Source organism: Calypte anna, chromosome 2 (assembly GCF_003957555.1).
Source record: "Calypte anna isolate BGI_N300 chromosome 2, bCalAnn1_v1.p, whole genome shotgun sequence".
Lineage (NCBI taxonomy): Eukaryota > Metazoa > Chordata > Aves > Apodiformes > Trochilidae > Calypte > Calypte anna.
In genome coordinates, this window is record NC_044245.1 from 8843573 (window position 1) to 8915661 (window position 72089).

General features: G+C 44.6%; 1 protein-coding gene across 2 annotated transcripts; it reads left to right on the forward strand.

Moving 5' to 3' along the window:
* Positions 1–22877: 22877 nt before the first annotated feature.
* INSIG1 (insulin induced gene 1) lies at positions 22878–31997 on the forward strand. 2 transcript variants are annotated; one of them, XM_030444898.1, is made up of 6 exons: positions 22878–23086; positions 23449–23873; positions 26552–26676; positions 27335–27501; positions 27980–28079; positions 29683–31997. In XM_030444898.1, the coding sequence occupies exons 2-6, from the start codon at positions 23465–23467 to the stop codon at positions 29710–29712; spliced, it is 831 nt and encodes a 276-aa protein (XP_030300758.1). In that variant the 5' UTR covers positions 22878–23086; positions 23449–23464; the 3' UTR covers positions 29713–31997. The 2 variants fall into 2 exon arrangements, with proteins under 2 accessions (XP_030300758.1, XP_030300757.1); XM_030444897.1 differs by lacking the exon at positions 22878–23086 and adding an exon at positions 23126–23190.
* The last annotated feature ends 40092 nt before the right edge of the window (positions 31998–72089 follow it).

Consider the following 72089-nt stretch of genomic DNA (forward strand, 5'->3'; position numbering starts at 1 on the left):
CTGAACATCAGCTGAGATTTTATCCTCACTTTCAGGTTTCAAAGATGTTAGGAGGATAATGGCAGATCTGAGGATTTTATTCTTTTTTTGTTTTCTTGCATTCCTGATCAGGACAGCGTTTTAGTGCTGCCACTACATCTGGGAAATACAATTAATAATAAAAAATAATAATAAAAATTAATAATAAAAAAATGAGCCAAACCCTGTATCCCAGAGATAAAGGGAATGAGTGGTCCTCATGAGGCCTCACAGTACTATTGAGTATTTTATATCAGCCATGTATTTATTCAGAAATTCCCTCAGAGTAGGGTGTTTGTTTACATGCATCTGACTGATAAGGCACAGACAGTCAGAATGATATTGGATGTTGGGTCCCAGCTCACCAATCATCTTCACTGGCATCACTGGGAGCAGGCTGTGGGGCAGTTCCAACCAGACCAGTGCTCAAGTCTTCTCTGGACAGAAATCAGCAGATATGGCACAGTCAGGGAAACAAGATTTCAAGTGATCTGCTCTAGGTCAGAATAAAGAGGTTATGAGAAAATTGGACTTGAACCCCAGACAAGGCCTGTTCTGCATGTTCTCCACTAGGAAAATATTTTTCCTTCAACCAGGGTGAAGGCATGAAACCAGTACTGGACGCAAGCCACCTTGTGGTTCAAGCAGACTTCATGCACTTAACTAGAAACCATCTCAGTCTGAGCCCCTGCCCCTAGTGACTCTCACCAGGAAAGTGCAGGTACCCCTGCAAAGAACATGGGTTTAATACATACAGGACACATGGCCTGATTCATCCTTCCTCACTGACCTACATACTCATTTCTACCAGAGTGGTGTGGAAACAAAGCACTTTTGGTGCACTCATTTGGGGTCACAGTGCTGCCTCCTTGCTGAGCTCTAACCAGTGCTGGATGCCACCAGCAGGATGAGACCATGTGCAATGGGTATTCAAATACACCCTCCTTCCCCAAACTCCTTTCCCTGGGCTTGAAGTCAAACTGCCAGTGTTTTAAAGAGGAAAGCAAAGGAGCAGCTTAAAGCCATAAAATAAATACATCCCAGCAAAAAGACTGACTAGCAGAGGGCCCTGCACTGGAACAACAGCAGTGCTGGAGGGCAGGACTGAAAGCCATTAGCAGAGCTTTGTGAGGATGCACAAGTACTCACATCACATACGACATTGTCAAGGCTTTCAGCCTGTCTCTGTAATGAAGGTTAAATTGCTCCCATAGGCTAAATCTACATGGAGTATTTTCTGAGACCTCAGTAGCCTCCACCAGCAGCAGCTGTACTGGTACTGTGCTGCTAATCCTGCTTGAGTAAGGTTATACAAAACCAGTAAAAAATGTCAGTCAAAGCAACATTCATCTATAATGAACAGAGAAGCCCAGGCTTGTAGGAAGATGTAATGCCTAATTGATGGTAATTAGATGTTAATTAGTTGTAAAGTCTAGTATGAGTTTAATAAAACTCATACTTTTTATTAGCTATTCCCGGAAAAAAATAACTGAGGAAGGATAAAAGCTGTAGGAGACAAAAAATTGGCAGCAAAACCTAATAGACAAGTGACTCAAAGCTTGGCCTCTGTATAAACAGGCTGAAGTGAAGAGTATTGCTCTCTGTCTAATCTAGGCGAGGTACTCTAGGTGGCCCTGCTCTGGCAGGGGGGGTTGGACTAGATGATCTTTCGAGGTCCCTTCCAACCCCTATGATTCTATGATTCTATGATTCTAGGCAACCAATCAGAAGAAAAAAGATTTTTGGAAGAAGTAAGAGAATGTGAGAACTTTGTTGAAGAAAGCAGTCACCATACCAAACACAGGCAGTGTGGGGTGACATTATGAATGAAGAAGCTGCTCCCCCAAAGTACTAAACATCCCTCAAGCCCTGCTCTAATGCAGTAAGCCTGGCATCTCACAGCCAGCCCCTGAGAAATGAGTGGAAAGCTCCCTGATTTATCAATAGGCTGGAAGACAGGGCACAAAGCCAACTGATTGTAAGCAGACAGCCCTGCAGCAGCTGCCAAGATGCTAAGTCACAGGCAGGATGCAAGCAGGGTGTATACGTGGAGAGGAGATTTATCAATGCCAGGGGCTGGCAGCATTGTTTATTAATCCAGTCCTCTAAGAGTATTAAAGACTGCCACGTTGCACAAGCACTCCCATGGTGCTGCTGTTTCAGTGGTGAGGCAGCTCTGAAAGCACAACATCTCACACAAAAAACAACAGTGGTTGGCAGCAGCAGGGTGGTAGGAAAGCCTCACTCTTGGCACATTGCTCTCATCAAAAGCTGTAAGTGTTCTTTGGCCATAATTACCTATAAGGTGATGGTTTAACTCACTCTCTGCCTTTTTAGCTGATTGCTGCTGGCTTTTTTTAAGTGTACATGCTAGGCAAACACACCCCATTCAGTCTCCAGCCATTCCCCAAACTGAAAAAGTGCTCTGTAACATTCTTGTTGTAAGTCCTTCCTCTGCATATGCCTTAGGATGATTAAAAATTTGTAGTTTTACTAGAGAAGGAGTAAAATTCATGCAAGTAACAGCTTCTTGACCATCCTGACCATGCTGCAGCACTGGCAGCACTGCACTGCTGAAGCAGGGCACGTGGCACTGCCAGTGACTATGTTGGAGCACAAGTTATCACTACACTAAAATGAAATTTAAAATAGGGTTGCTCTAGCAAATGTCACGCCAAGTAATTTGATATTGGAAAATATGCTCTAGATGGTATCCAGGCCCCTCCTCTCTATATCTGAGATCCTCTTTCTAACATATTTTTCACCCCAGTTGAACAGGGTCAGAGGTGGCACCTGCCTTGGGTGAGCAGCACCCTCCCTCTGGGAGCAAACCCTGCTGCTGGGGACACATGACTGCTTCCACCAAGAGGATGAGAGTCAGTGGAATTTTGCTGAAAATATCACATTTCCTGTCAAAAGATCCACTTCCTCAGTGATTTTCACTTCTCCTGAACTTCTGCATAACTTGCTTTTTTTCTGCAGTTGGCAAGAGAGCTTGCCTGGCAGATTAACCCTTTCCACCTCCTTACCAAGTGTATGAGCTAAATGTCTATGATTTAATGTCAATCCAAATGCATGGGGACTCGTGGTTTTGACAGGTGAGGTGCAATGAATTCTAACAAATTACCTACAACACTTCTTCTAATGGCCTTGTATATTCTTTGAAGGAAATAACAAATAAAACAGTCTCAGAGCTAAAAAATCAACAAGTAATTGAAACTCTGCCAGTTCTCAGCCTGCATGTGCAGACACCAGCACCTTCTGCCTGTATCTATGTGACTGAAAGAAGCTGTGTCCCTGGCTTGAGGGGTTTGCATGTTTAAATGCCTGTGATGGATGGAGCCAGGGTGCCAACAAAAACAGGAGTGAAAAGGACTGAGGTGAACTTTGTGATGTATCAGGAGCACAGGCATTTCTTCAGGCTTCTCACTGGTTTAAAAAAGCTTAAGCAACATGAACAACCACTACAGCTGTGCTGGAAACTTGACTTTGATCCCAGCAGAAATCTGCTGCACCAGTAACAGTTTTGAAAGTTTGTCAAAGCATTTTCTTGGTTTTTATCTAGCTTCTGCAAGAGGTCATGGCTTAAAGCTTGGGACAGAGAGCTAGGAGTAAAGACATCCAGGGTCTATTCCTAGCTGGGGAAGTGGTAGGACAGGTGGCTCTGGGCCACTGGCTGCAGCCCCTCTGCCCAACTTCCATAACTTTCAAACAGGGAAAAAATTACTTGCTGCTCAGGGATGATGCAAGACCTAATTAGATGTTTGCAAGGAGCTCACTGCCCCTCCAATGAATTGTGTGAGAGAAATGAAGGGTATTATCATATGGGTAATGAGCTCTCACAAGACAGGGACTTCTTTGTTCAAAGAGCCAGGTTCCAGAAGTTTATTAGAGAAAAGTGAGTATTGCTCATCTCTGTGTAACTGAGACTATATTGCTTTATATTAGGAGGATTTATCTGCAATGTATTGCAGTCTTTGGGGTCTTTACCTTCAGGGAAAACCCTAGGAATAACTCCTTAATACCTATTTTTTTTATGAAAATGATCTTTAGCTAGCTTATGAATTGTTTATTTTAAGGCTGCACAATCACTTTGATTATAAAGGCCTAGTGTTATTTAAAAGACTGCTGAACCTCAAGTGAGTAGATGGATGTTGAAAAGATCCGAGGGACATCAGAGATGATTCTGTTCCACTCATGTCTGTTTCTCATAAGAACAAGAGTGTAACTGTATTGCAACCTATTATTGGGATACACAGAAGCAATTGCTATATGTATACAGAAAGATCAGCAAACATTTCCACTGGTAACCACAAGTCACACCAGAAACATGTTACTATCATACTGTATTTCCATTTCATTTCTCACAAGAAGCTTCGTTAACAATGAACTCCAGCAACAGCATAAGGAAACTGAAGTGGAATATAATTTTTTAGCCATCCTTACAAGTAGGCTGAAACAAAAAATGAGGTGACAAAAAGCAACTGACACTTTGCAGGTTGTTTTCTAATAGAATAATACATGCAGACTTAAGTGATTATAGGTTTTGCAGCCACATGTGTGAAAGGTGGAGCTGTGCCTGGGGAGGTATGGCTCCCTGTGCACTAGAGGTGAAGCAATCAGCCCAACCCTCTGTTTTTAGCTGCTGAGAAAAAAGATAAACATTGACATCTCTTCTCCCACCCTCACATTGCCACCTGCACCATCAGCTTAGGGCAAAAGCTCCAACAGCTCCAGAGCTTTGGGTTAGAGCCCCGTGTGCACACAGTTCAGGCCAGAAGACAGCTGTCCTTGAAACTTTGTGGGTAAATGGCTCAGAGTCACTCCCTGCTGTCTTTCTCTCACCCAAAGTGCATTTTCCTTTTTTTTTTTTTTTGCTACCTGCACCAGTGATGCTAGGAAATACCAATGGATTTTCTGTTGCTATATCATGTGCCCATGTATACCCTAACAGGAGGCTACCTGCAACATCCCTACAGTATAACAGTCCAAAGTGTCAATGGCAAGAAGAATGCTAATGTATAACATTTATACATATTATATATATTAACTTCATATTGCCACAGTGCCATGGTATCCACCAAACCAGCAATATGTCTTGCATCTTTCCTGCACCACCTTGCATCACCAGACTGCACCGAGCTGTCCCGTCTCCCTCTCCCTCCCAGCCATCGGTCACTTCCACCACTGTGGCCACGGAGAGGAGAAGGACTGGAAAACACTGTCTCACCTGGTTTCCTCCATGGACAGAGCACCTCTGTCTCCCAAAAAAAGTGCTGGTTCAGAACACAATGTCTGTGAGGCCTTTGGCTACACCAGCTGGGAAGGGAGTCCCCAGCTCTGAAGTGACCAAGAAAAACCTCCTGAGCCTCAGGAGGGTCATGAGCAGACCCATAACATCTTGTACTGCAGCAGCTTACAGGCAGAGAAGCCCCCCAGGCGCAGGTCTCATCCTGCCAGGGAGGTCAAAGGAGAGGCAGGGAGAAGGAGAGGAGCTCAGGAGGTTTGTATGGGAGGCTCTTGTGGCTATCAGGAGACATTTTTAATTCTTGCACCCTCTTGCCCAGTGAACAGGTAGGATGCAAAACATATGTCTCTGTCATTGCCAGTACAGAATGGGAAAAAGCTAAATTCCTTCTCCTCTGAAGTGTCAAGAGAAGAAGCAGAACAGCTTTGTAGCTGCTCACAGCCAGATTGCTTCACAAGGAACTCCAGGCAGTTAGGCAATAGGTATGAAACTGTGTTCCAGGGCTCCTGAGGTTCCACATGCATTAATCAAAGGTAAGTCAGAACAACGACAGACTGATCATCACCAGGTTAGCTTAGCTTGCAATTGGAAACAGACATTGCAGCAAAGTGCTTCCCTTTCCACTGTTTATTTCCAGCTGTTTCACTATTTGTCAAAACTAAAATATACCTACAACTAATACCTTTCCAGCAAAAGGCTTAACAGGAGGCCAATTCTGACTTGACATTTTAGAAGAGTTCACCTGTGATCTTCCCTGTTTCTTGTGTGTGTATAACTAAACTCAGCATCCCCAGTGTGACTGCAGTCCCCAAGCCACATAAAAAGCACACCAGGTAGAGGGACAGCTTGCCTGGATTATTCCTTTAAGTCTTCTTCTGGAAGGAGAGGTAAGTCACCTTTATTGCCACTGTGATGGTAAAACAATGTGGATAACACTTATTGGGAAGTTAATGCACAATCTCAGTGAGTTTTATAAATTAGAGATGAAAAGTTGGGGATCTATTTCCTATTTTCCTACTTCAGCTACTGGGAAGTGCTTTGATTTCAGCAAAATTAAGATAGCAGTATCTATTTAGGATAGCAGACAATGCAGCACAACTTCATTCAAATACTTAAATTACAGGTAAACATGTTTAAAATCAGGTCATTGTCATGGGATCTACAACAGATTAGCACAGGTTTAAGCATAGAACTGGAGATTAAGCTAAAGGCCTCAGGGTCCTTCTTTCTAGACTCTACATCTGTTGTACATCTCTATAGCTACTCAGTCTGGTAGGCAAGATGAAAGTAGCCTACATAGCCAAAAAAGATGTCTCTCCTTTGCCAGCAGTTACTGCCAACACTTAAGCAGTCAAGTATTGGGTAATCCCTATGAGTCTGATGATGTTCTGGCATCCCTCTGCCTGCTGGAAAACAGAGAAGTCAGCATCTGAGCAGAACAATTTCTGCTCTTACAAAAAGAAAAAAACCCAAATTATTTCCAAAGCACATCTCATAACTGATGTTGTACAGAAGAGGTTAGTAGGTGAAGACAAAAGAGATGAAGACATGAGAGCACTTTTTTTACAGCATTTTCCAACCTCCTAATCAGACTGCTTTTGAAACAAGATGGCATTCATCCCAGGGGATCTTTCTTACTACATTCTAGATCTTGAGAAATACATATTTTCTATTATTAATAATTTTTACCTTTCCTTGAGTTTCCAGCCTCTATTCTTGCATTAGTCATGTCCTCATACAATATTTTCTCAGTGACTTTTTATTAAACATTTCTGGGACAGTCTGGGACACCCATTGTCTGTCTTCTGATCTAATGAAGCTCCTTCTGGTATTCAGAGAAGAATATGCTGAGTGCAGAAGACAGCCAACCCAGACCTTTGATTTCAAAGGTCTAACTAGTCCAGCATCTGACAGTGACCACTGGGTTAACAACAGCACAACCTTCCATGGTTTGCCCTCCAGAATATTTTTCCAGCTCCTAATGACTTTGTCTTTAGAACTTTATGAGTAGAAATTTTGCCTTCATATTTAGTATAGTTATTTTATATATATATATATATATGTATATATATACATTTATGCTCGTTACTTGTTTTAGCCTTGTTCAGTCCTGTAAACTCTTCTAGGTTGCAGATTTCAGATTCTGCAGCAGAAAACTGAAGCAAGTAATTTTATTATTGTAATGTAAGTGGAATGTCATCATCTGTGGTCCTGAATAGAACAGGACTGTGCTTAGTTAGATTCAGCTTTAAAAAAAAAAAAAAAAAACACACTTAGGTTTTTCAGGTTTGGATATTGGTGATTCAGTAGAAAGCTTCTTTCCCTGAGTCATTCAAAACATTCCCTCTCCATGTGGATATTACTGGAGGTAACAACTTAATACTGAATAAAACCCCAAAGTTTTCAGTATTTTTAGCCTTTAAAAAAGAACTAATCCCAGCTGAGTATTGCTAGTCCTGGTTTCCTCTGCCCGCATGGCTGAAATCAGTTTATTGAATGTCACTTAAAATACTCATTTTTTTTTGTCCTCAGTTGCCACATATACTTGCTCCATTGGACAATTGCCCTGCTCTATCCAAGAGGAAGCCATACAGAGCTGCCACTTGGAACCAAATTACTATGTTCACTAAGACCTCACCCCACAGTCAAGCTTATGACTTCAGTTCTGGCCCTAATTACTGAATGGATTGAACAAGCTAAGCACTCGAGCAACCTATGATTAAGATTACCTGAAAACACATCTTAGTCTTGCTATTAGAGGTGTGACCAAATTTGTTTTGAAAAAAAAAAAACCCAAAACCTAAAGGAGAGCAACTCCTCCCCTTTCATCCAGTCTCACCTGACCTCTGCTGATCTGTCACACCCTTACAATTTTCAGCTGAGTAAGATGAAACTACAGAGGAAACCATGAGTTATCTGTGATTCAGTACCAGGTTAATGGGATCAAAGAAGGATGTCCTTGTTCCTTTACCAGTGTTCTCTGCACAGCAACTCCTCTCTTCCATCACTACACTGGCCATGCTTGCTCACAAGCCTTGGAGTAGGTTCTCTTCATAGAAACCTTATCTGTAAAGTTGCTAGTGAGGGGTTGCTACAGGAGCTCCTGCAGAGCCAGAGGGAAATGTTTGCTTAGCCAAGGCTTGTACTGTCACTCACCATGAAAGCTCTGACTGCAATGGTGTCAGAACCCCAGCCCAACAAAACCCTCTTGCTGTCATAGGCATCTGAGTCTTGGAAAAAAAAATAGGTCATGACTGTCAGAAGCATGCACAGACAAATAACCAACTTCTGGATGTGTGTGGCAGAGCAGGGAAATATCCTAAAAGCCAGAGTGTCGTTCAGTGAGAGAAATAAGGCTGCTACCCCAGGATTCCAACAGCCACGTTGAAGTCAATGTGAATATTGCCAATGACTTCAATGTGAACAGGATCAAACTGGGACTTAGTTCTGTCAGGCATCAAGCACTCCTATATAGTGCTGAGAGTGCTGCCTTTCCTGTAGAGGCTTAGGAGTTTGGAAGAGTCTGAAATAAAAACAAAACAAACAAGAAAAAAACAAGACAAAACAAAACAAAACCACAACCCACACCTGGTAGTGCAACTGCTACCTGAAAATGAGAGACCTGAAAAGACATGGATGCAATACATGAGCTGATTACTTGTCACCTGCTTTCAACAGAAACATAAATTACTGGTTTGATTACAAGACTGCAAGACCACAGTTAAAGATGAGATAGCACCTCAGTTGAGACTCTCTTTGGAATAATAAAAGATAAAGATACCAAGGTAAATACAATTTTTTTTTCAACTAAACAAAACAAACCAGATTTTTTTCTGTAAAAATAATTTTAATATAAAGTCTATTATTTAAACACCTAAACATTTAAAATTTAAACACCTAAACATTTAAAATTGAACAACCAACCTGCAATAAGGCCTAAACCTAACACATTTTATTGAGCTAAAGTAAATACAAGTTATGGTCAAGGAGTCCATGTTTGTCACTGAAGGTGAAAAAGAGAAGCATTTTGTGGGGCCACCAGCAGGGAAACCCATGGAACTAGAGCTTGCTGTATGACCAGTTTTTGAAAGAGCAGCCTTGCCTGCAAGCAGTGTATTCATTCTACTCCAGCTTAGTACCAACTTAATTAAACTAACCAGTAGCTAACTAGTTCATTTAAAGCTGGAAACTTCTACATGCTGGTAGTTTGGGGAGCAAAGATTCTTTTCTCATCTTAAGCTGGCCGAAGGACTGACACCATGGGTCCCGGCGACTAATAAACTCAGGTTGACTCAAGGTAAGAGTGCAAAGAAGTGTTCTGTCTGCCCTGCTCACTCCTTTAGGAGCTTGACCATTGCACCACTGGAGCCTGCAGAGCTACTGGAGGGGCTTCACACAGCTGTGACACAGATAATCTGCTGCTGCACTCGAAGCAGCCATGGCTTTGACAGATATTCATGTTTGAATCAATACAGTCTGCTGGTCCGAAGTCAACTTTCCACGTAGTAAATAAAGTGAGGTCAGTGCAACCCCAGCCTGGTTAATCCCCAACCCAGACAAGCCATGCGTGGATAACTGAGAATTGATTTCCACATTGAAATAGTAGACAAATGGCTGCAAACTGCCCATTCAATTTATGACCTACAAAGAAAAATGCATGTTTTAATTATTATTGGTGATAAACTTTTTTCTGGGATAAATATTTTTTTTTTAGGATAAAAAAGATACAAAACAAAAGATAATGAAGTGGTTTATTTAAGGCTTGGCTTCTTGCTTGCTGATTTGAAAAGCAAAGCAGGGCTATGAAGGCAGATAAAGAAGCCTGAGCTGTCTCTTGGAACAGCACATCCAGCATAACTCAGCACAGATTAGGGCTTGAACAGAGAGAAGTGAATTTAAACCAGCATTGGATCCTCCTCCTTTCAGTCTTCTCAAGAGATGAAATAATGTCTGGTGGCATTATCAGATGGACTACAGGAGGAAAAGAAATAGGAAATCATTTTGAAATAGCTATGGTTGAGGCAGTTTGGGGGAAAAAAAAAAAAAAAGAATAAAAAGAAAAAAAAAAGTGGTTACCAGCAGAAGAGATCACTTGCAGTGCTGATACCGTAGCTAATCCAGTCACAGATATTAAAGTTTGCTGTATTTTCTCCTGTTCTTTGGTTATGTGTTAATATCTGCTCCATGAGACTGTGTGCCTAGGAAGAAGTTTTATGCATTTTACTTTAGAATAAAGAACTAAATTTCTTTTTTTTTTTGTCCTCTTGAGCAGATGAGTCAGTGGATCTGTTCCTAATAGCAGTCCAGAGCAGTATAAAGTTTTGTTTGCCCTCTTGATTTACAGTGCAATAAACTGTAAAAGAACCACAAGAGATGAGTCAAAATGGATTTTAGCTATTGGGAGCAAATCTTTGTAAAATAGCTGAACTAAAAATTTCCTACCTCAGTACAAATTCCATTTCTCCCAGAAGGTAAAACTGATCAGCTCTGCAGCTGCAGGTTGGCACAAAACAGACTCGTTCAGTTCAGTATCACTCTGGGCATTAAAGAAGCCTTCACAGCAGTTTTGCTAAACATCATTACCTCAAGCCTACATCCCAATTATTTTACTTATGCTTGGTTTAAGCAGATGATCTTCTCATTAAGCCATTTCTCTAGGGCTAAGGGCCAACTGTGCTTTCATTGGTCACACATATTCTCTCTTCTCCTTGCACTTCTGCCAGTCTTCTTTTTCCCCATGCTGCTTTTCAAAAGACTGAGTAAAGTTGTTTCATAGAATCATGGAATGGTTTGAGTTGGAAGGGACCTTAAAGATCACCCCGCTCAAAACCCCCAGCCATGGGCAGGGACCCCTTCCACCAGACCAGGTTGCTCCAAGCCCCATCCAACCTGGCCTTGAACACTTCCAGGGATGAGGATGTTTGATGGGCAGTATTACATAAAATTATGTTTTTAATTGCTCTTCAGCTGGTTTGTATCTGTTCCTGAAGAACAGTTTATTGCAAAAGCAATGACATGCTCCACTGCTTAGAAAGAATTAAGAGCCAAGCTACTATGTGAGTTTGCTGCTCCTGAGCAGTGTTTGCTGAATCACCTTCTCCCAGTCCTTGTTCTCTTTAATCCCCTGGGAAAGATACTGATGGACATACTTCATCTTCAACATGAAACAGCAGCAGGCTTCATTTCTGCAGAGAGTCCAGATATGTTATGCAGCCAGCAACATTAAAGATATGCAAATAATTCTTACAGTATTTATTAATAATTACCTGTAAAATGTACAGTTGGTCTAGAGTAAAAATATTCATACCAGGTCTAGTAAGTCTTTTAAAAAATTGTAAATTTCCTTTTTCATTCAACAGAATTTTTCATGAATGAATCTTTTGGAACAAACCCGGGTTTTTGCTTTTCCCATTGAAATTCATTGGTAAAGGGTATTTCCTAATTCAAAGCAAAATGTCAATGACCTATGTCAGCAAATCAGGTTGTGGACTTTAAACATGTGCTTAAAAATTTCAAGTTCAAATTTAACTTTTGCTTGTGGGGAAAGTCATTGGGCAGTTAGGCATTTCTGACTGGCTGCCAGTCCAAATACCAGATATTCGTGATGAAATTTCTCTTGTGAATGGACATGACTTGGCTTTAGCTGATCCAGGTAGGTGAGTAGATGCATGAAAGGATAGAATCATACAATCATAGAATCTTTCAGGTTGGAAAAGACCCTTGGGATAATTCAATCCAACCATTCTTCCTACTCTATAAACTCCTCCCTTAAACCACATCCCCCAACACCACATCTAAACAACCCTGAAACACATCCAGGGATGGTGACTCAATCACCTTCCTTGGCAGCCTATACCAGTGTCTGACCACTCTTTCTGTGAAATTTTTTTTCCAAATGTCCAGTCTAAAACTACCCTGTTGCTGCTTGAATCCATTCCCTCTCGATTTCTTGCTGTTTAGCTGTAAGAAGAGACCAGCACCAACCTCTCTACAATGTCCTTTCAGGTAGTTATAAAGAGTGATGAAGTCTCCCCTCAGCCTCCTCTTCCTCAAACTAAACAGTCCCAGCTCCCTCAATCATTTCCTCTAAGATTTATTCTCCAGGGTTTCACCATCTTTGTTGTCCTCTTCTGCCCTCCAGCACCTTGATATCTCTCTTATATTGAGGTGCCCAAAACTGGACACAATACTCAAGGTGTGGCTGAGCAAAGGGGGACAACCACCTCCCTACTTCTGCTGGCCACACTATTTCTAATACAAGCCAGAATGCCACTGGCTTTCCTAACCACCCAGGCACACTGCTGGCTCATATTCAGGTGCTTGTTAATTAGAACCCCCAGTTTCTTTTCTGTCTGGCAAGATACATTCCTTCCCCAGCCTCGTGGAAGTTTCTCTGCTGCTTAAACGAGTCTTCAGTAATATTGCAAGACCAAGCAGGAAGACAAATTCTGATTGCCCAACTCTGAGAAGCATTCACAGTAAATTGAATGAAGCACATATAGAACCCAGGTTAGAAAGCTTTGTCCAAATCTTTGGCCAAAACCAGACTGAAGTATTCAGAAAACACGATGATAGTGAAAGTCTGATGGAGAGTGAGAAAAGGTATTCACACACACATCACCAGTGTCACCAGACACCCTACCTAAAGAAGAGGCAAGACTTGAAGGAGGAACTAATTTCCATGGGTGGCTGCCAGAAGATGAGGATTAGGTGCCACTGTTGTATTACTACAGATTGTTTACACACAAGAAGCAGGAACACACTGTAGAGAAATAGGATTGCTGAACTGATACTAATCTCAAAATCACAAGGAAGACTGTGCATATATATATTCAGCATGCTAATCAATATCGAGTTGGGGAAGGGAAGTGGTACCATTTTTAGCCTGCTTTCTTAGTGGAAAAAAGATCTATTCAGCCTTGCTGCCTTGTCCAGTATTTGCTTTCCTGCTTAATCTATACCCTTAAAGCCACTGAATAATTTTGACCTGATTTTACAACTAGATAAAAGTATTCAGCACAACCCTTGTGAAATGGCTTGGTGATGAGCTGAGGTGAGACATGTCAGTGGTATGACTGACTTCAGCAGGTTTTGTCCCTCTCTAGATGCTGATTCTCACTCCCCAAAGCACTTGTGGGGATGGATGAGTAGTGGATTAAATCGAGAAGGGATACAGGAGAAAAAAGCAAGGCAATCTGTGTCACCCTGGCTCACATCCCCATTCCACTTCACAGAATAATTACACAAGGGACATCCACTAGCATGCTGTGGGGACTGGCAACAGGAATAAATATGCAGGAGTAGGGATAGGGCTGACTTCCCAATCTGAGCTACAATACAAGTGTTGTAAAGGCAGACAAAAATCCATGACCTGCAGTGAAGGTTGAGGCTACACTTGTGGCAATAAAAGGCTTATAACAGATTGGGAAGTTCTGCTTACCGTGAGGGCCACTTTGCACCACAATTAGTATCAATGAACCCAGTAGAACTAAAGATGAAGTTAAGATGCCAGACAGCTTAAGAGCATCAGGGTTTGGCCCTATGGAAGTGAAATTCTAAACCATTTCTACTTATTTTTTGAAGGCAAGAATAAATAGATGAACGCTGAAGACATATAATGAGAATTCCCAACAAGACAAATAACTGTTAATAAAATAAAACTTCCATATGTTAGAGTTTTTTCTTAGACCTACAAATAGACACTTGTTCCCTTAAGGCATGTGTGAAGCAATGGAACTATGAGACTATGGAATTCTTTCAAGACTAGGCAGGATAAATCTGTCCATGATAAGCTCCAGGCGTTCATAGCTACAGCTTCACAGAAGCTGAACTAGGGTCAGGTCTACGCAACACCTCAGCTGTGGAGGTTCAATTTTATTTGACCTTATGTCACAATCATTTTCAGTAACCTTTTTACACGGAAAGGCTGAATTACCTATTAAGAGTTTCTTCAGTCTTAAGTCTTCATTACAATCTGTTCATATGTGTGTAGATTTTATAGTGTACTTTGTAGCTTAGCCAATAACACATGCAATGTGACCTGCTAAGGTTTATACAAGGCATTTATTACATATACAAACACACCTTCCATAGGCACCATAAGCCTGCAATTTTCAACACAGCTTCAGAGATTTGCACCTATTAATGTTCACTTAGGGAATTTCTACATCTGTGGAAAGCTCACCCTTGATGTCCAAAGACAGGCTGGTGAATAAATGCTTTGGGTTTTGACAGGTCTAGGTCCTAGTGGAAGTCAAGAACTCTTGAACACGGAGTTAGTGAACAAGGCACCTTCCCTTTTCATGGCTGTAATCATACGACCTCCCAGACAACTGTAATTATAAATATATATAAACATGACATTTATATTAAATCTCTTTTGTACAATATAACCCTAAGAAGTGACCTGGTAGTTACAAATTTTAAGTCTTTACATTGCAGGGATGGTGTACAAGGCCATTTCTGTGGGTAGGAATCCAGCCCTCTTTGCCTCCTGTATGTGCAAGTACAAGACTGCAACTATTTACCCAATTAGACAGTGAGCTCCACCCCAATCTGAACAAACAAAAACAACTGCTCATGGAATTCCAGAGAAAGATTTCCACGTGCAAAGACAAGCAGCCAGCTAACCACAAAACAGCAAAGCCAGCAGATTCTTAAATGTAAAAAAAAAAACCTAGGAAAAATTCTCATTGATAACCCAAAACTTTTTGCTGCTGATTCAGAAGGGGATAAATGCCTGCCTGACTTTTGCAGCTTAGATTTCTCTAGTGATTGGGAGAAAATTAAGCACATATTCAGTTGAAAGGATGCCAAAGCTGGCTGATGAGGAGACCAATAGCTTCTCAGATCAGATGCATTTTACCCATGGAGCATGGGTATGATATCTCGAGGCATTTTGTATTCATTTCTTCTGTTTCCTCTGATGGGGTCATCATTCTTAATTCGTTGTGTTTCTTTTTTGTCAGATGTGGGACATAAGAAACTAGAGGTTAATGGATGTTTGCCATGGATTCTTTTTGCAATCACAGCTTTGGAGCCTCTGCAATAGACATGAAGGCACCAATCTCATCTTTACAAATGTCACAGACATCTGACCTTGTGAGGCAATAGACAAACAAGCCTGACCAAATAATGAAATCTGGGTGAATTCTGGACCTATAAACTATTCCATATGATAACAGGGTAGAAACATAGTTGGCCTCTGACCTCAAAGTTGGAATTTATCCTACTTTGCTTACTTCTGAATAAAGAAAGCAGAAGCTTTTGCTGCAGAGGAGAGAATCAGACACCTCCCAAGGCCAGTCTAGACAAACTGGGATCTCAGCAGCCCTCTGGAGGTGGCACTTCCCCTGCTTCCTCTACGGGCACCTGAAAGCAAACCTGCTGACTTGACACCTCCATTATGTGTGTTAATCTGAGTGATTGTTCCCCCGTGTGTTTTCAACTCCTTCACCACTTTGCATAAACAGCAGCCCAGTATAAGCCTGAATAAGCAAGTGAACTGGGAGTGTTGCAGCTCAGATGGCTAACAAGATGAAATCTGCAGAATCCCAACTTCATATTTCAGACTAATAATGTTAGCAGTGTCTGTAAAAACAGTAAAATGTACTGTGGGATACTTGAAGCTGTTGTATAAGGCCCAATCCTGCATTCTAATGGCAGCAAGAGTTAAATTAGCATATAACTAGTAAAATTTAGCACATAATTATATCCTTCTGGTTTGCATGCAAGTGGCCTGATCTCATTATTACAAGTAAAGTGTGTCTTTTTATGAGTAAAAGCTGAAGGGTTTGGCATTAAGTAAATGCATTTTTCAGCATAATCTGGCTTCAGCAGTTTCTGAAGGATCGCTCCAGGCAGACGTGTTGGTTTCCCATATACTCCACTTTTTTAACTTAAAAGTTAAGCTTGGCAATCTGCAAATGCACCTAACAGCAATTCTTACTGCCTCTGCATAGTGGTAAACTGCACTGAAGAACACATGTAATCACTGAAATGGGAAACTTAAGGTCTTGCCTGAGAAGAAGCAGTGTTTACAGTATTAATCATGGAACAACAAGGAAGCCACACTCCCAGATCACATCACATACTACTGAATATGCATATTCTCTCTCTGGTGTTGTTTCTCTTCTGCACTTGTCTTCCTGGTTGTATGGGGAGTTTTACACTGGAAAGCTTTTCCCAATGTCCTGTTCAAAACCAAGACTGTTCTTGGAATATGTGACTTTGCAGCATGATAGGGGAAAAAAACCATGGTGAGATTAGGTCTGTGTAATCATGGCCTCAATATGGCAGCCTGGACTAGGCAGTAGCAGGTTTTAGGCATCTCTTCTCACCTCTTTCATGCAGCCATAATGTTGTCCTGATGATCTATAGAGGTCTTAAAATACATTTTTAGAAAAAGTAATGTGAATTGGGCAGAATCATCCTATGTGACAAGCTCTGGAAAAAAATGTGTACCATACAATAGCAACAACTATAAAAATCCTGGTCACTGGGCCCAAGTTTAAAGCCCATGAAAATGTACAGATATAACCAGCACATGTGATACAAAGACTATTCTTGGTAGCCACAGCTCTGCTATTTATAGTTATTCCATGGTGAGGACAGGGAAGGAAGTGACAGAGCAGAAAATTGATCATCTAATTTAGACCTTGGCTATCTCATCAGACATTGAGGCTGCAGCTGGGTCTCCTCTAGGAGGACTAGAGAAGGACTAGAAGGAACAGTCTGTCTACCTCACACAGTGAGAAGAGTTTGGAAAATTAGGATGCATTGAATATTCTTCCTCTCATGACTACTCACTCCAACCTGAGTAGCTAAAGGACAGTGTCACTACACATCTCCTGCACTAGAGCATGAGGAAATGTCAAGTTTTAAGCATGTACTGGGGGAGTAACTTCTTCACAGTGGCTTTGTGGTTGGTAACTCTACAAGTGAGCATCTGAATTCCAGAAGAATATTCCTTAGACACTTAAGAGTAAGTGGGAAGGTTGTCATCATGAGAGGACAAAAAGTGCTTCATCTGTGTGCCATGAGGAGAAAGCTGTAAGTGGCACTTAGTTCGTGTTGCAATCCTTGAGGAAATCTCCTTTTTATCCTATATGGGAATAACCATGTTCCAAGTTGGCAAACAGGTGAAAAACATTTGAGCTTACAGTCAGCCATGGCCATGCTTGCAAGTACGGTCCCAAGGAATCCTATTACAAAACCTGATGTTGTATAACAATCAGTGATAGAAGTGTACTTAGTTTTCTTCTTCAGACAAGTAATGTTGCCATCAAGGAATAAATGCATATAAAAAGCAATGTTCCTTCTGTGGTGGTGTATTTTTTTTATGACTATATCTGTTTACTTCATCTGTTCTTCAGACCATTTTAACTTGGACTACTATAATGAGAAACTGGCCATCCACTCATATGATGATTGACTAGTTACTGCTTTATAAAGGAATTTAAGCCAATTATTTCACTTGCAAAGAGACTCACTGCTTACAGTGCCCTGCTTGCTCTGACACAGCTAATGTAAGAAAATAAAGGAAGAAACACCTCTTCTAATTAGTATTGTTAAAGGTCTCAAAGTAGTATAATAGATGCATAAATGTACATGTAGAAACACCAGAACTCCAAAAATATTTAACCATACCTGGATAGAGGTATTACTATTAATATATTAATATAATGTTAAATTACTATTGCCTTAGTAACACCATCCATATCAGCCTCAAAAACCTACTATCAGAGAATTATTTTATTCAACAATATAAGCAGCAAATAGCATTTTTTCACATTGAAGTTTAGAGCAAAACACCATCTTGAATCTGAAGTATGAACTCCCTGAGCTCGAAGCCAAATGAATGTGCAGAACAATGGCAATGAATGAAGCTGAAACTGAGACAAAGATGTTGCCTTTGTGTCAGCACAGAGGTTCCTTGACAGTGAGTCAGTACTCACAGCTGCATGTGGGATGCTGACTAACTAAATATATGATAGTTGTTACATTAATTTATAGGCACTTGAAGGCTGCAGCCTACATATAATTGTTCTTTTTGTTTTGCTCTAGGAAAAAACAGGCAGCTAGAGACACATCAGCAAATAAATAAAAACCCTTCAATTAACATTTGTCGTATGTCCACTATGATATTATTTACAACACAAAGATAAAGCTTTGTTAGGATATCTTAGGTTTTCGTTTCCATGCTCAGACTCCAAGTATAGTTCCTCATCCTCTGTTTATGTAAAAGCAGCCAAGTTTTTAAGTTCTGGATGACTCACAGTATTATACACTAACCATCAACACATCTTGTTTTACCCCTTTGTTTTGCACGCCTGGAGTGTTCCGGGTAGGGTTTTATCTTGTGCAGAGTCTGTATGTTTTTCATACTGCTGATTGTACCATACCATCACTCCCTGTCCTCTCCTCTTAGTTTTTAATGAGATCCTGCACTGGGGCTTGGGCAATTCCACAAAACTATCCTACAGAACTCAGAACACACAGGTACGTACGCTGACCTCTTCAGTGCAGGTCCCTGAGAGTTCACACAACTACACCAGAGATGGCTGATAAAGCAAAAATCTCAGCCTGATAAACTGGTGCTACTGTCAAAAGAGTTTTTTAACTCTCATACATCAGGTTGGCATCAAGAATCAAATAATGCATGTCACTAAATCCTTTTTCAGAGACACAGAAGATGAAGGCTTAGTTTATCACTGGGAAGGTTTCTATTCGCAGTATCAACAGGAGAAAATCTGGAAAGTGAAGAAATTCCAAAAAGTCTTCAGTGAAGCAGAGGGAGAGCAGCATCTGTCATAATATAGGTCTTAGTCTGTGCTTCTCTACCACAGCCTTCTGAGATTGTATCAGCAGCCAGACCTTTTTTTGATCCAGTTTAAATTGAGAGAAAAATATAATATCCAAGTATCCTAAGATTTCTGCTGGAGAGGCCAATGAAACGTTTTTTGTGAGACAAATACATTTTCAGATTCCAGGATGTCACAAAGTTTAACACAGAAAGCATGAAAGAACAGGTGATTTTATTTACGTAATGAGTAGCAATACTGGGTACTCCCAGATTCTGCTGTCTTTGCTAAGGAATGAGATAAAAATAGAGACGTCATTAATCTTACAAAGACAGACGAGCACTTCTTTCCAGAAATAACTGCTAAGCATAAAATTTCATGCATTAATCAAAGCACACAGAGGTCTAACCCTTTTTAGGATTTTAAGAGGAAATAAAAAGCAATATGACCATAAAACAACTCAAACATAAAGGGGTTTTTAATCTTTATTCTAAGTAGGTAAATTGAAAAGACTCAAGCTTGGGGAAAATTTCTCAACTGCATGGAAGTGCACGGTCATGTTATTTCCACTGGTTTTAGCAAAGCTGCAGCAAGTTTTTCCTTTCTCAGAAGTTGGCTTCTGCTGTCTGAAAGAAGCCTGGAAGAAAGAAGGGCACCACCACATGTTATTATGAATATGGAGGGGGGAAAAAAACAAAAAAAAAGTCATAAAGAGATGCTGCAGGAAGTAGGAAGTAGCAAAGAAGACATACCCATGAGAACAGGGAAAATACAGAATAAAAACAATGCTTAAGAGGTTCTTTCAGGAAAGAAAACCAGCAGACACAGCACAAAGGAATGTGAACTCTGCCCAGACACTGAGAATATGGGTAAGAGTGAGTGAACAAAATTAGAGTACAGAAAGATATCTTTTCAAATAAAGAAAAGATGTAGCACAAGCAAGGATGAATTATATTTGTTTCCCATAGGTCAACTCTAGAAGAATATGTCTTACAAACACTGGGTTGTTTTATCTCAGATCCCCAGTTCTGTTGATAAATTTCAGAGTGATTCAACAAGACAGAAAATTTCCCAGGGAATGAGTGGTAGCCCTTATTTAGAGCTGCCAAAGGTATTCCTTAGCAATCCAGGGATAGAGATAAATTACCTGTGTCAACTCAAAAGTCATACAACAGTTGCTATGAAAAGAAATGTTATGTCCGCATGTGATTTCCTGGAACAAATCAAATGTTTCTGCAAAGGAATCCATAAAAAGCTGACAATATATTAAGACTGTTTTCCCTGAAAATAGTTAACTCAAGCATGCAGTCCGGGTCTGTTGGGTCAGAATAAAAATGAAGAAGGGAAATAATCATGCCTTTAAAAATCTGATATAAGAATCCAAATGGTTTGATCATGTGAAACTAAAACCAAAAGCTGTTTCAGTACACTATTGGGTAATGAAAACTGAATATTTACAGTACAAAGGGCATGTATAGGGTAGTTGAGCAGTGCGGTTTGTGAGGCAGGACTTGGCTAGTCAGTATTAAGAGAAAAATATCAGGCTCTTCCGTCACTCCAACAATTTGGCCATCACCAAGACAGACCAGTATTTTGTCCAAAGGCACATTGCTCAGCAGGCTCAGCCATCAGAACTCTGCATCCCAGGTAAAACTGAGCAAAGATCAGAAGGGATAACCACATCCCAGAGAAAATTTATTATTTACCATATGTAAAGCACCTGCCTCTTTCTGTATCTTTAATCAATTCCATATTGTTTTATTCATTACATCTAACACATCAATGAAAGACAATTGGAGCCATCATTGAATGCTGATGGCCCAGGAACTTGGACCATCATTCTGCCCGTCTCGTGCTTGGCTAGCAACTACTCTTATATGCTCCATATCATCACTTGGAAGCCATTGGGTCCTACATTCTTTCCAGCTGTAAAGAGGGCATATGTGAAAAAGAGGACCTGCTGGCACCAGTGAGGCCACGTAAATAAACAGGAGTTCCAGTTATTCCTATTACCAACACACTAGCCAACAGTGTGTCCTGGAGAACCAGCATCTTAAAACAGAAGCCTAGCAGCTGACTCCTGCAGAAAACCACTGGTGCTAAACTCTAAGGTGATGTACAACAAACACAGTTAACCATCACTGATGAAGTTTCCATATTCTTGCAGAATACAGAGGATGACCATGCATTTAACTGTATTTTTATGATGCTACACTAAGCTAGGTCCACCATGACCCAGGTTTTGCCAGTGCTGCCACAGTAGCTGCTTAGCTTGTCAGCACCAGTCAGGAGCCTGAGACCTGTTGAGCACCCCATGGCTGGCAGCTGATGCAGTTCCTGGCTTTGGCACAGTCTTTGTACACAGTCCTGGGTTTGGTGGAATCTCCTTACACCATCATTTTAGAATTACAACAGCCAGGATCACCAATCCTTTCATCTTCAGAAGACGCCACTGTAGACGCCTTCAACCCTTCCCATGACTAAGAGCCATCTCCTGAGGGGACAGCCCACCATGAATTCATGGAATGGGTAGGGTTGGAAGAGACCTTAAAGGTCATCTACTTCCAACCCCCCTGCATGGGCAGAGATACCTCCCACTAGGCCAGGTTGCTTTAAGACCCATCCAAGACCCATCCATGGCCTTGAACACTTCCAGGGATGAGACACCCACAGCTTCTCTGGGCAATTCCAGTCTCACTAGCTTCCTACTGTGTAGTCAAAATCTTCCTTCTTTCAGTTTTAAAATAACGCCTCATTCTATCACCACAAACCCTTGCAAAATGCCGTCTCTTCTCCAGGCTGACCAACTCTCTCAGCCTATGTTCATTGGAGAGGTCCTCCAGCCCTCTGATCATCTTTGTGGCCTCCTCTGGACTTGCTCCAACAGCTCCATGTCCTTCTTGTGTTGGAGGCCTCAGAGCTGAACACAATATTGCAGGAGGGAGATTTGAGCAAGCAGGTAGGGGCTGGGGTACAGAGACCATCTTGTAGCTACAGGACGAGGGGTAAGGGTTTCAAATAAAGAGGGTAGATTTAGGTATTAGGAAGAAACTATTTCCAGCCAGGGTATTGAGACACTGGCACAGGTTGCCCTGAAAAGTTGTGGATGCCTAGCGGTGTTCAAAGCCAGGTTGGATGGGGCTGGGAGCAAGCTGGTCTAGTGGGAGGCGTCCCTGCCCAAGGCAGGGGAGTTGGAACTGGATGATCTTTTAAGTTCCCTTCCAACTCAAACCATTTTGTAATTTGCACCACCATCCATATCAGCACCATCGCCGCCTCCCTAGGGCCGGCGGTTTCAGTCCCGGGCTCTCCTCAGGGCCGAGGGGTTCAGCCCCGGGCTCTCCCCAGGGCCGGGGGGTTCAGCCCCGGGCTCTCCCCGGGCTCCCCTCAGCCCCCCCGGGGCAGCGCTGAGGGGAACCCCGCGCGCTTCCCCCGCTCGGCACCCGGAGACGGCGCGTGCCCTCCGTGCCCTCCGAGCGCTCCCGCCCCCCCCCCCCCCCCCCGCTGGCTGCGGGTCGGGGGAGGAGGTGAAGGGGGGGAGAGGGGGAGGGGAGGGTGTGAGGCGTGTGCCAGGGGCTCCGTACGGTCCCGCAGCCGCGGTGCGGGACCGGGGTGCTGGCCGGCGGTGGGCGGGCTAGGGGTGGGGGGCGGGTGGTGTGTCCCGCACGTCATATCAGCCGCCCCGCCGCCATTGGCTGCCGCGCCTCACCCGACTGGACGCGGGCAGCCGGGCTGGCGCGGCGGGTCCCGCGCTCGGCGCTGGCGGCCGGCCCCGCCCCGCCCGTCGCGGCCCGGCCCCAGGGGAGGGGCGGTGGAACGGAGCGGAGCGGCGGGAGCGTCGCTGCCTCCGGCCGCCGGTAGGTCGGCGGCGGGTAACGTGACACTGGCGGCTGGGGACTTATAAACCTTACACGGGGAGCAGGCCGGCGGCGACGAGCCAGGAGGGAGGCGGTAGAACGGCGTCCGTTCGCCCTCCCTCACGGGTTGAGGCGGGAGCAGCGAGCGCAACCCCTCTGAGGTGAGAGGGAGGGGAGGCCCGCGGCCCCGATGCCTTGCGGGGTGAGGGGGTTTACTCCCCCGAACCCCATCCCCGAGGGATAAGGGGTCTGCGTGGGTCTGGCGGTGAGTCCCCGTCGGTGTCTCACCCTGGGGCCGAACCCTCCGGATCGCTGGGGCCAGGGACCCGCTGCTGCTGTCTGGGGCAGCGCAGCCCCTGGCCTTGCGGCCGCTGCTGCGGGGCTCCAGCTTTCCCAGCTCCGTCGGGCTCTGCTCCGTTCGCCCGGTGCTTCCCGAGCTTGGCCGGTGTTGGAGGCGGCGGTGCGTGTCGGGGTTCGGCCTGGTCCGGCGTTGGGGGTTTAACAGCCTCTCCCTGTGTTTCAGGACCCCGGTGAAGCCAATGCCCAGGCTGGAGAACCGCGGCTGGAGCTGTTCCTGCACTGCCAGGGGAAGGCACAAAACCCAGACGGGGGACACGGCTGCCGGGATGGCCACCAAGGGGGGCGAGATGCTGAATTCTCCCGCCTCCAGCCCCTCGCTTACGCTGGCGGGTAACGGAGCACGGACCCCCAGCACCTCCAATGCCAGCAGCAGCAGCACCTCCAGCACCAGCACCACCAGCACCACCTTGAACTTGAGTCAGCACCTGGTGCAGAGGAGCGTGGTCCTCTTCGTCGTCGGTGCTTTCATGGCCCTGGTGCTGAACTTGCTGCAGATCCAGAGGAATGTGACTCTCTTCCCTGACGAGGTGATTTCCACCCTTTTCTCCTCCGCCTGGTGGGTGCCCCCGTGCTGCGGGACAGCGGCAGGTGAGTCTCTCGCCTCCACATGGGGATGTGGGGGGGAAAGTGTCCCCATTCCCCCGTGGGGACGAGGGAGGGGTGGGTGCTGAATTTGTGACCTGTGCTCTTCTGTCACCGGAGGCATTGATATGAAATGTGGCTTTGGAAGGCTGAGTGCCCCTTCCATCTCTATCAGTCACCCGCTGCGTGTCCCAGCGTTAGGGTTTTGTTGTTGTTTTTTGGGGGGGATGGGAGCTGTTTTGTTGTTTTGGGTTTTTTTCTGGTTAAACAGTGCTTTTTTTCCCCGCTGCGCGCTGCGGCCTGGAAGGGCCCGTGAGCGGCTCCCGCTGCCCACGCAGCCTCCGCCGTGTGGCAGCGCGAGCCCCGTGCAGGATTTCCCCGTCTGTGGCGTTAGGTCGTGTCCTGACCCACCCCACACCCCCCCACCCTCTGCCCCACGGCCGGGCACGGGTGGGAGCAGTGGGGCCACGCCGTGGCGCGCTGCCGCAGCCAGGCCCCGCCCCCCGCTCGCCATTGGCTGCCGGCGAACTGGTGAGTGGCGGGCGGCGATCGCCATTGGCTGCGGCCGCGAACTGGCCACGGGCTGGGCCGAAAACAAGGAAGTCACGTGTGGCGGCGGTCGCTGCCCGTCCCCTCCCGGTAGCGCCTTGGGGTGTCCCCACGGCACCCCGAGAGCACCCCCAGGGGACACCTCGGCTGCCTTCAGCATTCCAGGCTGCTCTTGTAGCACCCTTGGCGCTACCTATAGCATCCTGACAACACTCCGGGCAGTCCCTGTAGCCCCCCCGTGGAGTGTCTGTAGCATTCCTGAGGGCCCCTCTAGTATTCCTGGGGGTGCTCTGTAGCATTCTTCGGGTCTCTGTACCACCCCTGGGGTAAACATGGTGTTCCTGAGGTCCCTACAGCACCTTTTGAGGTATCTGCAGCATCCACGTTGCTGCCTCTAGAACTGCAGTGCAAAATACCCCCCGATAACTCACACTGGTTGAGTGCTGGGTGCTGCAGCAGCTGCAGTGTGGTCGGTACAGCAGCTGGCACTTAAAAGTGTACATTTCTGTCCTTGTCAAAACAAAATAAGGCCTTGATGAAGGGTTGGAGGATTAAAAATGCATTGAATATTGAGAAATAAACCCCTGTTAATTTTTTCAAATTTTGAAAGTGAAAGTGCTTTTTAATTTGCTTTTGAAAGATGGAGAAGGGACTGTTTACAAGGGCATGTAGTGATAGGACAAGGGGAATGATTTTAAACTGGAAGAAGGAAGATTTACATTAGCTATGAGGAAGAAATTCTTCAGTGTGAGAGGGGTGAGACACTGGCACAGGTTGCCCAGAGAGGTTGTGGATGCCTGTTCAAGACCAGATTGTACTGGGCTTTGAGCAACCTGCTCTAGTGGGAGGTGCCCCTGCCCATGCAGAGGGGGTGGAACTGAATGATCTTTAAGGTCCCTTCTAACTCAAACCATTCTTTAATTCTTCAAGCAACCCTTCCACACTTGTTTGTTGTTTTGGGGTTTTTTTTTTAATGTAATGGCATTATCATGTGCTGTTTATATGTACCTTACATAGTAAGGGAGGATGAATGGTAGTCCCCAAACATGAATGCATGATAAACTTGCATGGTGAAAAGAGCTTGTTGGAAGATGTGCTTCAGTAGGAGTTCTCATAGTCCTGGCACAGTGGGATTAAACTTTGGCATTTAACTGTTATCATTAAGTAAAAGTCCTGGTGACTGGCCTCAGAATAATGAAACTGTTTAAACATCAGATCCCATGTTTTTCTTAGAATGGTATGTCTTTTAGCCTTCTTAAATGAAGTTATTCCTCTTGGGAGTTCGAGGGGGGGGGAAAGGAGTGGGAAAGAAAACTAAGATAGATGTCATGTAGAGTTTAAGTAGTGTGTCTGACCCCTGAGTTGGTGACAACATAAGGAGTTTCAAGGCTTAGAAGAATGAAACTCATCTAGTGTTTGTGCTAGGAACTGAGCTAACACTAACCTGTTTTTCTTCTGCAACCAGTTTGCAGACTGATAAGGCTGAGAAAGTGTTTTATGGAGATAAAAACTTCGTATGTATGAGTAATTACTTTTCCCTGACATAACTGTGGCTGATGGCAGGTGTGTATAAGTTCAGTTCTGCTTCTGTTTGGCCTCAAAATTCATCTGATTCTGTTGGCAACATGGGCTGACTTACAGCTCAGCAGAAGAGAGAGCAGCTGTTCCAGGAAACTTTTATGTCCAGGCAAATATTTATGTCAGCACCTGATAGTGTCAGCACTTACAGATAGTGAGTCAAGATCATAAAACTGTCTGCCCTGCACATGAGCAGTAAACACATATTCCATTCCTCACTGTCATTTTTAAATTATGTTTTGTTACTTATTGGTACCAAAGCAAGTGTCTGCTCAGGATGTCAAATGAGATTCTTAACAGAGGAAAGGAGCTTAAAGTGGAGTACTGTAACATTGCAATATACACATCTGCTTTAAAGGTTCAAACAGAATATTGCTTGCTGGAGTGGATTATTTTATTTCTTTTCTGAAGCAAGGGGTAATAAGTGTCTTCATCAGCCTTACAGTAGTGTGGTACCTCACTACTTTGTCAAGCATTTCTCTGCCAAACTAATACTTAGTAATACTGAAGTAATAATTTTATAATGGTTAGTAAAAACAGTGTTACTTCTCTTACAGCTGTTGTTGGCCTGCTGTATCCCTGCATTGACAGCCACCTTGGGGAGCCACACAAATTCAAGAGAGAGTGGGCCAGCGTAATGAGATGTATAGCAGTTTTTGTTGGCATTAATCATGCAAGTGCTGTATCCTTCAACTAGTTTACATTGTTCCTTGCTGTGCTTAAGTTTGTTGTCATGACACAGTCACTGCCATTCAAGTCTGGGAGAATTATAAAGGTAAGGAGGGTGCTACTGGGAGAGCCAAGCTTCTGTGAGACCTGCAGTATGCTGCTTGGTTTAAGAGAGATAACACAGTTTACTTAAAAGGAGTTTGGAGACCATTCCAGGAGGGAGGAGGGGGAGACATCATACTATGTCTGTTTTAAGTTCAAGTATAGCAGTTTAAGTTGTGTTACCTGAATCTGTATAGTGTCTGCACCCAATGCTTACCACAATTAACTAATGAAGTACACTGAGAGTGTTCTTTGTGTTGAATAATGATGGTTTGAGCAGAAGAGCGAAATGGGCAGAGGTAATGGGGTTAATTGAGACAAAATTCATATAAAGTTAGACATATATGTCTTTTATATAGGACATAAGTTAAATGTATTTCCCTATAGTATATCTTTTAGGTGCTCATTGGGAGCTATGATTGCTCTGCAGGTCTGAAAACCAGGTTCTTAACATACTGTGTTTAGAGATACAGACTCCTGCTCCCTTTGAGTTTGAGTTCTTCCTTGTTCAGTCTCAGCAGTAGGTTGTCTGTACACATAAAAGGATTGTCCTTAACATCTTTTTCCAGAAACTAGATTTTGCAAACAACATCCAGCTGTCCCTGACTCTGGCAGCCCTATCCCTGGGTCTTTGGTGGACATTTGACCGTTCAAGAAGTGGTCTTGGACTTGGAATTACAATAGCCTTTGTAGCAACTCTGATAACCCAGTTTCTTGTATATAATGGTGTTTATCAGTAAGTTAAGCTTTTAAAACAATATCTCATCTCTCTTTATCTTTGCTAAAACCTGGGGTGTACATGCACTGGAAGTCAGTTATTAACATACTTGGCATGTTCTTATAATATTTTGTTTATCTAAGGCAACTAATTGTCCAGTTGTTGCAAGTGATCAAACTGAGAAGTGGGGGTGGAGGGTGGGGGAGCAGACAAATTGGGTTGTGTGTTGATGAGACAACAGGTCAGCAGCTAGAACTTCTAGCTTGGTATGTCAATAATTGTTTCTCAGGAAAGATGATTTCTAAATTTACCTGGCTAGGACATTGGCTTTTAGAAGCTTTAATAAGCTTCAGTTATTAAATAAGTTAACAGACTTAATTTGGTCTCCCTGTGGCTTCTGTGTTAGTGGGCTTTTTTTGTTTGCTCTAACATCTTACTAAAAGAATGCAAGGTGATGATGATAACTTGTCTCTAACTTACTCCTTTTGTTCACTAGGTATACATCTCCAGATTTTCTTTACATCCGTTCTTGGCTTCCATGTATATTTTTCTCAGGAGGTGTGACTGTAGGAAACATAGGACGCCAACTGGCTATGGTAATTACTGTATAATTAGCATTTCCTTGAACAATCCAAATACCTTCCATTGTTGTTAGTCCAAGAGAAACTGTGCCTGTAAGGGTATGACTCACAAATGTCAGAGATAAAGAGATGTCTTCCAAAGAGTTGAAATGTAAGCATACAGCATACTGTGTTGCCAGTAGAGAGAAAATTGTCTTAGTAAATGAGTATCTTCTGTATTTAACATTTTCCACAACAACCTAAATAAGACTGGAACCAGTATGCTGCTTCTGGTCAGAATTGTAATTGCCCCTGCTTTGTCAGTACTTTGAATTAACATTAATGTTAATATTAACATTAAGGTAGCTAGAAAACAGACACAGATGGGCTTTCTCTTATTTATTTATGCAGTAAAGCATTTTTCTTATGTAGCTGAAGGAGCTGTCCCTGCATAGCATTAAATTCCACCACTCTATATATGCTCTTTCTGGTCACTTAAGATGTAGTTCAAGTATCAATCCACATAAGGGATAATAGACTACTATCTCATTTACTCAGTTCTTAAGGAATCATTTCCTTGTAGCACACTTAAGAGTAAACCCAGCTGTATGCTTGCACATCATCCTAAGGCTTGGTTGTGAAGTGTTCTGACAGTGGATAGTAATAATTAATACTGTATTGATTTCACTTCTGTATTTTTTGCTGCACAAGTCCTTTATCCTGGAAAACAACCTTCAAATATTTCACTTCTCTAAGGCTGCTGTGGGTCAGGTGCCTTTCATGTTAATGATGGAAGGGCATTTGTAGACTTGGGAGTTTCTGAAATACTTGTCTCCAAACTGTTCAGTAAGGAGGAGAACTGCTTTTTGAGACTGAATTATGAGTGAATAAAAAGCTCAGTCCAGAGTTAGCTGTTCTGCCTTCAACAGGCTTTCTGTCTCCAGTGCCTAGCCTTGCTAACCAAGAGTTGGGTGCTAATGTACTTCTAACGTGAATAGTCTGAACTTGATGCTGCAGATGGAACTAAAACCATCTTAAAGGTCCCTTCCAACCCTGAAAATTCTGTGATTCTGTGAAATATCTTTTGCTTTTTAGTGCTTGAGGCTGCAGAACTGTGAATGCATTCAGTATTGGCACATATATTGGCATTTTGGCTCTAGAATGAGAAGAACATATTACAAGCTTTGTTTTAAAGAAAAATTGTTTGAATTTCCATATGGACACACTATAGGGTTTCATACTAGAAAAGAGACTCAGGAGGAAATGAGTAAGTCTGTCTGATACCAGGCTTTGATTGGAAAATAACTTCCTCTGGAAGAATGTGAAGCTCTGTGTGCCTTCTGCTAAAAAATAAACTGAGACAGGAAAGCTAACAAAGCCTTACAAAAAGCAGTGTGATTGGTAAATGGATTTATCAGCCTCTGAGGCAGCACAGAAGCATAGTGACTTTTTATTCACAGTTCAGGAGCAAATCCTTGTTAAGCTTTTATAAGAAGCAGTGCTTGCTGGGTCATTGTCAGCCTAACTGAAGGTAGCTGACTATTCAATAATTGAAAATATTGTATAATGTAGTCACTTATCAAATGGCTTTAAAGTATAATGTGGGGTTTTTTTGTGTTGTTTTTTTTTTTATCCATAGGGTATTCCAGAGAAACCACACGCTGACTAAATCTTTGAAGAAGAGAGCACAGTGCCAGTGTGAAAGCAACTTTACGAAGATGTGCTCCTGTTCTAAATTGAAGATTATTTAGGAAGAAATAATCTTTTTTTTATGGGCTCACTGCACAAATGACTTGTGGAAAAAATATTAATCCACTCTTAGAATAGCCAAGTGAAATTAACTGCTTATCTTGAAATCTCACCTTGATTTACCACATAAGCATTTGCGTATGGCTGTTCTCTGGAAGAGTTTAACACCAACTTGCATACAGCTGGTCAGGCTAAGTGGCAGTTTTCAAAGTATTAGATTCCAGTGTAAGTTACTGAAGCAGCTGCCACATTTTAAAGCCTTGAAACTGAAATGTAATTACAAGGTCTTGTATCAGTGCCCAAAGGAAGTAGATCGATGGTGCTTAACAATGATGAAGTATGGTTTAATAGGAATAGTATTTATCCAAATCTTTAAAAAATAGGGTTATTTAAAAATAAGAGTGATCAAAACAGGCTAAAGGCATTGCACTAATGCTTTTAAGAGTCATATGAAGGAATCATGCCCTTTCTTGTAATGCTGCATTAAGTTTCTGTCCTTCACAGTGGAGAGGGTTGGAGGGTCAAAAGGTTGAAAGTCACTTAGTTTGGAATTTCTAAATTATTTCAGTACAGTGGGTGAACACTGAAGACAATCTTGTTCTAACATGAATTATACTAGGAAATTCTGACTGAAAGTTTCATTACTTCTGAAACTTCAGTCAGATTTGCAAGACTCGAGTTCAGGCCCCAATTCACTAAAGAATTTTAAGTGTGTGTGTGTGAGTACTCCTGCTTAATATTAAGATGTATGCTTTGGTCTATCACTGAAGGAGGTCTTAGGTATCTGAAATGTCTGGTGTCACTGAATAAACGTACATTGTAGGCCACTGCTTGGCCATGGAGTATGTGCCCCCAACTCCCTAGATCTGCAGTTTCCTCCTAGAGGTGTCCTTGATCTTGCTCGTGTTTAAGTCAGGGTTTTGACTGAAAGGATTGGCAGCAGAAGCACACCTAAAATGTGATTTAAACTGTATGTGAACAGTAGCTCATTTTCTCAGTTCAGTTTCTGAAAGAGATCACTGCTTGTTTTTTCACAACCCTATAGAACTTGCAATCTGTGATTGCCTGCTTAAAAAAAAAAAAAAAAGTGCTTATGTCACTACATTAAACATTTGGTGTTTCTTAATACTTAGTTCTGGTGAGCACAACGTATTCATTTGATTGCTTAGACCACAGGAGACCTAAATAGCAAGTATTAGGTCTTAAAGTTGAAGTGCAATGTATAGTAAATCTGAGCCTCATGTTCTCTTCTATATCAATCATTTCTTATGAGAGATTAAAGAGAAAAGGGTTCTGAGTTCATTTCAATGCTGCATGGAGTCAAATGGAGCAATAATTTATTTAACTAGTAAAGCTAGTTTTGTTGTATCTTTCATTGAACCCAAATTTTTAGAACTACTCCAATTTTGTGGTTATGGTGTACTTGTAAACGTTTATGGATTTGCCTTTTTGTATTATGCAAATTTATTTTGTGTGTGTTCATTTCCATTCTTAATGATTTCAGATACATTTAGTGGCATCAGTTAATGATTCACCCATCAAAAACAATGTTGAGGGAAGGTAGCAGTGTTCTTGCTGTTTTCACTCTTTTAAGGGAATGCTGTAACTGCTGCTTGTGCTTTTTTGTAGCAGGAAATGTGTAGCACGAAGTCTCTATTGCAGAGTGGACCCCAATTCTAATCCTGCTTTGCTGTTCATCAAGAGTAATTTCACTGGTGTAAGATCCTTTCTCAAATGTTTAAGACCTAAAAAAATCACATTTTATAGGAGTACTTGAAGAAAATAGGTCCTCAGATCAGGACTGGATCAGCTCAGCTATTTTAAAACTATGCTACCTGCTGGGGAGAGAGTTTTGTAATCATCTTAAAACCAATTTCAAAATACTATAAACCTAGATGTAAGTAAAGGGGACAGTGATCTCTACAGCTGTTTGACTGATGGAGAAGTATTTATTTGTGAAGAGTGCAACTAAATCTGTATGTGTTAAAAATAACGCAGCCAAAAATGTAAGTCAAAAGTTCATTTTTTGCCAATACTTCTGAGTATCTTAACCAAAGTGATTTAAGTTTGGAAGAACCAGGAGGTGAATAAGGAAAATTTGCACTATTCTGAATTTGAACACTTAAATTCTCATTCTTACTGATAAGTTTTCAGCGGTGTGTTTGGTTTTACACTTTTTTTACTATTAAAGTTTTAAGATCAAGTGGTGTTTGCCTTGGATTCTCTGTATTCACATTATGCAGGAATCTTTCCTGAAAAAGACCAGTTGTTATGGTTGCATAACAAATACTCAGTCATGCATACTCAGTGGTTTAAAACAACAACAAAAAACAAACAAACAAAAATTCCTGAACTGAAATTAGAGATAAGCTTTTAGAGAGGTCTCCAGCTTGAATTAGACACTTCAAGAAAAGATATCTTGTGCCAAGAATGTTGCATAACTGTATGTTATGCTTATGTGACTTAAGGTATAGGGTTTTATTATTACTGTCTTCCAAACTGCTGAAATTCACAAGTTGAAACAAAATACGGAGGGGGCAGGGTAAGCCTGAAGATTCCTGTGGTGGCTTTGTTATCTGCAGTAATAATTATTAAACTCTGGAGCACCTTAAGGAGCACAAGCAGTGAGAATGGGTAAGCACAGCTGATAAGGCTGAGCAACTCTAAAACCTGCATCACATGCACTTAAATATTTGTTTTGGACTTCTAGGAGCTGCTGCATTTGTGGTGAAAACAGTAGAATGAGGTTGTGAGTTTTCATTCACATCAGTGCAGAGTGTTGTCTTACCTGAAGAAATCTTCATTAGGAACTTCTTAATTGCCTCAGCATCTATAGCCTGTATTATCTGTCAGGTGGATGTATCAGCTGTGGAGGGAGCTGTTAACTGCTCCAGTCTGAGTGAGGATGCCCCAGATGCTGCAGGTAAAATGCTTTCCCTCAAACTCTACTCAGGTTTTGCCAAAAGACATGAGATGCAGCCTGGTCTTGGACAACAGGAGGGTGTCCTTGAAACAGGAAAGTGTGTACAAAGTTTCTAAAGGAAAGAAAATGAGTCTTCCCAGAGAGAATGATGATTTCACCTGTGGATAGTTCCTGCAATTGCATTCAGCAGGTTATTCAGCCCTTGGCTTTAAGCATGGGGATTTGCAGGTGCTAAATTAGCCACAGGAGGGCCCATAGTCTGTTCTCTGAATACAACAGGAACATATTGAGATGAATAATGAAATTAAGTCTCAATTGCCTTAGTGCACATCAAAGTATGTCCAAAATTTATGAGAACAAAGCAGTACATGCTGAACTAATTGAACAAAACGTATTTCTAGATGAAAGATCATTGAGGACCCTGTCTAGAAACCTGTGAGTTGTGTGGGTGACCAGTTTCTTGCAGCTAAGAGCTCAAAAGGTCCCTATAGCTGATGGTGATTTCTCTGGGCAATGAAATACTACAGGTGTGTCCCATACCTTCTTTGTTGTCCTTCCCCTGGATTTAAATCCACCTGTTGTGTAATGATGATATTCTCTATGGGCTGCATCTGGGGACAGGTGAATGACACATGCAATAAAATGACAGTCCTCGTGCCTGGCTGTGTGGTAATAAAGTTTGTAGAAGGTGCTACTGGCCTCATCTCCTTAAATTTTGAAGACTGAGTTCAAAGTGTATGATAGTCTATAAACAATGCATTACTGCCCCAAAAGTCCTCAAGGGTCAGAGCTCTCATTTTAATTAGTAAAGTTTTAGTCAAGCTGCAAATGGTGTTTTCTCTGTTACAGTAAGTCATGCCTAGGTAGTAAGTAGTTTGAGTGCTATTATATTGAAGTACCAGAATACCAGGCAAGGACTACAGAGATTACACTAGCTTCTTGTTTCCTAGGGATTAAAATACCAGTTGTGAATTAGCCTTTTTGCACAGAAATAAAACACAGCTACATTTTCTACTGGGTCAGTAGGTGGTCAGTGGTTCCTGCACTGCCCTGTGGCAGGTGAGTATCTCCTGGGCCAGCCTGGTGTGCTGGGAAAGGGATGCTAGCTCCTGGAGCTGCTCCAGGGATGCTCCAAGCTTCCCAAAAGCAATAGACATTGAGTATTGTTTGTGCTGATGTTGGTTATTTGTTTTCTAAATGGTCAGAAGGAGTTAAGTAGCTCAAATAGCAAGAACTATAATAGTCACAGAGTGAATTACAGCTGGATTTTGCTGGGAAGGACAGAGGAGAGTCAAAGGTTTTTATCTCCCCTTTCTCTACAGTTTACCACCAGACAGCAAATCATATACTTCTGCATTCCCAAAGCTGGCTTTGGATAACCCCAGCTTGGACAGGACTTTATCCTACACTGCAGGAAGGGCCCACAGCCATCTTTGAACATACCCAGCAATATCTGCAGCATTTTCTTCCCAGCACCACAGATGGGACACACAAGATTAAACAATGATCTTGTGACCCCTCTTTGGGGAGGTGAATCTTAAACCTTGGACTGGGATACAAAGGAGATGTCCTGTTACAAGCAGAAGTCACTTAGGAGAAGGAGATGGTGACATCCCTAAGAGATACCACTGAAGTTCAGGTAAGGTGTTCTCAGCTCATCACTTGAAATCCATTGGTCTGGACCCTGATGTGGGGGTTTTTTGGGTTCACACTGCTTCTTCATTACCACAGGCTGGCATCTATGAGAGGGCAACTGCCCAACCAAGGTGCTCTCTGTTCACGTCTCCCAGTGATGACAGGAGTCTTCCATCAAAGGTGTCTGTGAGACATCTGCCACTGCCTGCAGCAAAAACAAGAGCAGACACTTAGATTTCTAATTTTTTTTTTCACGAAGACAAGACCTCCAAGCATGAAGTTAGTGTCAACTGAAACATTTGTTACTATCTTGAAATGCCTTGGTTAGATTCTGTCCTTTGAAAAGTTGTCCAAGTTACTTAACAGTACAGTATTTTACCAATTCAAAAATCTAAACCAAGCTTTTTTATAAAAATGGGATGAGAAATTTCAATTTCCCAGTTATTTTTCATATTACAGAAATTTGTAATAATGCTTTAGTTTGGGAATGACATTTTCTTTTGATAAATCAGCATTTTTTTGGCAAAAAAAAAGGTTGTTAAAAATATTCCTGATAACTTCTACTAAGCATCTCCTTGCTCTCTTGCCACCTTTGTCAATCTATATCCTGGCCTAGGGTTAATCATTTTCTTCTTCCTTCACCCATCTTCTCAGCTAAGCACTCTCCTCCTGGCTTGATCACCCTTCTCCATGTCACCCCAAAGGTGGCTCAAAAGTCAGCAGAGACCTGGGCTGGATCTGTAGTCTGCACACTCTGCTGTTTGGACCTTTTTATTCTCAGACTTCACTCTCAGTTTGTTCAAGGCCTTTCCTCTCCCACCCCCCACCCCCCTCCTCTTTTGCCTGTCTCAGAACATCCTTCCACATTAAAAAAGGACAACTTGCTCAAAGGACCTGAGTTCCCTCCCCACCTCAGTGCCTGGGGGAGCAAGCAAGGAGCTGGGGTATTCTGTAGAATCTCTACCTTGTTCTGACAAGTGAACTTTAGAAGAGGAACTGAAGGGGTTGTTTTGGGGAAAAAACCCAACAAAACCAAACCCAACCAAATAAAAAAAAAAAACACATTTTTCTGTGCCAGACGTTATGTTGTACTGGAGACTCACAAATGCAAACAGCAGCTCTTAGAGCACAGATACCCCAAGCTGTGTTAACTCTGAAGCCTACAGCTCACCATTCAGTTGTTAACACCAAGCTATTGCACTGTTGCAGCATTATAAAAAACAAATTACAGCTGAATGTAATGCCAAGTATAATTTGATCCTTGATGTCATCCAGCAGCAGGAAAACTTGATCCTTGCTCACTTATGCTCTGCAGCTGGCAGAGCTTCTGGTGGGGTCCTGCTGCTGATCATCCACCAGGATCTCATCAAGCAGGAGCCTGGGCACTGCCTGGAGCTCTGCTGGTGGGCTGAGCAATGGGCTCTGAGTTCTTCAAGAAATTTGCTGCTGTCAAAGAGTTGAAGTGAGCTGGTACAGAAATTAGTTGCAACACATCCCAGCCAGCATCACGCAAACACGCTCCAAATTTTGCCCTGCAAGGATTGGACAGCATATTCTGGAAATCTCTATGAAATTAACAGAGATACAGAGCTTGAGCTTAGCAGAATCACCAGGAGTAGAATACCAATACCCAGCACTAGCAAAGTAAACAAGGCAGAAATGAAAACTTCAAGGGCTCTCTTCTGCAATGGAGATCTTGTGTGGACCAACAGAGATCATGCATCTCCATGCAGAACTCTGCAGCAATGAACTTCTCTGCAAGCTCTGGTTTTAAATATTTTTCCTTGCTTTGTTGCAGCACCCAGGCAGCCCAACCAGTGAAGTCCTGATCCCAGAAAGGATTCAAATCCAAGGGACGTGAGATGTATTGTAGATGAAGCCAGTGGGACTGGAGATGCTCTGAGCATCACATGTAGCTTCAGGTCTGGAGTTCTGCTCACAGAAGCAAAGCAGCAGTGATTGTCATTGCTTAGGGCTGGAGGTCAGCCACTTAGTATTCCTCTTCCCAGATTTCCCCTAGAGCACCTCCCAATCACCTTGCCTAAGGCTATCTTGGAAAACGTTGAGTAAAAGTGAATAAAAACGTCAGGAAAAGAGCCACACAGCAGTAAGAGTTATCAGCTGCAAGTGGAAGAAGATTGTAGTAGTATCTAACAGGATAATTAGTCCTAGTGGTTTTACTTAGGTTTTTATCAGATTTTTTCTTTTCATGCAAAGACAATACATGGTCTCACTGGGGCAGATCCTGACGTCATTGCTTTGTTTTTTCTTCATCTTTGTTCAAACAGCTTGCAGTGCTGCTGGGATGAGAGTCCTGATACAAATGAGTCGTTACTGAATACAGACCTGAAGGTATCACCTGGGTACCCACACTTCTCTTGGTGGGACCTATTTCCAAAAACATCTACTGTAATTTTAGACACCCCAGGTATTCCTATGGGGGTGATGGATCAGGCACAGGAAACTTAAAGCCAAGAGCAGCAGCTGAAGGCCCCATAGGTGATGTTGGACATCTCAGGTGGCACTAGGCTCCCGTTTTGAACCCCACCCTCAGTGTCCACTTACACGTCAACCAAAGACATCACCAGTGTGTAAGATGAGAAATATCGGTGTTTCAGGATTTTCCCAACAACCAAACATTGGAAGGAAACCATGAAGCCAACAATGCTCAGATACTTCAGCATCATCACACCCACAGCTCATGGGGGAGCTTCTCATGGGAGAAGAAGCAATCTCCTGGAAGGAGCAGCCAGCTGAGGGTAGTTTGGATGTGCAGACATGAGGTTAACAGTAGCCTAATCCTGGAGCTGACAAATGAGTCTTTACCATCAGATCTGCAGTGGGACTTGGGGAAAGAACAGCTGCATTTGCCTGCCTGCTCCTTGGGCATGTTCCACCTGCTTAATTGAAGGCAGGTCCAAATGAGCCATCTGTTGACCTGGTTGAGGAATCAGAGTTTCCCATTAATTTAAAGATATTTTTACATGTTATTAAAGGCCTAGAAGGAAAGGAGAAGTGGATAAAAACAACTGTAAGAAGCTTTGCCTTAGAGGCACAGGTAATATCTGTAACAGCTGCTACACCCTATGCCTAAGTTAATTGTTAAATGAGTCACCCTGGCAAAAGAAGCATTAATAAAGTGAAGTGAAGACTGAACATCTGGAAAATAATATGAAAGGGAAGAATTCTCATATTTTGGAACTCCTTGCTGGGTGGGAACTGCTTGGGGAGATGGCTCTAATTGCTTGTCTGAGAGAATGAAAAGTGAATCTATTCCCAGTCTGAAATCAACACAGCCATTGAATATTCCTCTACACCCTCCCACCCCAGTGCCACAACTGTTATGTGGGGCCCTGACCTGCAAACACCAAGAGACACTCTTCATCTTCTGTGCCTCAGTCTGACAGTGATAAAACCAATAGTGTGCACTACTAAACCATTGTTTAGTCCATAAAACCAATGGTGTGCACCAGGTTCCTCAGGACCTGGGGATAAGCTCAGGAGATGTTGGTTTATCAGCTGGTTACAAGATGCACTACCAAATCAAGGTTATTGTGGTGGCACCTGTGCTGATGATCATTTACCAAAATTCATTTTGGTATATCCCTCTCTAGCAGGGGCTGTCTGACCTCCTCAGTAATGCCCATGGGGTAGGAGGAAAGAACATCAGGTCTGCCTGTCCCTGCTGTGCATGGCCCCATGCATTGTGGCTCCTTCCTGGGTGTGGAGACCTAAAGACATGGTCAAGTTTCTTTCTCTACAGAAAAATGGATCTGTATGATTCTTCCACCTTCCCTCCATTTGATCTTCTCATTCTTTGTCAATTTGCACTTTCTCTGTCTCCTCTTTCCTATCTTGGAGAAGCTTCTTCACTAAACACCTTCAGACAGCACTGTACAGATGGCAGATCTCCATCCAGTCCTGGTACCTCTCAGCATGAGGTTGGTCCCTGCATAGAGGAGTATCCAGTCAGGCAGCTCCTGGGCAGGGACATCCCATGTCCAGGAGGACACAGGGGGTGAGAAGCAGCACTGAACAAGGGCTCTGCAGTAAGACAGGAGTCACAGCTCTCTCATTTGAGAATGTAAGATCTGAGCAGTCTGGATCCACTTTTCTAACCAGAGCCTAGAAGCAGCTCAGCCACCATCCAAGAACATCTCTGCTTCCAGCCCTCACTTTGCCAGGTATGACCAGTGGCACATCAAGCCCTTCTGAGCTTTTAATTTCCACCTGAAAAAGGAAGAGGAGAGGTTTTCAGTCTTCTGTGTTTGCATTTTTGGAGGTGAAGATGCCAACATGAGCACAGTTAGCACTGATATCAAGTACCCAACTCCCAGGGTCCCCTCAGCACCCACATTCTCCAAATCTCAAGCCCCTGGTGCCACCAAAGGGAGGACAAAATGGGGCACCTATTTCTAACTACCTGTACACAAAATTGTCAGTAACTGGCAACTCTGAGCTAGCAGATCTTCCAGATTTTCCTCTAGAACTGGTGTAGGGGGGAATCAATTCTGCAGGCAGAGGAATGGGAGGGATCGAAGAGATGTGACATGGGGATATGTCACCAGCCCCTTCACAGTGTGTGCTGTGATTCTGTGGAGAGATGCCCAGTGACACAGAGGAGAAAAGGGCTCAGAGGTGCCACAGCACAGGTGACAAACACAGAGATGGGGAGGGAGGGCACCCCAGCACCCTTGGGTGCAGGGAGCAGGATGCCACCGGAGCACGGGCAGGGAAGAGGCTGCAGCAAAGGAGGGTGCATGTGGGGAACCAGGCACATTCCCAAACATCCACGAAACGATCCTAAAACGTAATTATGAAATTTTAAAAAACAACTTGACGTTATAATTATAACGGTTCCTGGAGGAGCCGCGTAATTGAATTCTAGGGTGTCTCGCTCTTATTGCAGACGCTAACAAGAGAATGGCTCAGCTTCCCTTGCAGCCTTCCTGGAGCCCTGCAAAGCTCGGGAGACACCCAACAATTCAATTATTGTTTCCCTCTGGAAAGCAGATCATTTTAGACACGCGGCCAGCTCTAATTACAAAGGAGAGGGGGGAAAATTTCTTGTGTCCAAAATTATGTGACTCATTAAAAGGATTCACTTTCCACCAGGCCTGAAGAGTCGAAGCTGTGGCGGAAGGATGGGAACGTGGGGAGGAGGGGCAGAGTTGGCAGGGAGGGCAGGGACCCCAGCCCCGTGGCACCATCCCCGGGAGCTCAAGCTCGGGGCTTAGAACCTCCAGGTCCCCCTTCCCCAGATAAGGTCGTTTTCCATGCAGAAGTAAAACCAAGGCTGCACCCAGGGGTGGCTGAGCAGGCAGATTTCACTGCAAACCACGACGCTTCGCCCAGGCAGCGCAAGGAGAGCAGCTCCTGCCGCCGGGGTTTGGGAGGAGTGAGGCCAGGGCTGGGGCTGGGGGGCTGTCCTCCTTCTGCCCCCTCCCCTCGGCAATGAAAACAAGGTCTTTTATTCAAAAGCTTCATTAGGGTGGTGTTAAGGTTTTTTCCCTCAGATTATTTTTAAATGCTCTTTTATGGCAAAAGACAATTTTACGTAGGGGAGGTCCCTTTTCCAATTACCATTAATTAACTCATCTCTAATAGAATTTTTCATAGCCTTCCATTTCCCGTGGCTGGGCAAAGGCAGCAGGCAAGGGGCTGAGCTGCTGCTGCTCTGCCCCAGGATGGATCAGACCGCTCCAAACCCTCCTGAGACAGCACTTTAGACTCGTTCATATCAATTTTTCAATTTTTAAGATATATATTTGTAATTATAATAATGGTTTCACAGGCTCTGCAGGGGCTGATCGATGCTTCTGGCCAGTATGCCCTGTTTGGGTAAGGGGGCAGAGATGCTGGGCACAGGGCTCCCAGGACCCGCTCATCCCCCCATCTCTAAATCCACTTCTTCACCTCCTTTCTAGTGCAGCAAAATGAATACCGATGTCATGTTTATGGTTAATTTGAAATCTAGCACTTGTTAGATAATCCTGTTAGTAGCTTGCAAAAACAAGGGACCCCTTGTATAATCAGTAATTATAACAGGCGTTTTATGTTAAATTATATCTAATAGGCAAGACAAAAAGGGAAATGTGTTTTCGGATGGAGCTGTCCTCGTCCACAGAAAAAAAAAAAAAAAAAAAAAAAAAATAAAGTCTTCTCCGTCGTGTAATTTAAAAAAAAAAAAAAAAAGGATTATAATGTGGTAAGTGGTGGGGATATCGGGGTGCCAGGGAGCGGGAATTGGGGTGAATTCCCTCTTCCCCCCCCCGGCAGGACCTGTTCCAAACGGGCACCATCGAGGGCAGCTGGGCAGGAGGAGGAGGAGGAGGAGAAGTGCGGGTACCCCTCGGCAGAGCCGTGCCGCTCCCCCGAGTCCCCGCTGCCCGGCTCCGCTCCTCCCGCGTCGCACCCCGCCCCACCACACCCCGCCAGGCGCAAACTCCGCATCCGAAAGCTGTTTTTCCGCTTGCAGGAGCACTGCAAGGGGAAGAGCGAAAGAAACCACGGCGGGAGGAAGGGAGGGAATAGAGGGGGGCGGACCCCCCCAAAAAAAAAGAAAAAAAAAAAAAGAAATAAAAATAAAGTTTAAAAATATAAAAATAATTTAAAAATACATAAATAAAGTAAAAATTGCAAATAATAAATACAAATCCTCCGGCCTTCTGGGTGCTGCGGAGAGAAGCGCTTTGTGACCCCCCGGGGGCCTGGGGGTGGACATTGCCCCCCCCAAACCAATGGAGGAGCCGCGCCCGCGTAAATGGCTGCAGCTGAGCGCGGCTCCCCAGCGCAGGAACCGCGGGGTGGCCAAGGACGAGGGGCGCGGGTGCGGACCTTCAGCCCCTGCTCCGCCTTCTCGCTTCGCCGGGCCTGGGGGTTCCTGTCCGCGGGGATCCGGTGACAAAGATCCTTTTGTTTGGATGTAGGGCTACCGGTCCAGGGTGCTGTGGGTTACTGGTTGCAATGTCTGATTGAAATAAAAGAAGGTAAAATAAAATTTTAAAATAATGAAAAACAATAAAAATAAAATAAAATAATAAAAATATAAGACAGCCCGGGGCAGGCTGGCGCTAGCAGTTCTCTTCAACTTTTCCCCGTCTTAAAATTATACTTTCATTAAACCATGCCCTAAAATTGACAATGTTTAAACACTGGAGTTATTGTAAATACGTTTAACCAAATGGACTTTCTTGAGGAAATCTCCTTCCATAAACAGGCAATCTTGTCCTTTAAACATGTCCATAATCAGAAAATATAATTAAAAACTAAAAGGAGTGCCACGTTTTGCTAATTCGGCGCAGAGCGCGGGCCAGACGCTGCGCTGAGGCGGCTCCGCGGCCGCGCGGGCTCATTTCAGGTTTTACATATTAGATGGCAGATTTCCCCCGCCTGTCCGGATTTCAAACACCATGTGTCAGGACGAGAAGCAAATGTTGTTTTAGCAGAAAAGTCGTAATAACAAAGCCATTTATGCAAGCACATTAGCGCGGCGGGAATCTTGCCTGTTAGTTAAAATTTTTGAGCCAGAAAATTAAAAACAAATATTTAACTTCGTAATTTTGAACCCCTTGGCTGCTACCGCCGTTCAACTTTTGGCATGCATATTCAATGAGCTAAACCCAAGCTCTCACCCAGCCGAGGGAAATCGGTTTAATGCTATTTAAAATAAATTAGTCAGAGCCTGGATCGATTCCTCACCCAGCCGCGGAAGGGACGCGCTGCGCGCAGCCGGGACGGGGGCAACTTTGTCGGAGAGTGGCGAGTCCCCGACACCACCGCGGCCACCGCCACTGCGCCGGCCGGCGCGGAGGGGCGGAAAATCCGCTCTTTCCCAGGATCTGGGGACGCAGAGGGGGTTAAGGGGGGGGGGGGAGAGGCCCCCGGGAGGCGGTGCTGGTCCCAGCCACCCCCTAAGACGGTTCCGCGGACCCGCGTCCTTTGTCCCGCTGCCGGGCGGACCTCCTCCGCGCCCGCGCAGGGTTCCGCAGTGTTCTGCTCCTCTCGGAGCCCGGCTGCGGCTTGGGAATCGTCGGAGGGGCGCGGAGGCGGCGCTGAACTTGAGCGGGGCTGGGCAAGGGGGAATGGGGCTCTAGGGGGAAAGGGAAAGAGGAAGGGGAAATGGGAAGGGGAAAGGGTGGAGAAAATTGAGAAAGATGAAGAGAAGGAAGGAATAGAAAAAGGCAAATCCAAAAGGCATGAAAACAAACAAGATGACAGAGGGAAGGCGAGAGAAGCAGCAGCCAAGGTAGCTGGACAGGATTTGAGCCCAGCTCGGCAGAGCACGGAGGGGTGCGGGTTAGGGGGGGAGGGCAGGAGGGTGCGGCCCGGGGAGCGGAGCCGGCGGGGTCCCCCCGACCTGAGCACCCACCCGAGGGCAGCGAGCACCCCTGGCTGGGCACGCAGCCTTAAACTGTTCCACAGCTCCTGCACTGCCACTTCTCCCCCCCTACCCCCGCACACAAAAGCGCTCCCATTCCCCCTTCTCCTTTTCTGTTTTTTTCCCAGTTTCTCAGCCCAGCCTCATTTCTCGGTAAAATTCAATTTAATGACTCCAAAATGCATATTGCGCCCTAGGTCCTGATGCAGCGGGACGGAGCATCTGCCGGGGCCGGTGGTAATTGCAGCTTTGGGGGGAATTTGGGACCTGTTCAGCGTCATGAGCCACGAAGTGTCATTTCTGTGGCTAGCTGGGGAAGTTTGTGGAAGTTATTTTTATTGATGTACTCCTGGTAGATTGTTTTGGCAGCTGCAATTTCCCTGTGACATATCCAGCCTCTCCTCCGAAAATCGCAGGAAAAAAAAAAAAAAACTTTGACATTCATCCCCAGCTACTGCCGCTGCCCAGTAACGTTTAATTACAAAACTCAGCCCCGATGCCAGTATGCATCGGTCATTAGGAACCTTTCTCAAAAATCTTGTCAACCTGTAATGAGAAACAGATTTAATGGAGGCAACCACATACCTCTTGGTCTGCCAGCTGAAACTGAGACTATGTAAAAGAGGATAGAAATGCCAAATAAGCCACAGCATTCCCTTCCTAGCAACCAGCTATTTACATTTATTGCCTTTTTTTTTTTCCCTCCCTTTCCTGCCCTCCAAGCCTCCCTTTGATGAGCTGGGCAGAATATTTATTTTTACAGGTTGCATTAGGGAGGCAGAAACAAGTTTTCCCCGGGGCTGTCTCTTGGGTCGGTTTGGATGCTTTTCTTGTTTGTTTTTTTCGGGGAAAGAGGAGATGAGAGATGGAGGTGGCCGGTGTCGTCCCTCGCCCCCCCTGTACCCTTCCCGGTCCCCTCGGTCCCCCCGGCCCCGGATGTCCTTGCAGCGAGGGGACGCCAGGGGGCAAGAAGTGTTCACAAAGACTCATTCCACCCCTCCATCCTTCCATCCCTCCTTTTCTCTGTCCTTCCATCCCTCTCTCCCGCAGGGGTTTCGGCATTTCACAACAGAAAAAGTCAGATTTCTTATTAAGGAAAAAAAAAAACAAAACAAAAACAACAACAAAAAAAAACCCCAAACAACACCACCACCAAAACCAAATATAAAAAACAACCAAAAAAAACCTCCACAAACCCAAACAAAAGACCACCAACCAACCAACCAAAAAAAAAAAAAAAAAAAAAAAAAAAGGGAAAAAATCCCAAAATATCCACAAATCAGTTTACATTTCCAGTCCTTCCAACCTCATCTTGCAGCACCTCCTGGGCACAGCAACACTGCCGTGCACGCAGCACAACCAGGCGGAAACGATATCAAGAAGTCTTGTAAAGAATGGCACAGTTTATTTAAGCCAGCCATTAATCCTACTTACCTTGCTGCTCTTTGGACCTAATCCTATTTCCTCTGTGCATTCTAAGGACAGTGAAATGACACATTTTTGTTCTCCTGGTGAAGGCTGGCCGGGAGGAGCGTGTCGCCGGTGCTTGGGATGCTGCAGGAGCCGGAGGAGCGGGATGCGCTCCACGGGCAGCAGCAGCTTCCAAAGGAAATCACTCAAGGGAAACTTCGTCGAAAAAAAAAAAAAAAAAAAGCACAACACATTCAGTTTCCTGACTACTGCTTTCCTCCTTGAGTTATTTATTTTGGCACTCGCATTCAGTAAATGAAACATTCAATCAACTGACCTCCTCGCCAGTTTGTATGATTCTTTCAAGAGTCACTTTCTTTTTTGTTTTGTTTTGTTTTAATTTTATTGCTTAAATAAACTATGGGGAGGGTTCTCATATCCCAGCTTTGCTTGCCAACTGGTGCATTATGTGGCTTATGAATTTTGCAGACAATGAACCCCAGTGTGGATGAGACAGACCATACACACGTATACATGCCATTTGTTGGGTACGTTAGACGTTAGGGCAAAGCATCACTTATTCTTTCATATTATTCACACCTTTCCTTTTCCCAGAGTTTGCCTCAAATGCTGAGAGTTGGGATATGAAGCTAATGCCAGAGGTTTTGCTGCAGAGACAGAAACCTCTTAAAATAATCAGATGGCAAAATACCAGGCTCACCCCCGAGAGCAGCGTTTGTAATGCTCCTGCCTGGCATTTTATTCCTTGCTTTATCTCCCCATATCACACAAATCCATATGCTGTGTATCATTTCGCTTTGAAATGCCATGAACTTGGTGTTTTAAATCGAACCAGCCTTCCTCTTTTTCCTTTCTTTCTCTCCTTTTTTTTTTTTTTTTTTTTTTAGCTGCAAAACAATAGAGATTGTCAAAGGGCCCCGGGTTGAGCTTTTCTACGTGTTCACAAAGCGTTAAAGCTTTATCGAACAAACCGGCTCTGTCTGACCCCTGCCAGACAAAAGGCAACTTCCATTTTCCTCTGCAGAGAAGAGGGGCAGAGGGGGACAGAGGGGATATGTACAGTAGGGCTGGGTGGGCCTGGGGCTGTGGGGTGCCCAGAGGCACTGGTGGGATAACCCTCTCTCCCAGCCGAGCCCCTGATGATGCTGACCTTGGTCATTTTGGAGGTGCAACTGATATGCTTGGCCTCATGTAGGTGGAGGACATGATGCCAATGCAGCCAGGAAAGCACCAGCCCTGCAGGCTGGCACCGTGGCTCAGCCAAAGCTTTTGGGTAGTGTTGCACTCAGAAGGGCTGCACCCACTTGGGGCAATGCTGCACCCACCCTGAGCAGTTCTGGACCCAACCCGAGCAGTGCTGCACCCACCGATGGGGCCCAAACCCCCTGTATGGGCAGGGATACCTCCCACTAGACAAGGTTCTAAAAGCCCCATCCAACCTGGCCTTATGCATTTCCAGGGAGAGGGCAGACACAGCTAATAAGGGCAACCTGTGCCAGTGTCTCACCAACTTCCCAGTGAAAAATTTCCCCTTAATATCTAATGTAAATTTCACGTTTTCCAGTTTAAATCCATTACTTCTTCTACCACTGCATGCTTTTAGAATAAGTCCCTCTGCAGCTTTCTTGTAAGCCCCCTTCAGGTATTGGAGACAGAAATAGTCAGGGTGGTCAGAAATGGTCTTCTGGAAAACACCAGAGGCAGAGGGACACCTGGCAGATGATGTGATCTGTAAATGCCAGTGGGGAAATCAAGCCTGGGCTCTTCCTTGCCCATATGGAGCCCTACAGCACCTCCAGCTTCTGGTCCAGAAGAGTGTTGGTCTTTTATAGGCCCTTGGTGACATCTACGATCACCACAGTGGTGTCCCAGACGCTCTTCCAGTCTCTACTAACACCACTGCAGCCTGTGCATTTTACTGTCACGTAGAGCCCGATGCAGAGAAACTGAACTCAATCCTGCCCAGCATGTCTGCACCTTTGACAAAAGTCTGAGCAATGTTTCCTTCAGCAGCAGCCAGGTAGCAGATGAATCATTTTATTGATGAGCAGAGTGATCTCTGTCAGCAGAGATGTGGCTGGAGCACTGTGATGCTGAGCAGTGTGAGCACTTGTTACTGCATCTGCTGGCTTGACCCCAATGTGCTACCTCCTCCTGTGCAAGGATGAGCTCAGGGACATCCTTTGCTGGTGCCTGGGGCTGAAATGGGCTTCTCAGAAGTGGATGGGAGAAACTTTTGCTTCCCATGAGCTGTGCATTGGGGTTTGCTGGTGAACACTATTCCTCCCTTGGGTTTGGCTATTTGCAGAGACCCTCCTACTCTGCACCCATCCCTATCCCACAGGCAGCAGAGCAACACCAGCACTGCCACTTGGCAAAGACCACCTTCCTGTGGGTATATCACATTATTGCAGTGCCAAAGTGCCCATTAATTTCCTATTCTACTCATAAAATGTTAATTTCCAAGAAGGAAGCTGGGGCTGTTCTAGCTTTGGGCTTATTGAGCTTTGGGTGGAGGGCGCAGGCTGCTCCCCCTGCCCCTCCAGCAGCGTTTTGCATTACTCATTAAGGGAAGCTGGTAGCTGGCTTTGGTGTCAGTAGAGATTTGTAAGCCTGATTATATTCCTAAGCATATGTTTGGAAATGAGCAGCAGCTCTCTGAAGTCAGTAGAATTGCTCTGATTGAAAATCTCAAGTCAAGAGGAGGGGAGCCTGGCCCCGGGTCTGAGCTCCTGCCAGCAAGAGCCACAGGCACCGAGTGACAGCTTTGGGCTCTGCCCCCCCCCCCCGAGGGAGAAGTTGAACAGAAACCAGAACAAACATCTTTGTGCTGAAAATGCCACAATATCACTGAAGTGTTTGTGTTGGCATTTTGTAAGTGCATAAACAGTGAAGCAAATCACCTGAGTGGGCAGGTAGTGTCTGACTTTTCCAGGTTATTTTACAGGGTTTGGAGGATAATCCTAAAGGGAGAGAGAAGCTCACTGAACTCAGGATGTACCAGAAATTCCCACCAGCAGATGCTTGGTTTTGAATGCTGAACAAAAGTGTCCAAGGCTGAGCAGCAGCAAAGGGTTTGTGGCACCTTGCAAGGTTCAGCTCCTGGTGTCGCTGGGCTTTGCTACTGCAAAAACAAATCTTTGTGAATAGGAGCCACAATTTCATTCCCAAAACCAAGTGGCTCCCCACATCACTTACTTCGGAACTGTACCTCTTCCCTGGAGGCAGCCAAATTTGCAAGGCATAAAACTGCTGTAGTAGAGCACTGGCTCTGACCTGTGAAGCTTAAAGCAACAAGAGATTTGAAAGCCTGGAAAGACAAGTCCTTTGGTTGCTCCATGTTAGAAGCAGTGGGAGGAAAATGCCACAAACTACTGCCTGTGCAGATCCACAACTGTGCAGCAGTCACACAGACACCCTCTGCATTCCCTGTCTCCAAACATGCCAGCACTCAATGCTTGACCACAAAAATATACTTGGAAAAATAAATTTGAGCTGCACCTATGGAGGTTTTCACATCAGAAGGAAGTTGCTGCTCACACAGTCAGGACCCAACACACTGGGGCTGAGACCAGCTCATTCCCTTTCACCGTGGGATGCCTCCCAGAACATCTGCCCTGGCTCTTCACTCACCCCAAGGTTTGGACCCAGACCCCTGGTGAGCTGTAAATCCCAGCCACGTGTCTGGAATTGCTTCTACTTCACACCAGCACAAGGGATGGGAGAATCAGGCTGACTTTGTGTAACTGGGACAAGAGAAAATTCTATTTAAATTCTGCACCCCGCCAGTGAATCTTGCAGCAGCCTAATTTTTCTACAAATAATGCCTTGGGCAAGGCTTGTGTGGCCCAGAAAAGGAAAAAAAGTTTGAATTTCCTCTATCCTGCTTACCTGAAACCTCCTTCTGAATGGCTGGTGAATCTTGGGAGGTTTGGCCCACTGGTGGCCAACTTAGGGCTGCAGTGATGGAGAGAGCACCCGGCTGGGGAGTGCCAGCACCCATCAGAGTGAGAAGAGCAGGGATATGGGGAGTCAAACACTTGGGTGATTGAGCCAGAGAGCAAAAATAAAAAAATAATTTAAGAAAAAAAAAATTAATTGAGTAACCTCAAATTACAAATCAATTTGAGGAAATCCCAATCTAGTTGCAGACACTCTGTGAGCAGCTCAAGCTAAACTCATCGAGCAGACAGCTCTAATTAGCACAGGGTGCCAACTCGCCCCCATAAGCTCTGCGTGGCTTTCTCCATGTCAGATGTGTTTGGTCCTGAGCCCTGACACTCATCAATTTGACCCAAAATGCATTGAAGGCAGGGTGTCACCATGTTGGGAGTGTTTAGGGGCCAAAGGATGTCAAACTCAAAATTTCTTTGTTCAAACCCCTCTGTGCTGCCTTCTCCCAGCCACCCCGGGCTGGTTTCTGACCTCATTCATGCCAGTGCAAATCTGCAATAACTTCACGTTAGCCACAGGGTTTATTACAAATTGTCCTTGTGTAAAGAGACCAAAACCTGGTTTATAAAGTTGGTTTCTTTTCCCTCATTCCCATGCAAGAAACCCTTCTGCAGTCTGAGTCAGTGGGACAGCCTTCACCTCTTAACTTAAGGAAAATTGCACTCAATTCACACTGATGGAAGCAAGGGGCAAACCCATTTCCTCCATAATAGCAGCATTGCTTTGGTGGTGCAGGATTTAGCCCTTTAGATTGAGTGAGGGTTGAACTTTCTGGGGGCAGGAAGCCCAGCTGAAGATGAACACCAAGGACTCCACAGCAGCAAGGCACAGCTAGTGACTGCAAGAAGGGGATGAAACACTGCACCAAAAAAAGCCTCCTTCAGCTTTAGTGAAAGATGTGACCTCATTCTTTTCCTGGGGCTGCAGAGATATGTGGCATTTTCCTTGTGAAGAAGTGTATTTTTCCTCTGGGAACGGCTGAAAGACTATTTGGGTAGAGTATTATTTTAGACATATTTTGCATTCCTGCTCTCCCTCAGAGAATGAAGCTGCTTCCTCCCACTTCTGAAACACTTCTTCATTTCCCTGTGCTAAACCCCACTTGATCAAACATGTGGGACAGGATCCTTGGCTAGTGCATCCAAAAGCTGTGCTGGTTTACACCTAGAGATTTATATCCCCATCACAACTTTCTGATTTTTTTATAATACTCATCTTAAACCCCATCCTTCCTTTTTTTAACCTGATGCCTTCCCCTGAGAGACATTTTCTGATCGCTCCATTGTATCCTCTTGTTACCATCTGGAGCCCAAATCACATTTAGCATTTAGCTCTGTTTGAGTAGTGGTTGGCATGCACTGGGAAAACAAAGGTAATACTGTCACAATCTCATACTTCTTGGCTTACCTGCTGTAAGGAGAGCTTGAAATCTTCCTATGGTGTTGAAAATGTCACTGTACCGGTAGGGGTTATTGCTGTTCCTTATTGAAGCTTTTGAATGAAGCAACGTTTGTTGGGGAGGAATAGTGCCTTTGGTTAGATTAATTGGGGTAATTTCATACAGCTGCTATTCCTTGAGGTCTGCAGCTTTCAGATCTGAAGGAAAATGTGGATGCCATGCACCTCGTCTACCTTTCCAGGTGTGATTCCCCTTCCTACACTCATCGTCTCTGGGAAGCCTTTTGCTTTCCAGTCGTACCAAGGCTGCTGCTGGGACTCAGCTGCAAGTAGGTGGCCTGGATGCCTTGCCCCAGTGTGGACATGGTCATTGCAAATGTCACACCTGAGCCTTCACTCAGGCTGCCCTTTAAGCTGTAAAGAGAGCTGGATGATTCTAAGGGATGAAGCTCCTCCCCAAAAGCACCTCAAGGTTCCCCTGCAAATATCCCAAGTGAAGGGGTGATCTCCATCCCCAGAGTCCCAGAAGGGTTGGAAAGGCACCCAGGAGCTGGTGTGCCCATCCTGTGGTTGCCCCTACAGAGCCCAAGGAAGCCACTTGCACCCAAAGCTGCCCCTGGTACAGCTCAGGAAACTTCAGTGCCCAAGCACACAGTGACAGCTCATGGAGCCATCATTTGAATTTCCTACCCAGGAAAAGTCACACAGGCTTGCCCAGAGAATGAGACCCCTTCTGTTGACCCCATATTCCATCACATGTGATGATATTAATCCCAGCTTAAGTTGACTATTTTATTTGTCTGTAATTTTTGGAGTGAGAATAATAAAACCAAGTTATGTAAGTGAGCTGAAATCATGGAATCAAGTAGAGGAGACAATAAATTCAGGCTGTTCTGGAAATTTTCAGTTCTATACCTGGATATACCCAACTGACCTCTTTTAAGCTGAATTACAGGAGAATGTTCCCAGCTTTAATTTCCCAAAAGCCATGTATAGGGAAAAATTCAAAATCAAATGGTGTTTCTCAAACACATGCAAGCAGGAATCAGCCTTGGGCATGGGACTGCACCAGCCCCTTTGCCACATTAACCTTGGGTCTCAGGATTGTGGTCAGCAATGAGACACATTTTGGAAGTTGGAAAGAATGAAAACAGATGCTATTCCTCTTGGACATGTGGGCAAAAGAGAGAGATTTTACCTGTTTAGAAAGAAGCTCCTGACATTTCTGTGTGTATTGCAAGGTCTTCTCAAATAATGTACATTATTGGGTGGCCTGACTTGGTATTCCCTGCACTGGTGTGTACTACATTTGGCTCCAATAGCAACAGTGGAGTTGCTGGGAGATAATTTTTTTTAAGATCACTTCTTTTTTCAAATATTTTTGAAGTGTGGCTCATATTAAACTGGGTAATAATTAGATAGTGAAAATGCTCCTACCTAATGCTTGGATTATTCCAAGTGCCTGAGGCAATTCTTCAAGGTTTATAACAGACATAGAAATCAATGTTTAATGTCAAAAGTGATCCTGGAAGGTGTTTATTGAGAGTTATTTTTTAATATAAAGTGTAAAGATTAGAAAAAACCTCTTATTCTTAGTTTTACATCTAGTGGTGACTGGGGGAAAGGTGTGGTATCAGCAGGGAAAATATTATCATAAAAGCTGGTGTCAAATCTTCTTTTAAGAGTCTTGATCCAAAATACCAGTTAAAACCAAAACAAGTCAGTATGTGTAAAGCCAATATTCCCTGATTGCCCTCACATTACACTGATTTCTTACAGCTGCTATAAACCAGCACCAGATACTTTCATCAGTGAAGCTTCATGACAGAGCCCTGTGGGAATCAGGCCTTTCAAGAGAAACTTTCTGCAGGTTTGGGCTTCCATCCATTTAAAAATCTTCTTGTACAACAGTGTGTGAAGACTGGCTTCCAGCTGCTAGAATAATACACTAGGAAGCAGCAAGGACAGCAAAGCTGCTTCAGCATCCTCTGCCATTCTTCACCTTCCTCTTCCAACCTCCTCTCTCCACTTCCATGTTTAACCTTCTTCCATGTTTCACCTTCTTCTTCCATGTTTCACCTTCTTCTTCCATGTTTCACCTTCTTCTTCCATGTTCCACCTTCTTCTTCCATGTTTCACCCTTTTCTTCCAATCTTCACCCTCCATTTGCACCCTTTGCCCTCCACATCCACACTTCACCCTTCTCTTCTAGGATCTTTTATGTATCATGTTCCTTGCCAAAGGTGGGGAAGGATGGACACCTGTCAGGGAATGGGTCCAGCCCCACATCCCTCCCACCATCTCACAGCTACCTCCATCCTCACCTGGTGTCCTCTGCATCCTTATTATGTCTTCTGGGAAACCTGGGAAGAAAATGGAGTCTGCTCTTCCAATCCCTCCTCTGACCATGATGTCCAGCTACCTAAAGGATTGGAGGGCACTGTGACTTCCTCAAATTTGGAGGAGGCAATGCAAGAGCTGGTACCCAGCCAATGAGTTCCCCCATATGCAGCACCTCTGGGTGTCCCCATACCACCACAGGCACTGTGTGCCTTTCCTGGGGATGGCCAAATCATCCATCCTGACACCTTCTGAGGATACAGAGATTGTGCCTGCTGAGGGCTGCATGACCACACCTTTACCTAAAGTTCTGGTAACTTGAAAATGAGTTACACAAAACTGAATAGGAGTGTTGTGACATGAATCAGCATACCCTGTGGATGTCAACACACCTCGTAAGGTGGGTTGATGGGCACTAGTGGGAATTGTATAAAATATTAAGCCTACATTTAAAAGATAAATTGGGCCAACCCTTGAAACCCCCTGTGTTTCAACAGGACCAGTCCAAATTTGAGCAGAGAGAGCAGGATGTGGCCTGGGCTGTTTACCTACTTCCCATTGTGTTTCACAGCAAAGTCCCAAATGGTAATTTCCCTTTGCAGTTGTGTTTTTTTTTTTTAAGTTCACTGCACTAAAATATAGTATTTTTCTGATATTCAAGGACTTTTTATTACAAATTATACACTTTTTTTTGGTATAAAATGCTGTAATATTAATGGACAAAGTCTGAACATTAAACCTACTGCAATAATGACTTATTACAGGAGAAAATATATATTTTCCCCTAAATTATACAATGAAGTACTGAAACCAGTTTGCCTCTCATGGTACTTTTGTCTAAAATCCAACAGGCAATTAGAACATTTTAAATCTTGCCTGGAGTAACTTCTCGATTTACAGATTTTCCTGCACAGCTGTGGAAAGCCAAATCAGTTTTAAAATTCCCTAGTGAGACTCTGAGCACACTAATTTTTTGTCAAATATTTCGATCTCCTTTTGTGTCCCTTTACAGAGTTTGGATGCTCAATGCCTTTCACAATCCCTTAGTGTGGAGTCAGGTGTCCAGCCCTGGACAGCAGCATCTGAAGAGCTGCTGCTCCCCTTTGCTTCTCAGCCAGACACATCAGCCCCCACAGTCTGTAGAAGCAAAGACTGAGAAATGTCCCCAGAATGCAGCCCTCTCAAAAGCATCAACTGAGAATGGAAAACAAGCATCACTACCAGATGCCAGCTCAGGGTTCACCCATTTTAGGGAGCAGGGATGACTTTTTCCCAGGGGCAGGCAGCTTTTCCTCCTTTGTCTTTATGCAGCATCCTTCATGGCTGGAATGGTGCTGCTGTGGTGCCCATCAACAAGGATGGCACTGTCTGGGGGACGCCCTGAACAGCTTTCTGTCCACATGCCACTCATAACACAGCAGATGTCTATGATGGACAGTGCTCCCCACTGTCACGGCTTTTGACCTCATCTTGTATTTGATTCCTAGATCCTTCTGCCTCTCGAATTTCCATGCCTACCATCCACCAGCAGCATTTCCCTCAGGCAGTTTGTCCTCAGCACTGAAGGACTAAGTCCAGCAGTCACTGCGGAGCCATATGCTTAAGTCAGCAGACATTGAAGTTTGGTCCAGAGTAGAATAAACCCATATTCTTCATCCCCCTGGAACAGTCTTTCAGTATCAGCTGGATGGTGGATGTGGTTTTCTTTACCCCTGTGCACACAGTACCTGCACTTTCCTCTATGTTGGTTGATCCTATTCAATCAGGGAGCAAAGTTTCACAGCATGGTAATCTATGTGCATCTTAAAGAAACCAGAGGGGGCTACAGGGTAGACTTTGAACTTTCTTATGTTACAGTTTCCTAGCTCCATCTTCTTCCTTCTGTGTTCAAATCCATCCCTGTCAGTATGATAACTTAGACCTTCTGTGAGTGCATAGAAAAGCCTCATAATCTGAAATGGTGATACACACTGAAAATACCTTTCACTGGAATGAAGACATTCAGGTAGAGTATTGGCACTAAGTGCTGGAAAAAACTCAGCCCAGGAAGGGCTAGAAACTAAGTCCCTATTGCTCCTCTGCAAAAGGGACATGAGAAGGAGGAGATCTGTTTGGAGCCAGGACCAGGAGAGACATTAAAAGCAGGTGAATCCCCTGCAACACTGATTTGCTTCAACAAGAAAACAATTTTGTGCATTCCTTGGTGCCTCCTGCTATGCCAGGATGGAGGCACCCACACCTGGACACCCACGACTGGATGACACCAGCTGTCCCCTTGCTGCCAAGCCAGACATGAGGATGGAGATCCACCTCTGCTGAGTCCTCTTGCCCACAGTGAGCTGTGCCAGCCCTGTTTGCTGGGTTTGCTGCTGCCTGAGCCCGGCACCTCCTCTCTGTCCCTTTTTGAAGATGGCAGAAAACTGACTGATCAAAAGTGCAGCCCGGAGGCTGCTGTCAGTTTGTTCAAGCAAATAACTTCATACAGCTTTCAGAGATCGGTGGGATCTCCGTGGGCAGGAGGGGAACATAAATAAACAGAAAAGCTGTGGTGGTTTTTTGCAGAGAAAGGTTGGCTCCTGTTCCCTGGCATCCCAGCTGGGGGTAGGTGGGGAAAAGGAAAGGGTGTGGGGCTGAGAAGGAGGGTGAAGCAATGGAGAGACAGCTCTGGCTTCCCTTGGGGCAGGTAAGCAGGGAGGGACCCCAAAAAATGCAGGGGGAGGCAGGACATGCACTGGAGGACAGATCCCTGTGTTGCTCAGGGTGCTGAATTGCACCAGTTCCACTCTGCTGGGGATTCTCCTCATCAGGGAGAAGAAGGCCAGATGTGCTGTCACCAGAGTTGCTGTCAGACATCAGTAGTTACTGCTTCTGAGCTTACAGATACACAGACCTGGAGGCTGGATCCCACAACACAGCTGCAGAGCCCAGACAGAGCAGCCTCAGTGCACTGCAGGGACCTAAGCAGAAACACCATGAAATGACCTATAGCCTATGGGAACCTCAGTCCTGCCACCACTGGCTGGCACTTTGGAGGTGTTCAGATGAAAACAGCAAAACTTTATTTATCTCTGTGCTTCCCTGGTTTGCCCAGCTCCCAGGCTGGGGATGGGCTGTAGGTCATTTCAACAGCTACTGGTGCCTGAAGAGAAGACATTCCCATTGAACACTGGATGAGGTGAGGATGTGGTAAATGGCTATGGGAAGGGGCACTGGTGGCTTTCTGGTCCTTGCAGGCTGCAAAACCACAGCATCTACAAAGAACATATTGGGAGAGACTTGCTACCTTAGATTACTGTCTGTTTGCTCCATAGAAGAGGACCATGGACAGTCAGCAGCAGGCTACAGCTTCATATGTGTCTCAGTCACCTCAGCTTTGAAAGTACAAAAATGTTGGAAAAACCAATACTGTCTTCTCCAAATTAATATCTACGTAATTGTGTGCATCACCATACAACTGTCATGGATCTGGTACCTCAGTCTAAGAAAGCAGCCAGGTTTTGGTGTAGTGTGAATTTTGCAGGCTACTGAGGCTTTTCTACAACTCCTTGCTCTGAACAGTCTTCTGCTGCAGTATCTCCCAGTGCTGCTACTGCTGGCCAGAAACAAAGTTCAGCTAAGTATTGATTCAAAGTAAGGCTGGATGATGCTTCCTGAGGAACATGGACCATAGTTTTCTAATCGTGTATATGCCTCCTGGTGCTGTGGGCTCCTGGAAAGGTTTGGTGAATAGTGGATGCCTAATTATATCAAGACATCCATTCTCCTTCTGCAGGCCTATTTCATAAGTGGTCCTCATGAAGGCATCTGAATGGGCCTGAAAACAAAGCAAGGGCCACGTAACTACATATTTATATTTATTTGTACAGTCCACTTGTCTATCGAGCTAGACATATATATCCTTAGACAGACAAAAGAGCATTTTATTTTCCTAGGATACACGACCCAGAAAAATCCAGACTAGAGCCCTAAGTGTCTGCTGGAGTGACCAGAGCTTCCTGCAAGGCACCACTACCCAGACACAAGAACCTGTCTGAAGGTTTTATCCCAGCATTCAATAATTCACTAAACCAAAACAAAGAGTTCTCAAACAACTGTTTTAAAATGAATTTTACTGCAATTCAGACACCTTCTCTATGCTAGGCCACAGGTTCAATAAACACACTGGGCTTATGCCTGAGCTTGCCAAGGATAACCTTTAAGCACTGTGTGACAGGTTTGCCACTGTTTTTTGAGACAGAATAGAAATCCCAGTTGCTGGAGCTGATGGAAAAGCTTCTCTCCTTTAGGGTTTTATTTGTTACCTCTCAACTCCTTGCCCAGGGAGTCAGGGGCATGGTGACAGGACATGTGAGGATGGCTGAGAGGTGACTTCCCCAGAAAAGTTTTTTAATGATGCTCTGTTTATGTGATAATTTGAAGTAATGCAAAACCTCAACATTTCGCTTTATTTTTTCTTTCAATCTTGTGTGTGTGTGTGTGTGTGTGTCAGCTTAGTTTAGTTTCCTTTTCTTTTTAGTTTCCTTTCTTAGTTTTTCCTTTTTTTAACAAAAGATGATGAAATGGGGAGCACCTGAGAGTAGATGACTTCAGGCCTTTCTCTCTTGGAGCTCAGACATGGCTTTTACAATTCTGCTGTGCTTCAGACAGGCTGGGACTGCAGTGTTTTATCCAGGATTTTGAGAATTAGGAAGATGCAAATGGGATCAGGCCCAAGTTCAGCCTCCCTCCCAGATCTCCCTGAGAAAACAGCCTGGTCCCTGGGCAGACAGCAAAAAGGATGCAGCAAAAAAGCATTGGCAAAGCAACCCTCCTATTTCTAATTGTCCCAGGCTGGCCCTGGAGCTGAGGCCTCACAATTTGTAGCCTTTTGCAGGTGTAGGTGAGAATCCTGCAAGGCCACTGAGTGAGGTGACAAAAATACCAAATACCCTGGTTTTGCCCCTGCCTTCCTTTGGTGCATAGTGGCAAAGGGGATCTCTACTCAGCATCTCTACTCTTCATCTCTACTCAGGGGATTCCCTCAGACCTTGCCTCCATCTCAGTGCCATCATGAAGCTGAGTCCCGGAAAGAGGTTCAGGGGGAGCTCCTAGTCCTGGGCTGCTGGCTGGGCCTGGCCAGAAGACAGGAAAGAGGGAGCTCTTGCTCCAAGTCTTGATCTGGAGACTTGGCATCCTTAACTCCATTCCAGGTTTGACCTGTAAGGACAAAGGGACCACATGCCTGGCAGCGACTGTGCTCTGCCTGTGTGCCAGGATGCCAGTGGGGGGCTTGTTCTTTTTTGCTTAGGGTTTTATTTTTAGGTAGAGACCAGAGACTCTGATGAGCTGTGCAAGGAGACATGGGCAGGGCTTTCACCCTCTAAAGCACAGGCAGCATTCGAATACATGATTTCACAAGGATTTGCCTTGCCTAGAATTGCACAGAGTAAGGCCTTTTGAGTGAATGCTTCTTAAATGTTGTGTTATGAACAAGGTTTTCCCTGACCAAGTGATTGTTGTGATCATCATCAGCACCATTATCCCACTGCCTCCTGCAGCTTTGGCACAGGCAGGTACCACCCCACCTGGTGCTTTCTGTGATGAAGATGTAGCACTTCTTATCCCAACCAGCTCTCAATCCACAGGGCCAGACCAGTGGAGAAGGGGGTTGTTGTCTACTTTTTATGATTAAGTCATGAAGGACAAACAGAGCTCTTTTCCAAGGTCACCTGACAAGGTCACTGCAGCACCACTGTTCAACTAATTAATTGGATACCTAAAAACTGTGCTTAAGGATCCCTGAACACGTCACCCAAAGGAGCACAAGTGTTTGGGGTTTTTTGTGTGTTAGAGTTCAGAGGAAATCCATTATTTGGAAGATGGATTTTCATCAGTTTGGTTTTAGCCCAGACATTGTCTCTCCTCATCCATGTGGTGACACTGGCTGCTACAGCCCAGCCTCTCCTGCATCACCCAAACCTTCTGGCTTGCACTTCCCATGCCTGGAGCAGTTATGTTGAGTGGATGATTGACATCTTGAGGAAGACTTAATTGAAGAGGCCCTCTCAGACAAGGTCTTCATGGGACTTGCATCCTTTTCACTCAGCTTCTGGGAGCACACGTCTAAAAGGTTATGAACGAATTTTGCACTTTGTAAAACTGTCAGATCCCACACAGTTCATTCTCATTTACGCTGGGAAAACACCACGGGTGTTACTTGATTATTTCTGGTTTCTGCTTGCATAAGCAATCACTACACTGACATTGTATCCCTCTTTTTCAGGATGATCAATTTCATTTATTACCAGGTAATTCAGTGTGTTCTTGCAAAATACCATACTCATAAGGAGGTAAGTAAATATTAGGACTATGAACATGTGGCAGAGAAAGGTCCTTATGCAGGGAAGGGCCTGTGGGGACTGGCTTTTAAAGATCTTTACTATTTGTTAGAAGCTGCTCTTTTAAACCTGCTCTCCAGCCACAACCTCACCAGGCACAATCCTGTCAAACCAGTGCTTTAACATCATTTCATGTTTTGGTCATGGAAGCATTTAAAAATTAGGGTAGAGGTTTGGTGTGATTATGTGAGGAGTGTGCCTGTGTGAGCACCATGAGGTTCAACAAGGGCAAGTACAAGATCCTGCACATGGGCTGGGGCAGCCTCTGGTATCAACACAGGCTGAGGGATGCAGGGATTGCAAGCAGTCCTCTGGAGGAGGACTTGTGGATACCTGGAGAATAAAAAATCAGACATGAGCTGGCACTGTGCAAGCCCATAAAACAAAAATAATATCCCTGGTTAAATCACAAGAAGGTCAAGGGGAGTGATTCTTCCCTTCTACTCCTGTCCTGTGAGACCCCACTTAGAGTGCTGTGTCCCATTCTGGAGAACTACAAAAAAGACATAGACCTGTTAGAGCAAGTCCAGAGAAAGCCATGAATTTGTTCAGAGGGCTGGAGAACCTCTTCTGTGAAGTTGTGAATAAATTGTTTATGCTAAGGGTGGTAAGACATTGGCACAGATTGCCCAGAGAAGTTTTAGATACCCCACTCATTGGAAGTGTTCAAGGCCAGGTTGGATGGGGCTTTGAGCAGCCTGGTCTAATGGAACTAGGATAGGTGTTGAAGTAGGATATCTTTAAGGTGTCTTCCAGCTCAAACCATTCTATGAATCTTTGATTTTAATAAACCAACCAAAGTTATTTATCATCCAGGCCCAATCTGCTGCCCAGTGCCCAGCAGTGTGACTGGGGCAGAGCTGAGGTGAGGAGGGATGCTCAGTGCTGGTGGGCACTTGAAATGCTCCCAGACCCCCAGTTGCTTCCTCCTTCCTTGAGAGCTAATCTCTTTTATGAAATTTGACATTGAAATGCCTCTCTTATACAACAGATTATCGTTGTAATTAGCTACAGGATAAATAAGACTGTATTGAGTATTACATTAGACTTCTCCTTTATTCTGCCAGTGAAGCATTTTTTCCCCTATTGCTTCTACCAAATCATCATGAGACTTTTGTGAAGAGGATTTTTGTACAAAAAGCTGTGGGCAATTGCTCTTGAAAAGATTCTTGCAGTTATTTAATACTGTGAAAGGGCAGAATGAAATGCTATTTGAATGTATTTTCATGCTAAATTAGAATAATGAAACTTCCTCTTAATGCTCTGACAATGAAACAGGGACAACTCACTTTACCCAGGTAAACCATGCAGACTGGGAGCAGCTTCTCAAACATGAGGAATGGAGGTTAGCAGTAGATGTACTTCTTTTAATATTTTAGACTGCTCTTTGCTTTAAATATTTTTTTTTTAATTACTATAGTTGGCTTCACTTGAAAACTGAAATTTTTGAATGTCACAAGATGGGGAAAAGAAGATTTCTGTATGGTAATAACGGCAGCACTTGGCTCCCAGTGCAGAAAGAGGCTGGTTCCAGGTTCAGCAGCCCTAGCATGAGGAGCCCTGGGAATGGACTGGTTCCAGCAAAGAGGCACAACATCCTTTGGACACCATCATGGAGACAGAAGACATCACAGCTCTGGCATCTTGCACCATCTTTCCAGCCTGTTTGCATGGCTGCCTGGCTCTGGGTGAACATCCCCATGAGATAAAACAATTTAAGTCTGTGGGAGCTGAAGGCACCCAACTCCCAGTTGTGTCCAGGCTTTGTGGGAGGCAATGAGCCAGCAGAAATATGGTCTGAGGCACTGCACTTAAACATCAAACACAGAGCTGTGAGATTTCTTCCACTGCCTCCCAAAAGCCAAAGGATTTTTGTGCAGCAGACAAGCAGCAGCTTGTCTCCATGGCATGACCCAGCAGTGAGTTTGTACCCGATGGAACTGGGTACAGCATCCTCTGGCTCCTCCAGGCTGCCAGCACTGCTGCGCTGCATCTCCCATCATCCCAGGTCCTAAAGCCATCTAAAAAAATCTCAAGCCTTTTCCAGTGAATAATTGCTGTAACCTGCATCCTCTTGTGTAACTGGTTTTATTTTCTTCTCTTTTGAGAAGGGGTTTTAAACAAACTGTGAAAAAAAAAAAATTAAAAAAAAATTGTTCAGGTAATGCTCTGGCTCTGAACAGAAAGCCCCAGAGCTAGCTAGAGATCCGAGCCGATATTTTCTGCGTGGTGTGTGCCCTTGTGCTTCCGGATTTCAGGGCTCCGGAGCAGCGTGTGGCCCGGCTCGCCATATGGGCTGCGGGACCCGCGGGCGGAACCGCTCCCTCCCCGAGCAGCGCTGCCCCTGCTCCTCCTCAATCCTGCAGCCTGGAAGGGAGCGGGAGCGTCATTCCAGCCTGGATCTCCTGGCTTGTTAAGCATAAACATGTTAAAATGAGACCTCGATGCCTCCCTCTTGATCCTACCAACACCCACTGTCCTCAAGGTTAAGTTTGCAGGCGTGTGATGGTATTTCTCCTTTGACTGTTTACTCCCTAAACTTCCTTGTCCCTATTCCTGTAGAAAATAGCCTGGAGTTGAGAGAAGGGAAATAGGGGTAGAAAAACCAAATGTGCAAGAAAGCAGGAGAGGCATGGAAGTGCTTTCCAGCGTGGGTAAATAGAAAGAACCACAGTGAGGGCCAGGGATTTCAGCAGCCCCTGGGCTGAGGTATCCCTCATATATGTATATTCCATTATAAATTCCACCACTCACCTTCAGTGTCTTTGTGTTTTATATATATATATATACATATATACATGTATTCATATATGTATATGAACACATGTATATAATATATAATATATAACACTAATAATATAATAAAAATATGTATATAATGATTTGTGCTTGTGGTTTTAGACATATATGTCTATGTGTGTACAGACGTGTACATATAGCCATATATTCATGCACATGCAAACACACATACCTCACACACGCTTATGTCTATATATACATATATGTGTCTATATGTGCGTATATATCTTGTCTCCTTGATAATGTTTAGAGAAGATCAGTTCTCTTTGCTGTACACAGGCCATCTCCAGTATTCCCCAGCCTGTAACCAGATTCCTTCTCTATTTGGAGCAAAGAGCTGCCCTGATTCCCCCCAAGGAATTCTCTTTCCCCATCTTGTGGCATTTTAAAACTTAGTTTTCAAGGGAAGCAGATTATAATAATGAAAAAAAAAATTAAAGCAAACAGACATCTAAAATATTAAAAGAAATATAGGTACTTCTTCATATATATGCACACACAGATATATAAATCACCAGCCCAAACCATGACCCTGTAGTTTATGACAAAGCATCTCACTTGGCTCAGCAGTAACCAACTATCCTGACTATTATTACACATTTCAGAGCACCTAACCTCCTGTCAGATGTATATTTTCCTGTTGCACAGCTCACCTGAGGCCACAGAAACCTCGCTGAGCTGCTGCCTCCTGTCTCAGCACTGGGAATATAACTTAATGCTTCACCCCTTGCCTGGACCCACGTGTCAGCCCCTCCTGACCACACCACTTGTTTAACCTCTTAGGAATAGGAGCTACTCCTGACTCCTGATATGTCACATCAGCTATCAGGATGCAAGAGAGAGATCTGGCTGCCCCATCTCCATAAATCCTTGATCTCCATAGCAGGGCTGTCACTTCTCCCTGCAGAGACCATAATTTCAGGTTTGCTCTGAGCTGGCTGCAATGCACATTGGGTTTGATATCTTCATTGCAAGTCAGAGTCTCTGTGCCAGCCCTACCTGACAGGGCAGTGTTGTTGCCCATGACTGCTCTTGTTGATGTTGCAAGATGTCCAGCTGAGGAATCCAAAGTATTTACAGATGCTTTTTAATGAAGTCTTATATCAGAGGTACAAAGTAAACAAGTATCATTACCTGCTGTGATGGCTGAGACTATCCCCCAAGGTCACAGCATCCAGCAGTCTCAAACAGGATGGGCATCCCCCTTGTTCTGCCCCAGCCATTAGGAGACACTTTCTTTTAAGCAAATTGCCATCTCTATAGCATCAAAGTGGCCATTAATAATACCATGAAAACCTTGAGACCTCTGTCTCCACTCTGAATGCAGCAACCCACTGCCACCCATCTCCCTTCACATCAGTGCACATCCACCCCTTTGGCTCCTGGGAAAAAAAATATGGGAAACATATCCCAGCCTGGAAAAATCCCACGTTCTGAGCTGGGAAGTGACACCTATCACAAAAACTTTTTTCCCCCCTCCTCTTTTCACCCATCCAGTTATTGTTTCTATGGAAACATAGCCAGAAAATCAGCTGGCCAGAGGCAGCTGGGCAGTGGGGAAACCCCTGGAGAGATTTCTATACCTGGAAACTACAAGGAGTAATTTGCAAAACATGGAATTCTTGTTGCTTTGGGACTCACAGGTCTCTCAAAATGTTTAAATGCATATAAAAGATTAATATGCTTCCTATACTTAATAATAAGAATACAGTTCAACAACTAAAAGTTCCTACCTGAACTTGGGTGATGTTCTGGGGGTCTCTGCTCCAGGTGGAGGTGTCAGTATATGGCCTCATCTCCTGGGCCTAACACTGACATTGTTTTTTTAGGGTACAAGTAGCACCAGGTTGATCACTGCTTTTGAGGTGAGCCCTCCAGGGCAGCTCAGCACCATTCCCCAGGTGAGGGGACACTGCCTCTGTCTCCCACAGCCCTCGCACGTATGGCTGCCCTGCTCTGGGATCAATTCCATCCTCAAAAACCCATGTCTCCCATACTGGCATCATGCAGCCTGTGTACAAACATCAAGCCAGTTCAAGGAGGTATGTGTGGCATAAGTGCCTCCAGGTATTATCAGGAAGAGCAGAAGAGATTATAGTTAAAACTGCAAAACAGATTTTAAATATGAAAGATATTTTTAGTAACAGAAAACACTGGTTAAGTGCAGCTATGGGACACCCCTGGAAACCACAAAACACCTCCCATTCTTCAGAAAGAGTGTCCAGCCCCAACCAGATGAACCACCTTTCCTTGTCATTGCATTGTGAGGAAAACAGCCTAATGTGATGCACTTGGAGTCAATGCCACCACTTCAGCTTGTCAGCAAAGGTGTTCCCAAAAATATTTTCTCAAGCACGTCACTGGCCCAGGAGAAAATCTGGGATGGTCCCACGTTGGACACCCAGGCAAGCAAGGATGAGAAGACCTGGGTTACCTCCCTGGCTGGATGCTGTTGCTGACCTTCCTGCTCACTGTATTGAACTCAGGAATCCAATTATGTCATTTTTAAATCCCCAAATCTTGTGCTCTTTCTCCTGTGCACATCCCTTCTCCAGTCCCGATCAATATTTCCAAGCCTCTTACCAGGGAGCAAACCACAACTGCTCTGCAGGATTTTCTCTCAGGCCACAGAAGCAAAGCCCTTGCACAAAAGCAAAACCAAAGTTGCTCCCACTCAGAGCCTGCAGTGCCAATCAGGAAAAATCACTGGCGGGGGGTGGGGGGGAAGTGGATGGGGCCAGTCCACCTCTCTGTTGCTAGAAAATTAAAATTAAAAGTCACATCTGGATGAGCTGGGCAGGCAGCTGTGTGTGCTCCCTCTGTAGCATTGGGGGGCTCCAGGCACACCTGGGGTGCACAGCCTGGGGGGGGCAGGTCCAGCTCTCTGCCTGGGTGAGGGTGTCCAGCTGCAATGCTCCTGGTAGGTAGAAAGACAAGCTGGAAAAAGTGTCTGTATGTGAGCAATAAGGAGAAAGGTGTGATATGGAGATAGCCTTGGGGCTCCTTAGTCGTGTTAAATCTGTGTTTCAGGGCAGTATTTGAGAATCTGTTTAAAGAACAGAGATTTGGAAGAGGGCAGGATCAGGAGGTGCCTGCACAGGGGGGAAGTTTTTTTGAAGTTTTGTCCCAGAGCCTTTCCAACGCACACATCAACCTGTATCAGCATTGTTTTAGAGAAGATGTAGCATCAATGAGAAGTCAGATGGAGAAAGAGAGTGATTTTTATCCCACTTAGTTCCCCTGCAGCATCAGCCCAGCCAGCCCCAAGGGACTCCCATGCATGACATTTAACCCATAACCAGCCACTGTGTGAAAGGGGCAAATCTGTCACAAGCTGCAGGACGTGTTTGGGATGGAGGCAGAAGCCCAGGCACAGCCCTGCCCCTCTCACCACCTCCCAGGGCTCATCTTAGAGAAGTGTCTGTCCTGAGAGCAGCTGAGCACTGCTCACGATCTTTCATGGTACAGGTATATGGCCAAGCCCTCTGGCTGAGACACCATAATCCCATTGCTTTTCTCATTACCAGATCCCCTGCAAGCTGTAGGCCATGTCTCGTTCAGCTGTAAACCCAAGTCTTTGGGCTCCTTGAAGTCACTCTGGATGAATCTCTATGCTGACTGATGTCAAAGGTGTTGATGCAAGGACAGAAATCAAGCAGTGCAAAAAGTCCACTCAAATTGCTTTTCCATACCTCCATACATGCTTGCTAACACTTCCTTAATCCCCAGCTAATCCATCTGTCCCTGATGTACTGGAGCCAAGCTTTCAAGATTTGGTGAAGTTACCAGATCCAGTGCCAGATGCTGCTCTGCAAAATCTGCACAGGAAGAAGAGTGTGATGCCCACATCAAAGATACCATGTGAGCTTCCCCTGGACTATCTGAAACATCTCAGACCAGCCTGGTGCTCTAGCCTGTGCCACGGTTTCATAGATCATAGAATGGTTTGGATTGGAAGGGACCTTCATCCAGTTCCAACCCCCCTGCCATAGGCAGGGACACCTCCCACTACACCAGGTTGCTCCAAGCCCCATCCAACCTGGTCTTGAACACTCCCAGGGATGAAGCATCCATAACCTCCCTGGGCAATCTGTGCCAGTGTCTCACCACCCTCACTTGAGAAGAATTTCTTCCAAATAGATAATTTAAATCTACCCTCTTTCAGTTTGAAAATGTTACTTCTCATCCTCTCAGTACATGCCCTTGTCAGAAGTCCCTCTGCAGCTTTCCTGTAGGCCCTTCACGTACTGGAAGGTGTTCTAACACCTCTCTGGTACCTCTCTTCTCCAGGCTGAACAATCCAAATACTCTCAGCTTGTCTTCGTAGGAGAGGTCCTCCAGCCCTCTGGATCATCTCCATGGCCTCCTCAGGGCCTGGTCTAGCAAATCCGTGTCTTTTACTTGGGGTCCTAGAGTAATGTGCACCACTGTTTATCTCACTATAGAAATATGATCCAAATGATTAACATCTGGCTTTTGGGGAGGTCCCCTGCACTGGGACACTGGAATTTTCTGTGTGTGAAGCACAATATGTCAGCACAGGATAAATACCTCTGGTTACTGCTGGGCTGTATATTTAAAACAAGCAATTTACCACATCTTTAGTTCAAAATACCTTCAGATAGAGGCTGTGCCTTGCACTCAGAGGTGCTGGTGGCCACCTCTGCTTCCCCAGCCAAGCTGCATGGGTGACATTTCTCCTTGTGAATGGGATGATCAGGAGAACCCAAGTGCCTACAAAGACCCCAAGCCAACAGCACCAACCCCATCAGAAAGGACCCAGAGGACAACGGCTGTTTTACCCAAATGAGGAGGATGGCAAAATTGGCAAGGGGCCAGCAGGAAGTATTTGTAAACACTTTGTAAATGATCCAATTTTCCTGAGCATCTGTTCACTCCTCCCTTGCCAGCTCCATGGATCTGATGCCGGTTGCTCAAATGGCGAAGGCCGAAAAAGCCCCAGACTCTCTGTGCCTTCAGTCCTGTCACTGAAAGCTATTAATTTACAGCAGCTTTCTTCTGACATCACGAGTTCCTTAAAATAACCAAATCCATCATCATGACTGCCTGCATTTTTATTGCATTGTTTTTTGGAGCAAGGGCCTCCAACCCACGGACACTTTCAGCTGGTCTTTCAGCAGCAACATTTGCCATGGAGAGGGGATGTCTGCTTTCCTCCAGGACTGAAACCAGCCAAGAAGGTCACTCACACAGCAGGAGAGGTGCCTGCAGCAGTTTAGGTGTGTGCCTTTGCTTTGCTGGAGCTCAGGATAACCAGGATTAAAACCTGGTTTGGTTCTACTTACACCAACAGCAGTGGGAGCAGCAAGTGCTTTCCATAGGGGGTTAAACATAACAGTGAGCCTGACACAGTTTCTAAGTCTTTGGATAAAGACTGAGCTCAGGAATTGGCTGCAGACTGTCAAGATGAAATGACCTCGTATGATCTCTGATTTCTGTGGCCTGCTCTGCACTTTTCCATTGAGACTCAACATCTTCTCAAAAAAAAATAAAAAAAAAAAAAAAACAGCAATGAGTTTCTCCTTAGTAGAATACCTGGAAGGAAAGTACGAGGGCATCAGTCTCCACAGAGATAAGCCAACGATAACCCAGTAGGATATTTAGTGCTAGGGTCCCATCTACATCTTCATCTGTTCATTTTTTTCTCTCCAGACTGGGTAGGAATCAGAGAACCAGTACTCCATTTCCAGCATACACTGTAACTCTCTGTGGATAACTTGGATCTGGAGGCTGGAAAGCTTATAATGGATTTGGAGAGAAGGCAGAAGTAGCAGGGATGGGTGTGAGGGTTCTTCATCCAATCTCGGTTCATCCTCCCAGAGAGCACAAGGTGCTGCCCATTTTCTACCATCACCTGGGAATTTCTCCTGGAAATCCTCTTTACTGGAGGATTTGGTGATGCTGGGGATGCCTTTGATCCTCACTTTTCTCTCTCTCCAGTAAATCATCGATTATGTGGAAAGTGAGGTCACTGATTGCTGTGCACATGCCAGGCTTTATGAGGCATTTCCACTGGTGTTCATCCCACGGTGCTTTCATGCCCTGGCTTGGGGTTTTCAGAGATGATATATTAATTATTCTTTTTCAGGTGGATCTGACCCCATTCATGGCTCCTCATCTGCTTGTCCTCATGTTAATAATTAGAGCAGTGAAAGGCTGGGGGAGCCACCTGACAAGCCCACTGCCTGGGAAAGAAAAACTCTCCTGCCTCAGGGAGAGTTGCATCAGCCAAAGGAGAAGTTGCCAAAAAAAGAAAAAGAGGAGAAGAAGAAAGAAAAAAGGCCAGGAGTCCTTAGATGGGTTGTGTCTGCCACAAGGACAAAATACCTCTCCACACAACTGCTGATAAAGAAAGGGAATGTAACATCTCCATTAGGAACCAACTACATAAAAGGCATGGAGGGAAGGAATTACAGCACATAGCATAAACAATCTGATGTCTGATGCTAAAAATAAGAGATTTTAGATGTTCTGACTCCACTGTCCTACATCACCATCATGAGTAGCCAGTTACCTGGTTTTAACAGGATGATGTGTTTGAACAGAGAAGGAAAATATCTTCCTAACTGGATTACTCAAAAAAATCCATGGTTTTGGTTTGTTTTTTTTTCCATGTGGGCTCCTCTGTAAATTAATTTTGGGGTTACAAAATGTTAAGGGTTTTTGGCCTTTTATCAGTGACTTCATGGTTTGGGGGTTACTTCAGAAGGTGTGAGCTCACTAGGTTGACTTCTTGTTGTGGGGATTTTCCAAGGGAACTAATTATGGCATTGCCATCTGCACAAGGGAGTGGTGGTGGGTTAAAGGAACTGAGTATATTCTTTTCCTGGTTGCTGGTTTGCTCTGTGGCTTCTCTTGTTTCTTGATGGGAGAATGGAGATGAAAGCATTTGTCTGTTAGCTACACACCAGCTCATTGCCACAGAAAAGCAGTAATGTGTGTGTCACTTCACCAGCTGAAAATCCCCAGATCAAATTTTATCACCAAGAAATAAAACACATTTCAGGCACCTAACTCATTGCTGGCAGCTCATAGGGTGGGTGTGGGGGGGACAAACCCTGCCAGTGTTGGAGATGGGCTTGCAGGGGAGAGGATGCTCACTTCTGCAGACCTCTGCAGACCCCACTGCTCCCACACCTTCATGAACAAGTAGAACAACCACTGCAAAAGGGAAAAAAGAGGATTTCTGGTCCCTTGGTATTTTACAGCTGATAGTTCTGCTGATCACTCAGCCCAGAAATGCAGTTTCTGAAGACCCACCAATATGTTGGACTGAATGAGGCCTCAAGGTCCCACTTTACCTTGAATTTCTAAAAGACTTCCTCAGCCAAAATCTCTGTATTTCTCTGTGCTGAAACATGACTGACACTGGAAACATCTCCTCCCTTCACATGATCCAGCACAAAGCTCTTTAGCAGCATCATTGCAACTGTTTGTCTGGGGGGGGTTGATGAAGCCAGCAGCCTGGCCTGGAGGTTCCCCACAGTTCTGAATGACTGAAATAGATCTACACCCCTCCAGCTATGGCAATTTTCACAAAAAGTTTGAAACTTTTTTGGCTTGGAAGGTGTCTGGATAATTTTTTATGTCACAAGTAAGAATGAAAGCACTCTTGCTCACATTGCACGTTTTAGACACTGCAAAGGTTTTCCTTGAGAGTCTGCATTGCTGAAGGTTTTAAAAAAACCCAATAGTCTTGTGTTTAAGGTATCTTGGGGCTTGTAGGGTTTATGCAGAGTTTTTTTCTTCTATTTGTCAATAACCTGCCTATGGTTGGGTTTGTGATCTTGATTTTAAACCAATGAAGTCTCAAGTGGACAGCCTGGGTTAATTTTCTTGGGAGCCCATAGACTGCCTACTCAAGTTCCCAGTAGCATATTGTAATGCTGGGAATCAACTGGAATACTTTTTCTTGTACCCAAGCAAGCAAAAGTCTGGACTCAACGTGGAATAAGCGTATGAATGATATCTATAGGATAGAAGACAGCATATAAATGATGAAATTATCTGTAAGCATATCCCCTTTGATTGAGGAGGAATGGCTCATATGCATGGAACAGAAAACATAAATGCTATTCTGGTGTTGAGCTGTAGAAACAGAGGTAAGAGGAGCCCTTAGCTGGGAAGGTTTCTGTATCAAAGAAATAGAAAACATGCATTATTTCCAGGATAAAGCTGCACAGGTTATTCTGCTGGTTACACATAGTGAATTCTACCTGTCTTTTACTGGAGAACTGGTTTTACTATCTGGCAAATCCAACTCAGCCCTGGGGCTCTCTAGGTTTACACCAGTGTACTAGAGAGCAGAGCTTGGCCATGAAGAGCCAAAGGGGTGAGATGTACAGGTGAGATGTACAGACACATTTTTCAGTTTACTCTGTTTTTCAAAAAAAGCATTACTAGAGTTTTATAATTCTCTGGGAATTCTGTGTCATGACACAGACCAGATTATTTCATGGTCTTGTGTTGGACAGTGTTTTGATGTATTTAGACAAAATGCATCCCCTGAAAGAAGCTGGAGATATCCCACTAGAAACCCCTTTGCCATCCTAAGGGGAGATAAAGACCAAAGAAAAAAGAGCTGTGCTGGAGATGCTCTCAGCCCACATTGCCTCTCATTCCTGCCTCCAGACTTGGACCTTGGCCAAAAGCACCACACAGAAATAGAGGGGGGTATTAAAAGAGGTTTTGCCTTATGTTGAGGGCAGTGATTCACCATACCCAGTGACACCTGTGCATCTGCTGCCTCTCCATTCCTCCCTCCATCCCTCCTTCAGTCCCTCCCTCCTGCCCTCTTTCCATCCTCCTCTCCCTCCTTCCATCCCTCTTTTAATCCGTCCCTCCCCTTGCTCTTTCCCTCTCTCTATCTTTCTGTCCTTCTCTCTATCCCTCCTTTCATTCCTCCTTCAGTTGCTCCATCTCTCCCTCTGTCCCTCAGTCCCTCCATCCCTTATCCTTCCATTCCTCCCTCCATCCTTCCATCCTGCTTTTAATCCATCCCTCCCCTTGTTCTTTCGCTCCCTCCATCTTTCTGTCCTTCTTTCTATCCCTCTCATTCTTCCGTCAGTTGCTCCATCTCTCCCTCTATCCCTCAGTCCCTCCATCTCTCATCCTTCCATTCCTTCCTCCTTCCTTCCCTTCATCCTTCCCTCTCTCCCTCCAGCCCTCCCAGCCCTCCTGGGCCTTTTCAAACAGACTCCCCCATTCAGAAGGGATTTCTCCACGCCAGGCCGATCAGGGGGATTAAAGAGCAATTAAACCCGATAAATTATCTGCCTAAAACATTTTTTCAAAGTAGCCACTGTGCTGGAGCAAAGTCCCTGTCGCTTCATTTCCCCTGTGAAGGGGGATCAGGGCAGATCAAACCCCAGCAACCCCCTGCCCCCCACCCCTGCCCAGGCACGCTGGCAGGCAGGGACCCCGTGGAGTCACCCTGCTCCCCTCACGACAGCCAGCAGCAAATGAAACCCCAGCCTCTCCTGCTCTTTTGGCAGAGTTCTTGCCTTTGGAAAGCATGAAGGATGTCTCCCAGGCTGAGGCAAGCGAAGCAGCAACGGGAGCAGCCTGCATCCTTTAAGGCTAAACAAACAGCCTTCACCTTCAAAGCTCCCAGAAATGCTTGTCCTAATTTCTCTCTGATTCGATATTCTCTGTCTGCTTTTGTGAAGGCTCCAGCTGCCTTTTGCCTCCAACCCTTTCCGGCTTCTGCTCAGTGGCAGCAGCCAGAGCAAGGGATTTTAATGGCAGTAATGTGGAGTGTAGCTGGCTTAAACAAAAAACAAACCTACAGACTGGTCCTTAGGGATGCTCCAAAACACACTATTGTTACTATCTGGGTGCTTGGAGCTAGTGCCTGGTCTTGAGCTGTTATATTGCCCCTTCACCTCAGCTCACTCACTCAAGGGTCCATAAAATTCTTGCTTTTATTTTCAGCACTGTGGTATTGCTCAACTCAGCTGCCAGCTCAGCCTCAGTGCAGTTCATTACTCATCACCTGCCCTCACCTACAACAGATCTCCAAGGGGCTCAGCTACTCCCCAGTTGTATTGAGGAGCAGGATCTGGCCCACAAGACATGATCATACATATCACTAGGGAGACTGAGCAAACACACACAGCCCTTCCACCTTGCTGGTTTTTTTCCCATACTTTCAGCCCATTAATGAGCCAAAAAAATTTTTAAATTATGACATGGAAGTGCCTCATATTAGTGGATGCTGATGTGCTATGTTAATGCAATCCAGCACCCACCCAAAAGCTCACGAAAACAATACTGCTCTATGTGGGGCCACAGTGCTGTGTACTGCCCTGTGAACCTGTGGAAAGAGGGGAGTGCAAAGACAAAAAAAGTTTTTGATAGACTAATTAAATTAAAATAATCATGAGGTCAATGATCAGGCTGTTACAAATATGCTTTTAAAGATTCTAAATGTGGGTTTTTACAGTGTTGCTCAGCTACACCCAGATTTCATCCCATGCTGGAGTCCCTGGTGTGGAAGTTCAGTTCTTATTTCCCAAGTCCAGTTATTCAGAAAGCATTTTAAGCAAAATCGGGTTACTAAACTCTTCAGAAAAGATGACCCTTTTTGGCTGGTCCTTCAGCTCCACCAACATCCTTGGAGCCGTGGGGTCAAAATATCCCTGAGTTTATAAACTCAGCAAGGTTCCAGAGACAGAGCCTGGATGAGGTGTCTGATCAGGAGAGAACACTCTGCTGCAGAAAATATAAGGAGAAAGATGAAGTGACTCACCCAAAGACATGGGAAAGCCCATCGTGAAATAGAGATTTCATACCAAAACTCTTCACCTCTCCTCTTTTCTGGCAGAGGTGAAAAATACAAGACATCCATGTCCCAGGAGGGCTTGGCAGCATTGGCTGAGGACACACAGATATTTAGGGTCCAAAATCAATGGAAAACAAGCTTTCTGCAAGGGTATTTGAGACCAGAGGTGTCTGGGGTATGCAGCATCACTGCCTGCCCAGCTCATCCACTCTTGCTCTTTACCCCCTCACTATCCAAGCCATTCTACTCAGGGTGC

Coding starts and splice junctions, on each gene's coding strand:
- INSIG1 (XM_030444898.1), top strand. CDS start 23,465: ATGCCCAGGCTGGAGAACCGCGGCTGGAGCTGTTCCTGCACTGCCAGG. Junction 23,874..26,551: donor GTGCTGCGGGACAGCGGCAG/GTGAGTCTCTCG, acceptor CTTCTCTTACAG/CTGTTGTTGGCCTGCTGTAT. Junction 28,080..29,682: donor TAGGACGCCAACTGGCTATG/GTAATTACTGTA, acceptor TTTTATCCATAG/GGTATTCCAGAGAAACCACA.